Raw genomic sequence first — 66,236 nt, 5'->3', positions numbered from 1 at the left:
AAGCAAGGAGTGCTTCACCCTGCTCCTACCTTGGTGAAGGAGTCCAGCAGGTAGTTGGTGGTGATCCAGCCATAAGCTGCTTCCTCCTCTCCCGTCAGGATCTGAGCCCCTTTGAAAGCCACTGGGTACTCTCGCATGGTTTTGGTGACTTCAGCCAGGACTTGATCAGCTGCTGAGCTGTTCTGCTCCCTAGGGAGGACTCAAAGGTCAGGAGACATCTCCAGCTACACCAGCACTTCAGAGGAGACACAGGGAGACAGTCTGGGCTGGTTTTCTCTCCCAGTTCCACCCACTGCAGTGTTTGCAGCAAGCAGGCTGTGTGGCATGGCTGCTTGCAAGAGCTGCTGGTGCAGCACAGCTCCCATCTCTCCAGCCTTGGCTCCACAGATCTTCCCTGCAGTGCAGCCTCAGCCCAGGCACACACAGCTCTGCCAGGCCACCCTTTCCCACCTAAGGATCTTTGTAGTGCTAGAGGCCAGAGGGGGGACTGTGCTGCAGACCCAGGTTTGAGCATCACACACTGACTGCACCCAAGCCAGGGCTGTTTGCTGAGCTTGAGAGAGTCCTCTGGGAAGGGGCCAGCCTGTTTCAGAGCTCTGAGTGGGGAGGGGGCTCTGGCACGTTTGCTGAAGCAGGTGACCTTCAGGCTATGACCTGGCATCTTCCCAGGGAAGGGATCTGGCCAGCAGGGCACAGGAGCTGTTTAGGTATCTACAACCATAAAACCAAGAACCATGACAGCAAGGGTGGATTGAGAGAGAGCTGATGTGGGCAGGTGAAAGGTAAGGGCAGGTCCTGCACCACCTTTATGCTTCCTACCTCTGCCCTGCTCCCCACCAGCACCCTTCCACCTGGGCAGATGGCACATCCCCTGCTGGCATCTCAGCTCCCTTGTGTCGAAGGGATAATGAAGAGCAAAGAGAGAGCTCTGAGCAGCACTCGGAGCCAGGCACGCAGCAGCATCCTGGGCGCCCTGGGTGCCAACAGACATCTCTGGGCAGCTCCTCTGTGCCAGGGCCAATGGCTCAGGGCAGCTCAGTCACCCATGTGTCCCCAGTGGGCTGCCTGCTCCCCAGGGCTCAGTCACTCTGTCACAGCAGCCTGGGAGCCCTTGGAGCCTGGCCCCGGGCCGGACCTTGTGTCCTGGCAGAGGCTCCGGGCAGCTCGGTCGCTGCTCTGTGCCCCCGCAGCGGTACCTCAGCAGCCTCATGCCTGCCGTTGCTCCCAGGTAAGCAGGGACATTCCTCTGCTCTGCAGCAGGAACAGCCTCCAGGCCTTGCTCCAGGCACTCCCTCAGGGAATCCCCTGCTCTGGGGGGGTCGCTGGCGTAGCTGGAGATGCCCTGCCCTGGAAGAGAGTCAGGCTGGGACAGGCCGACAGCAACAGCTGGGGACAGGGGGCTGGGAGCAAGGGGGCACAGGGCAGTGAGGTCTGACACCCCCTAGCTACACAGGGTGCACCTCCAGGGTGCCCTAGTCCCTTGAGGTCTGACTCACCCACACTGTGGCTTCCCCCCCTCTCCTGTGCCTCCAGCAGGGTCCCCAGCTCTGAGGCTGGCACCTTGCCCAGGCAGGACAGCAGCTTGGGCAGTTAGGGGCAGTCCAAAGTGGAGGAATGAAAATCCAGAGTGACACCAAGGAGCTTCAGTCCCACCAAACCTGTGGGCACTGAGGTCCCTCCAAGCATGGGCAAAGCCAGTGGGGGGTCAGGGACCACCCTGCCCGCAGCTGGGGCTCCCCACCCTGCCAGCAGCGACAGCCCAAGGGGCAGAGCATGGCCAGACCTGTAAGAGCAAGGTCCTCCCACCTACCACCTTCAAGAGCCCCTGTCAGGGGGATACTGACCCTGGACATCACAGGCCAAGGTCTGGCTGACCACACCAGTGCTGTTCTCCTTGTCTGCATCCCACTGGTAGACAAAGAGGGAGGTGTGGGACGAGCCCGCATCGAACACCATCCCATACTGGAAGGCAAAACCAAAGCACCACGCTGGTGGCACAAGCAGCAGCCTGCCCCTGGTCCCACCATGGCTGTGCCAGGGCGGTGAGGCCAGAGGATGCCCCCAAAACCATCCCTGCCAGGTGCACCGTGGCAGAGCTGAGCGGTGGCACTGAGGCCCGTGGGCATTTGCCGGGGCAGCCGCAGGAGCTCTGCATTCCCTCTGAGGCTGTGCAGCAGTGCCAGCTCACAGACAGTTCATTGCCCATTTCCTCATGCTGCTTTGTTTTCTTTCCTGGTCACACCCCTTGTGTGTCTACACCTGCCCCACCTTGGGGCAGCAGCTCCCACATGCCCCCAGGGCTGCACCCAGCCTGGGCAGGGGCTGGCAGGAGCGCTCAGCTCTGCCTCTCCGTCTCACCCTAGCGCCCTGCCAGCCCCCTGCCAGCAGCCAGGGTGGGATGGAGAGCTGCAGGAGAGGGCATGGGGAGGAGCCATGCTGCTGGTGCTGTGCTGTGAGTGGGTTAGGATGGGCTGGTGGGAGCTGGCATGAACGAAGGCCACATGGAGATCTATCACCCTGTGCTGTGGTGCCCTGGCAGGGCAGCGGGAGGGGGACAGGGCTATGCCCCCAGGCAACCTCCTCAAAGCACAGCAAGCACAGAGCATGGTGTCTGGTTTCACAGGAGGCTTCCCCAGCCCTGCCTTGGAGGTGTCCAGGCTGTGTTTCTCCTGCCTGCATCTTGAGGTGGGTAGAAACCACCCACCCAGGTACCACCCAGCTCCCCCCCCAGCCCCTGACCCCAAGGGTAAGCTGCTGCCCTGAGCACCTGCCCGAGGCTCTGCAGGCCTTCTTTGGGGCTCACCTTGACTGTGGGTGGCAGGGGGACATCTTCAACCCTCACCAGGCTGAGAACAAGGGCAGTGATGGAGAGTGCCACCAGTGCCCCAGCAATGGCCCTGCTGAGGTGCTTCTTGTCAGCCAGCATTGTGGTGGAGGCTCCTGCAGACACAAGCCCAGGAGAAAGGTGGTTGGACACCACCAGCTGGACACCACCAGCTACCAGTGAGAGCTGCTCTGGGAGGTGTCCCCAGGCTGGCACTCTCTCAAGCTATGGACCTCAGAAGTCCTGCTGGACAACTGGGTCCTTCCCTGGGAAAAGTAGTATCAGGATAAGATAGGGGAAGCTGCAGGAAGAGGGCTTGGGTTGCCTGAGCATCCTGGCACAGCTGTGGTGGGCGCTGGTGAGACCCACGGCAGCCCTCCAGGTCCCACCACCCACTGGGGTTCAGCTCAGCACTGCTGGGAAGGATCAGGTCCAGGAGGAGCCAAGGAAGCAGTGCACAGAGCAGAGGACAGGAGGGGCAACTGCAGCCCCCCTGCCGGTGAGGCTCTGGGGAAGGGGAAGGGTTTGACTGCCAGGACAGCAGCAGGGGCAGCTCACCTGCACTCCCAGACCTGCTCCCAGCTCCTTGCCAGCCCTTGCTGTGGCTCTGGGGTCCTCAGCTGCCCGCAGCAAATCCAGCTCAGCCTTGCCCTCTATGCCCTCTGGAAGTGGGCACTGCTTGCAGGTCCTTTCCCCATTGCTTTCCCTCAGACCTCATTAGCCTCAGGCAAAGCCTCCCACATCAGCTCTCGCTCTCACCTCTGTATTTATGGCTCAGTTTGGTGTCTTCTCCACACCTTATCTTCAGGCAATTAGTTCCTCCTCCTCCTCCTTTGAGTGCAGTCACTCGCAGGAGCCCTGCAGCAGCAGGCACACACTTCTCCTTTCAACCCTTGTCCTCTGCTTCTTCCTCCTTTTACTCCCTCCTGGGCTCGCCTGGGACAGAACTAACTTTGTCCTAGCAGCTGGTGGAGTGCCATGGCCTGGCCTGGAGTGAGGGCAGGCTGCTGAGGTGCTGCTGCTGCTAGGCTCTGCTCATCTGACAGCCAGGACTTCCCAGCTTCTCAGCCCAGAGCCAGCAGGCTGGGGGGCACAAGGAGCCAGGAGGGGGCATGGCCAGGAGAGCTGATCCAAAGCAGCCAAAGGGATGTTCCAAACCACAGGGCACCATGCCCAGCACAGAGGCTGGGGGGCAGCTGGCTGTGGGCTGCTGCTGGGGAGCTGGTGGGCACTGGGCAGCAGGTGGTGAGCAGTGGCATTGGGCAGCTCTTGGTTTGGGTACTCTGCTTTCTATCTCAGCATTTTTGTTTACCATTATTTTCACAGATTCAGTGAACACTTTGCCTTGGAAGGGACCTTCAAGGTCATCCAGTTCCAAACCCTCCCCCCAGCACAGCTTGCTCAAGGCCTCATCCAGCCTGGCCCTCAACACCTCCAGGGAAGGAGCAGCCACAGCCAACCTGTGCCAGAGTCTCCCCAGCCTCACTCTCAAGGATTTCTTCCTCCTCTCCACTCTCAGTCTCTCCTCTCCCAGCTCAAAGCCATTGTCTCTCATCCTGGCACTCCCAGCCCTTGTCCAAAGTCCCTCCCCAGCTCTCCTGGAGCCCTTCAGGTCCTGCAAGGCTGCTCTGAGCTCTGCCTGGAGCCTTCTCTTCTCCAGGCTGCACAGCCCCAGCTCTCCCAGCCTGGCCCCACAGGGGAGGGTCTCCAGCCCTCTTCTCCTTCCTTTTCTGTGCTGCCAAACTGCTCTGTTCTTAACCCACACATTGTAGTCCTTTGTCCCAGTTCTCTCCCCCTCTCACCGTGCTGGGGAGCAGTGCAGGGCTGTGTGGTGCTGAGCTGCCTGCCAGGCTGCTCCACAGCACACTCCCACACCTCTGCTGCATCTTTCTCCTCATCAGGCTGAGTATTTCCATCCCCAGTTTCCACAAGGTGTGAGAGCTGAGTGAGAGGTTGCAGTGCCCTGCTCTCACCCACATGGGTAGGTGCCTCTGTGAGATGGAGAATCAGGCTGAGGAGGAGGATGGCCCTCACTGAGCTCTGCCAGGGCCCAAGGGGGCCATGGTCCAGCTGGGGCTGTGGTCACCTCTTCCCTGTGTGTGACCCAGCCTTGAGCTGCTCCTGGGCTGGAGGTCCCTGCAGACATGGGGACCCTGAAGAAAGCCAGGGCAGAGAGGAGGACTCAGGTCCTCACAGCCTCCCTGTGCCCCCAGCATGCTCATCACAGCCCAGGCACAGACCCTGGCACCCTGCCCTGGGACTGGGGGTGCTGCTGGACATGGGGATCTGCTTCCTTGGGCAGTGAAGCTGCTCCCTGCTGATTCACCTCCCTGATGAGAGGCTGCCAGCAGGGTGACCTCGATGGAGATTCAGCTCCCTGCTGCCTTATCTCAGCTGAGTCAGTGAGGCCAGGAGGGAGGTTCTGGGGAAGCCTCCTCACGTGTGGCTGGAGGGATGCTGCTTCCCAAGGTCCAGCTCTCTGCCCTGCCAGTGCCACCCTGGGCTGCAGCAGCCCCTGGGTGCTCTCTGTCCCAGGCCACAGCTACCTGCAACATGCACTGAGCTGGGGGCTTGTGCCCTCCCCTGCTGCCAGCCTGCCAGGGCTGCAGCCCAGCCCCTCCTCTGCTCCTCTGCTGGTGCTGGGACCAGGCTTCTGTGACATCTTTGTCAGCAGTGGCACCGAGGCTCCCTCAGCAGGTTCACCAACACCACCCAGCTGTGTGCAGCAGCCCTGGTGGGAAGGATCCATCCAGAGGGACCTGAGGGTACAGAGGGACCTGGGGGTGCTGATTGACAGCTGCCTAAACATGAGCCAGCAGTGTGCTCAGGGGGCCAAGAAGGCCAAGGGCATCCTGGCCTGCATCAGGGATAGTGTGGCCAGCAGGAGCAGGGAGGTCATTGTGCCCTGTGCTCAGCACTGCTGAGGCCACACCTGGAGTCCTGTGTCCAGTTCTGGGCTCCTCAGTTTAAGAAGGACATTGAGAGACTTGAAGGTGTCCAGAGAAGGGCAACAAAGCTGGGGAGGGGTCTGGAGCACAGCCCTGGGAGGAGAGGCTGAGGGAGCTGGGGTTGCTTAGCCTGCAGAAGAGGAGGCTCAGGGGAGACCTCATTGCCCTCTCCAACTCCTTGAAGGGAGGTTGTGGCCAGGTGGGGGTTGGTCTCTTCTCCCAGGCAGCCAGCACCAGAACAAGAGGACACAGTCTCAAGCTGTGCCAGGGGAGGTTTAGACTCGAAGTGAGGAGAAAGTTCTTCCCTGAGCGAGTCGTTCATCATTGGGATGTGCTGCCCAGGGAGGTGGTGGAGTCCCCAGCCCTGGAGGTGTTCAAGAGGGGATTGGATGTGGCACTTGGAGCCATGGTCTGGTCGTGAGGTCTATCGAGACAGGTTGGACTGGATGATCCTTGGGGTCTCTTCCAACCTTAGTGATACTGTGAGACTGTGATCCAGAGGGACCTGGGCAGGCTGCAGAGCTGGGCCCAGGACAGCCTCAAGAGGTTCAACAAGGCCAAGAGCAAGGTCCTGCAGCTGGGGCAGGGCAATCCCAGGCACCACCATAGCCCTGGAATCTGGGTCTCTGTGCCAGGCTCAGCCCCTGGGCAAACCTACTACCACCAGTCTGGGTGAAACCCAGCTCAGAGCAGCCCTGGTCCACTTGAGTGCAGACCTTGGTGGGACTGAGCTGGCACTGCAGCACCAGGCATGGTGCATGGCAGGGGCTGGATGGGAGTGCCCCTGGTCTGCACCCAGCCTGCAGCTTGTCCCAGTAGGAGGCTGAGTGCAGCTGTGGTCAATGCCAGATGCAAGCTTTGCAGTGCTTCCAGGGCCACCACTGTGGCTTCTGAGACCTGGGGACTCCTCCTGGCCATGGTGAGTGGAGGAAGGCACTCAGGCAGCTGGGCTGAGTGCTGGGCCAGGGACACAGGGCCTCAGGGTCCCAGGTTTGGTCTGTGGCCCCACCTCAGAGGTCTGGTCCCTCAAGGAGCTGTGCTCACTCCAAGAGGGTCCTGGAGCAGCCCTGGCGATGTAGAGCCGAAGGAGCCCTCAGCCACCCAAATTCCCTGACCTCTGTCCTAGGAAGGATGGCAGGGCCAGCCTCAGCCCTGCTCCTGGGGTGGGCACCAAGCTGGGGAGAGCACCCTGGGCACCTCTGAGCAGAGCACAGGCAGCTGGACCCGGTGGAGCTTTGCTCTCCAGGAGAGCAATCGGTGGGGCAGCAGCTCTGGAGAGATGTGTCCACTCCCACACCCTGCAGCCAGGAGTGGGGCCAGGAGCCCTTCACCCACCTCCTGGGGTCCTGAGCCTCCACCCTCCTCTGGGGAGGGCATGGGCAGGTGCAAAAGCAGCAGAACCAGTTCCACCAGCACTGGCCTTGAGCAGAGGGCTGCTGTGGGTGCTGAAGGCCTGCCAGAGACGCTGCAGCTCTGGGTGGGGGGCTCAAGGGAGCTCTGCTTGCTGCAGCTTTCCTCCTAGATCCAACCTCAGACTGCAGATGAGGAACAGTTCCTTTGCTGCAAGAGTGGTCAGGGTCTGGCACAGGCTGCCAGGGAGGTGGTGGAGTCCCCATCCCTGGAGGGGTGCCATGGCACTAGAGGCCATGGCTTGGTGGCTGTGGTGGTGCTGGGCTGGATGACCTTTTCCAGCCCAAACAATTCTGTGGCTCCTCCTTGAAGCCCAGCAAGGGCTGCAGGGCTCTGAGCTTCCCTGGCTGAGGAGAACCAGGGACCCCCACTCTGCCAGCACCTTCTTCCTGGGGCCCATGTGCCAGGGCTGAGGCTTGGCTGGCAGGGGCAGTGCCACCTGGAAGGAGCTGAGCTGACAGGTTTGATAAGCACTGAGCTTTACCCTGGATACTCCTGGGCCAAGCCACTGGAAGTGGCCTCAGCACTGTGTTGACCAAGCCCTCCCTGCAAAACCTTCAGGGCAGCTCCAGCTGGGGCTGGGGGGAGGCAGAGCCTCTGAGCCTCCCTGGGACCAGGAGAACCTCTTGCCAAACTGCAGCATGTCCCCAGCCCATGGCAGCCCCTGTTCCACCCACCCCTGCTCCCTTCACGGGGTGCCACAGAGGCCCCTTCGTTAGCTCATTAGGTAATTACCTGAGTGTTTACCTCCTGCTGCAGCAGGGGCAGGACACAGCCTCTCCTCCCCCCTGCCTGGCACTCCAGGAGGGAGGATGCTCATGCTCATCCCTGCCCTTCCCCTCTCCTAGGTGGTGCTGCCCTGGCTGGCCACTGGCAAGCTGAGAGCAGCCTGGCTCCTGCCAAACACAGACCAGCCCTGAAGGTCCTTCAGATGAGCCCCTCAGAGGGGTCTGCTCAAACACAGGCCAGGGCTCAGGGCAGGCTGGTGCCCAAGGGTGGAGCAGTGCAGGACCTGGAAGGGCTCTGCTGTGCCTGGTGAGTCTTTGGTGTCACAGAACCACAGAAGGCTGGGAAGGACCTCTGGAGCCCATCCAGTCCAACCTCCCTGCCAGGGCAGGGCACACAGGACACATCCAGGGGGGTTGGAAGCTCTCCAGAGGAGGAGACTCCACAGCCCCTCTGGGCAGCCTGCTCCAGGCCTCCAGCAGCCTCAGAGGAAAGAAGCTTCTCCTCCTGTTGAGGTGGCAGCTCCTGGGTTCCAGCTGCTCCCCACTGCCCCTGCTCCTGGTGTCGAGGAGCCCCAGCCCTGTTTGCCTTCAGGGATGTGCTCTGCTGGGAGCAAAATGTGCTCTTTGCTCCTACCTGATAAAACAGCCCAAATGCCTCATTCCTCTGGCTGCAGGTGGACAAAGCTGCTGTGGAGGAGTGTGGCCAGAGTACACACACACCCCTGTTTGATCTGCTTCCCACAAGCACTTCTTTGTCTGTGACCCTCAAAATGACTCTCTGAGACCCAGGAGGAACCTGCCAGGCTGCTGCAGGCTCTGCAGGGTTTGAGCCCAGCCATTGCTGCTGGTCAGAGGGCTGCCTGTGGGCTGTGAGATGAGATCACCTCCCCTGCTGACAGCTTCCCTGTGCCTTCTGCAAGGCAAACAGCCTGACTCAGGCCCAGAGGAGAGTCTCTCATCTCCAGTTCCTGCACCACGAGCTCACCCCAGCTCTGCTCACAGGAGCTGCAGGCAGTGCCCTGTGCAGGTCCCATGTCTCTGGGTGAGCTGCCCCACTCACTCCTGCCTCCTGCTCCCCCTCCAGCAGCACTCCAGTCTTGCTGTGACTTGTCCCAGCAGGGTCCAGCTCCAGCCCTCCCTTCCAGCCTGATCCAGCAAGGCTGCTGGAGTTGGGACTATGTACAGCTGCCTTTGGGGTGCTGCTCCCAGCTGGCACAGAGCACACCAGGACCTTTCCTGCTCCCCACCACCCTTCCCACTCTGTATCATTCTTAAGCACACCCTGCCTGGCCTGACTGTGCCCATCTTGGTGCCAGCTCTAGCTGTGGGTGCTGTGGGCCTGGCACATGCCTGGAGCTCAGCCCTTGTGCCAGCCATGGGCACTCCAGTCTGCTGCCCTCCCCTGTGCACAGCTACTGGGCACTGCTCCTAGGGCAGAGCTGTCGCCCATGGTGCTGGGGTGGGGCTTAGCACAGCCCCTGCCTCCTCCTGGGATCAATGACAGCAAGAAAGGGATCAATGAGACTGAGGGGGGAGCCAGCTGAGCCCAGTGTGCCTGGGCACAGGCACCAGCTCCCTGCTGGCAGCAGGATGTGCTGCCCAGCGCTGAGGTGGTGGTCTCAGCGTGTGCTGGGCTGGAGGCACATGGCAGAGGGATGCTCCTGGGGGTTCAGGCTGTTGGTTGGTTGCTCACCTAGGGGTGAGAGCACTGAGGGGGGAGACAAGGTTGGGGTGACCTGGATCTGGTTCACAAGAGCCCCAGGAGCTCTCCTCTGTCCCTGGGCATCCTGAAGGATTTGCCTTCCTTGGGTCAGGGACCTTATGGGAATGAGGATGAACACCCTTGGGGCAGGATTTCCCCTGCCACTGGTGTCCCCTTGGGGCAGGATTTCCCCTGTCACCTGTGTCACAGAGCACTTGGGAGCAGCATGAGAAGCAGGCTGAGGCAAGCAGCTCTGGAGATGCTTGACTGCCTCCAGAGTAATCAACAAGGCCATAAGGAAATGAGGAGAGGGTGAAACTGTGACGTGCAGGGGGAGTCCCTCAGCAAACACTGGGGGATGTCTGCAGGAGACCAGGAAACCCTTTGGCTATGGCAGGTCTCCCTTGGGCTGCCAAGGGTTTAGGGCTCCTTGGAGCAAGAGGCAGCAGAGAGGCAGCTCCTGGGCAGTGATCTGAAGGGTTCCAGCCAGCGTGGTGATAAAGATCTCACCTTCCCTCTCCTGAGCCAGGCCATTGCCAGACACAGCTGGGTGAGCCTGGCTGTGGAGCCAGAGGCTTGCCTGGGAATGCACTCAGTGTGGGAAGGTTATCAGACAGGAGAAAACCCAAGGTGTGGGAGGCTTGGCCACTGGTGTGCCTGGAGAGCTGCCTGCAGCCAGCAGCTCCTGCTGGTCACCTGCTGGTGCCTCAGCTGCACCCCAGGGCAGGCTGTGGAAGCCAGCACAGCAAACAGGAGGCAAAGGCTGGGCACTAAAGTCAGCCAGCACCCAGGGAGCCAACCCTGACACCTGCATTGTGCCTGCCTTCCACAAAGGAGAAACCAAAATGGTCCTTTGGGAAACCCACCTGGAGGTGTTCCTGGCTGACCTCCTGGAGGTGACCCTGCTCTGGCAGGGGGCTTGGGCTGGGTGAGCTTCCAATCTGTGACCTTGGTGGCTTGCTCTTGACTTTACAACCCTCTGAAAGGTCACAGAACCACAGAGTGCCAGGGGCTGGAAGGGACCTCCAGAGCTCATCCAGTCCAAGCCCCCTGCCAGAGCAGGGCCAGCCAGGGCAGCTGACACAGGAACACAGCCAGGCAGATTCTGAATCTCTCCAGAGAGGGAGACTCCACAACCCCCCTGGGCAGCCTGCTCCAGGCTCTGTCACCCTCACAGGGAACACATTTTTCCTCATGTTTCCATGGAAAGAGGCTCTACCACCCCTGGTTTGCTCCCATGTGTGTCCTGGCCACAGGCCCTGTGTCCTTGAGCAGCAGAGATGCAGCAGAGGGCACAGGGTGGTGCAGGGCAGGTAGGTGCCCTGGAGATGGGAAAGGAGGTAGACACCTCCTGAGCACCCAGGGGTGAAGCTGCCTGGGTGGTAAGCACCTGTGGGCTGGATGGACCTGACCTGCAGACACCTGGGATGGGCAGAGGGGGAGCAGGGAGGGTGACAGTGGCCAGAGGGAGCTGGACAAGGGGAGCTCTCCAGCTGGGCTGGCTCCAGCCAGGCTTGGGGAACCTCTGCAGAGAGCAAGGCTGAAGAGTCCCAGCCATGGAGAGCAGGTGGTGGATGCCCACCCACAAGCCTGAACCTTTTGGGCTTAAAGAGCTCAGTAAGCCCCAGGCAAGAGCTGCCAGGGGTGCCAGGTGCCCAGCACACTCCAGGAGCCTGCCCCATGGGCTTGGCACCATTGCTGGAGCCTGGCTGGGTGGAATAGCCAGCACCTTCATCATCTTCATCAGCCACCTGGATGAAGGCACAGAGGGGACCTTCAGCAGGTTTGCTGTGGTGCCAGACAGCTGGGAGGGGTGGCTGACACAGCAGGCTGTGCTGCCACCCAGCACCACCTGGGCAGAAGGGAGAGCTGGGCAGAGGGGAACCTCCTGAAGCTCAACAAGGCTAAGTGAAGGGTCCTGGGCTTGGGGAGGAACAGCCTCCTGCAGCAGGACAGCTGAGGGGAGGCCTGCTGGGAAGCAGCTCTGTGGGAAAAGCCCTGGGAGTCCTGGGGCACCATGGAGGACCAAGAGCCAAAGTGCACTTGTGGCCAAGAAGGCCAAGGGCATCCTGGGGGGCATCAGGAAGAGTGTGGCCAGCAGGTCAGGGAAGGGTCTTCTCCCCCCTCTGCTCTGCCCTGGTGAGGCCACATCTGGAACATTGTGTCCAGTTCTGGGCTCCCTGGTTCAAGAAGGAACTTGCTGCAGGAGGTACAGGAAAAGGCTACAGAGGTGCTGAGGGGATTGGAACCCCTCTGTGATGAAGAAAGGCTGAGGGACTTGGGGCTGTTTAGCCTGAGGAGGGATCTGAGCAGTGCTGATCAATGCTTCAAGGGTGGCTGTCAGGAGGATGGGGCCAGGCTGCTTTCAGCAGTGCCCAGGGACAGCACAAGACACAGACCTGGACATAAAAAGTTCCATCCAAACATGAGGAGGAGCTTTAATTTGAGGGTGCCAGAGCCCTGGAGCAGGCTGCCCAGAGAGGCTGTGGAGTCTCCTGCTCTGGAGGCATTCAGAACCCTCCTGGATGTGCTCCTGAGTGCCCTGCCCTGGGTGCCCCTGCTCTGGCAGGGAGGTTGGACTGGATGCTCTCTGGAGGTCCCTTCCAGCCCCTGGCACTCTGTGATTTCCAGTCCCTGCTCAGCACTCACATCTTCCTCTCTCCACCCAGGAGTCCTGGGGGCTGGCAGCATGTGATGCCCTGTGCCCCACACTGCTGGGGAGGTACCATGGGGTCACCTCCTGTGAGGCAGAGGGTTCCCAAAATACAAACCCTGCCTCTTCCCAGAGTCTTGGGGCAAGCAAAGGGCAAATCTGCCTCCCAGCACACCCAGCCCACCCACAGGGCTGGCCTCCCAGCAGATGATGCCACAGGGAGTTCAGGTGCTTGTGCTCATGAGGCTGCTTCTCACCAGTGGCTGGGGAGGTGCTGGGTGGCTCAGGTCCCTGGCACACAACTTAGCAGGGAGCTGGAAGGGACCTGGGCTTCGACCCACAGCTCACAAAGCCTCATCTGAAATGAGTGACAGCTGCCAGCCAAGATAAGAGCCAAAGCCACCCCCCCCAGCTGAAATGGGACTGTGCTGGCATCTGCCTCAGGGAGGCTTTGGAGGCATCTGGCCCAGGTTTGCAGGGTTTAGCCTCAGTGAGAGTGGGAGGCAGGCACAGGCCTCTGCCTGACCAACTGCCCAGCAGTGTCCCTGCCCTGGAGCCTTCTGTGCAGACCTGTGGGTGGTCAGCAACTGCTCCCAGCTAAAGCTTGCAAGATTTGGCCTTGCTTTTGGGGCAGGTCCAAGAGAGGACAGCTCTGCAGACATAGCCCTCCTCCTGCTCCCACCCCAGGGCATCAGCTGTGCCACTCAGCCCAGCAGCTCCACATGTGGCACCAGTTTGTCCATGCTGGGCAGCCAGCACCCTCCAGTCCTCTCCTTTTCTGTCCTCCCACACCACCCTCCCCTGAGCCGCCCCTGGGGGCAGGTGGCAGCTTTGCCCTCACTTGGAGGCCTCTGCTCCCACAAGCACAGGGCAAGGCAGGACATTGCCCAGACCACAGCTGCAGAGTCCTGCCAGCAAGGCAGCTCCCAGCTCCTGACCAAGGCCAGTCCACCACATCAGGGTGCTCTAAAGCCACCACCATGCTGAGGAGGTCACACAGTCCCCAGGTGCTGCCCATGCCAAGATGCAGGTAGAGATGGAGGCCCCTGGGACCATCCACCCCCAGCTGTCTCTTTTAGGAGCCCTCCTGTCCCTCTGGTAGCTCAGAACATGCCAGAATCCTTCTCACCATGCATGAAGGCCACCTGAGCTGTCCTGGGCTGTCCTCTGCTCTGGAGATGCCATATGGGCATGGTGGCAGCAGCTTCATCTCTCTCCAGCACAGCCACCCTCGGTTCCAGAGCTGCTCCTGCCCAGCAGCTGACAGCTGGGACTGTCCCACTGGCAGGGTGCTGCTGCTCTGGCACCCAGCCTGGGCTCTGCACAGCCTCCTTCCCCACTGGCCCTGGATGAGCCTGGGGCACCCAGCAGGGTCCCAGCACTGGCAGAGGGAAGTCACTCTGCTCCCCCAGTGTGTCCCTAGGGCCAAAGCTGTGTGCTGGGAGCCAGCTGGGGCACTCCCCAAACAGGCATTCAGCTGAGGAGCTGCAGCTGGGTTTGGGAAGGGCCCATCTGGCAGCAACACCAAACTGAGCTGCAGCAGCAACCAAAATAAACCCAGAGGTGAGGCTCTTCCCTGCCAGAGCAAGCTCCAGAGGGCAAAAGGCTCCTGGCCCAAGACCTGAGGTGCCTCCCACCCTGCGCCAGGGAGCACCAGAGACCCCAAGGCTCACCCTGAGCAGGGGAGAGGTGTCAAGGTCTGTCCCTTCAAGCTGTGCCAGCTGCTGGAGGGTCCAGCAGGGCCTCCCCGAGGCATCTTCTGTGGCCACATGGCCCCAGCCCCAAGCTGGTGACCCGCAGCTGCCCCAGGAGGTTCTGCTGCGGCACTTGGTGGCCCTGGGCACGGTGGGTGGGTGGCTCCCCTGCACGGGGAAGGGCACGGCTGGTCCTGTCTGCCAAGCCATCCTCACCACCCCAGCCATGCAGGCAGCCCCTGAACCCCACCTGTGCCACCCTGGTGTCCCCAAACCCACCTGAGCCCGGAGCTGAGCTGGGCGCCGCCGGCCGCTGGCCCTTCCCCGCCGGCAAAGCCACCCACGGGCGAGCTTGGCAGCACAGGGGTGGCTGTGGCACCGTCCCCCCAGCATGGCCAGCACCACACCCGGGTGACACGGCCGGGGGGTGGCATCCTGGGCAAGCCCTGGCGGGGCTGAGCGGCAGGAAGCGGCTGCGGCCATCCCCACCGAGCGCCGCAGCCGGGCGCAGGGATGCGCTCACTCGTTTGATCTTCGCTCCCTCGCTTTGCCGCTCGGGCTAATTGTGGAGCTGAATGACAGCCATCTGTCCCCAGGGCAACGCAGTGAGTGTCCCCTCTTGACTCAGAAGCTGCTCTGCCCGCTCCTCACCGCCTCCACCGGCCGCGTCCGGCGGAGAGGAGCAGGAAGGGCGGCGAAGGCTTCGAGTCGGGAGGGGACACTCATCCCCCACCGGCACACACTGCCTCTCCTCCCAGCAGCGTGACACCGAGCCCTCGGAAACCACATCAGAAGATGCAGCAGGAGCAGAGGAGCTCCTGTGAAGCAGGTCCTGGAGCTCAGGACCCAGTGTGGGCTCCACCTGTGTCAGCTTATGGATCCTGCTGGACCAGGCTGCTGCTTCTCCCAGCACCATTCCATGATGGGGAGAGCTTCAGTACCTGAAAGGGGGCTAGGAGAAACTGGGGAGGGGCTGTTTGTGGCACTGGGACAAGGGACAAGGGCTGGAAAATAAAGCAGGGTAGGTTTAGAGAGGGAGTTAGGAAGAGTAAGTGGTGAAACAGTGCAACAGGCTGCCCAGGGAGGTGGTGGAGTCCCCATCTCGGGGGACAGTCAAGGTCAGGATTGATGGGGCTCTGAGCAACCTGATCTAGTTGGGGATGTTGAGGGTGCTGGGGGAGGAGAAGCTCAGCAGGGAGCACTTGCAGCCCAGAGAGCCAAGCAGAGCCTGGGCTGCAGCAAGAGAAGTGTGGCCAGCAGGGCCACGAGGGGATTCTGCCCCTCTGCTCCACTCTGCTGAGACCACAGCTGCAGCTCTGGGGCCAGCTCTGGAGCCTCTGTGCCAGGAAGGATCTGGAGGGGCTGGAAGGTGTCCAGAGAAGGGCCACGAGGAGGAGCAGAGGGCTGGAGCTGCTCTGCTGTGGAGACAGCCTGAGAGAGTTGGGGTTGTGCAGGCTGGAGAGGAGAAGGCTCTGAGGAGACCTCATTGTGGCCTTCCAGGACCTGAAGGTGGCTACAGGAAAGCTGGGGAGGGACTTCTGAGGGTGTCAGGGAGGGATAGGACTGGGGGGGATGGAGCAGAACTAGAAGTGGGGAGATGGAGATTGGCTGTGAGGAAGAAGTTGTTCCCCAGGAGGGTGGTGAGAGCCTGGCACAGGCTGCCCAGGGAGGTGGTGGAAGCCTCCTGCCTGGAGGTGTTTGCAGCCAGGCTGGAGGTGGCTGTGAGCAACCTGCTGCAGTGTGAGGTGTCCCTGGCCATGGCAGGGGGGTTGGGACTGGCTGATCCTTGAGGTCCCTTCCAACCCTGACAGTTCTCTGTGGCTCAGCCCCACCCCAGGAAGGCAGCTCTGAGTGCAGAGCCAGCCAGGATGTGCTGAGGGGCCCAAAAAGTTGCTGCTCACCAGCCCCAGCAGCCATGGAGCTCAGGCATGCTGGGCTCTCAAAGCCCTCTGCCCACCCAAGCAGCCACAGGAACTGCTGGAGCCTGTTGCTCCAGCCTCACTGAGCCTGAGGTCAGGGCTCCCCCAGGGAGGGATCTGCCAGGGGTCAGAGAGCCTGCTGGCAGTTGGAGGGGTGGGCAGCTTTGCCATGGCTCCAGCTCTGCCCCTGCTCACCAGAGCACAGGCTGGTAGGAAATGGCCCTCCCACAAAGCAGCCTGCTGGAACTCACAGCCCAACAGAACCTGCAAATAAAATGGCTCCAGTTGGGGGAAGCATTTTGGGGTGGGGGTTTGGGGAAAAGAAAGATAACTGTGGGTTTAGTGTGTGTGTGTCTGTGAGTGTGTGAGTGTGTGTGTGTGTGAGTGCCATTAATGCCATCCCAGTCAAACCAGCAGTGCATTTGATGATCCCAGACAGCCAGGCTGGGCTGGCAGCAGCACCCAGGGACAGCCACTGCCACCTGCAGGAGGCTTCCTCAGAGTTCCCATCTGCTTTCTGGGGAGAGGAGCAGCTCCATGGTTCCTTGTCCTCAGAGCATCTCAGAGGGCAGATCAGACCCAGAGAGGAGCAGCTGCATGGTTCCTTGTCCTCAGAGCATCTCAGAGGGCAGATCAGACCCAGAGAGGAGCAGCTCCATGGTTCCTTGTCCTCAGGGCATCTCAGAGGGCAGATCAGACCCAGAGAGGAGCAGCTGCATGGTTCCTTGTCCTCAGAGCATCTCAGAGGGCAGATCAGACCCAGAGAGGAGCAGCTGCATGGTTCCTTGTCCTCAGAGCATCTCAGAGGGCAGATCAGACCCAGAGAGGAGCAGCTCCATGGTTCCTTGTCCTCAGGGCATCTCACAGGGCAGATCAGACCCAGAGAGGAGCAGCTCCATGGTTCCTTGTCCTCAGGGCATCTCACAGGGCAGATCAGACCCAGAGAGGAGCAGCTCCATGGTTCCTTGTCCTCAGAGCATCTCAGAGGGCAGATCAGACCCAGAGAGGAGCAGCTGCATGGTTCCTTGTCCTCAGGGCATCTCAGAGGGCAGATCAGACCCAGAGAGGAGCAGCTGCATGGTTCCTTGTCCTCAGGGCATCTCAGAGGGCAGATCAGACCCAGGGAGGAGCAGCTGCATGGTTCCTTGTCCTCAGAGCATCTCAGAGGGCAGATCAGACCCAGAGAGGAGCAGCTGCATGGTTCCTTTTCCTCAGAGCATCTCACAGGGCAGATCAGACCCAGAGAGGAGCAGCTGCATGGTTCCTTGTCCTCAGGGCATCTCACAGGGCAGATCAGACCCAGAGAGAGAGGAGCAGCTAACCCTAACCCTAACCCCAACCCTGCTGCTGCTCCTCAGAGCATCTCAGAGGGCAGATCAGACCCAGAGAGGAGCAGCTCCATGGTTCCTTTTCCTCAGAGCATCTCAGAGGGCAGATCAGACCCAGAGAGGGACAGCTGCATGGTTCCTTGTCCTCAGGGCATCTCAGAGGGCAGATCAGACCCAGAGAGGAGCAGCTGCATGGTTCCTTGTCCTCAGGGCATCTCAGAGGGCAGATCAGACCCAGAGAGGGACAGCTGCATGGTTCCTTGTCCTCAGGGCATCTCAGAGGGCAGATCAGACCCAGAGAGGGACAGCTGCATGGTTCCTTGTCCTCAGGGCATCTCAGAGGGCAGATCAGACCCAGAGAGAAGCAGCTGCATGGTTCCTTGTCCTCAGAGCATCTCAGAGGGCAGATCAGACCCACAGGCACATTCCTGGTGCTCCTCAGGCCACTGCTCAGTGACTCTGAACTGGGGAGTTGGTTACACAGCAGTTCCCCAACTTGAGATCATGAAAGAGAGCCTGAGCGCTGCACAGGGCAGAGGGTGGCAGCAGAAGGAGCAGGAGCAAGGACAGGGACAGGCCAGGGAGCAGAGGATGGAGCTGGCAGATGTTTTGTGAGAGCCAGCATCACCAGAGCACAAAGGTCTGCAAAGCTCAGTGCCAGCAGAGCCACCCTCTGGGCTGGAGCTCCAGAGCCACACCTGGAGTCTCACAGAAGCAAGGAGCAGATCCACTGCACTCAACACCCCTGTGGTGGGAGCCACAGACAAGGGAGAGGGAGGTGGTGCTGGGAGCACTGGCATGGACCCTGCTGATCTCAAGTAACACCACATGGCCCAGGCTGCCAGGGGGGCTGAGGCCACTGCTTCCCCCCCAAAGCTGAGACATCTCCCTTCACAACCAGCATCAGCTGTCCCCTGCCTCACCCTCCCCACACTGCCACAGAACCACAGCAATGGATTGGCTGGAAAAGAGCTTTCAGATCACCAAGTCCTGCACCCATCACTGCCAGCTCCCCACTAACCATCTCCATGGCTCTGAAACCCCCTCCAGGGATGGGGACCCCACCACTGCCCTGGGCAGTCTGGGCCAGGCCTTGACAACCCTTCTGGGGAAGAGCTTTTCCCTCATGTCCAACCTAAACCTCCCCTGGGATAACTTGAGGCCAGTTCCTCAGTGTCACAGTCTCACAGAATCACCAAGGTTGGAAGAGACCTCAAAGCTCATCAAGTCCAACCTGGCACCACAGACCTCATGACTAAACCTTGGCTCCAAGTGCCACATCCAATCCCCTCTGGAACACCTCCAGGGCTGGGGACTCCACCACCTCCCTGGGCAGCACATCCCAATGACGAACGACTCTCAGTGAAGAACTTTCTCCTCCCCTCCAGCCTAAACCTCCCCTGGCACAGCTTGAGACTGTGTCCTCTTGTTCTGGGGCTGGCTGCCTGGGAGAAGAGACCAACCCCCACCTGGCCACAACCTCCCTTCAAGGAGTTGGAGAGGGCAATGAGGTTACCCCTGAGCCTCCTCTTCTGCAGGCTAAGCAACCCCAGCTCCCTCAGCCTCTCCTCCCAGGGCTGTGCCCCAGGCCCCTCCCCAGCTTTGTTGCCCTTCTCTGGACACCTTCAAGTCTCTCAGTGTCCTTCTTGAGCTGAGGAGCCCAGAACTGGACACAGGACTCCAGGTGTGGCCTCAGCAGTGCTGAGCACAGGGCACAAGGACTTCCCTGCTCCTGCTGGCCACACTGTTCCTGATGCAGGCCAGGATGCCCTTGGCCTTCTTGGCTGCCTGGGCACACTGCTGGCTCATGTTCAGCTGCTGTCAATCAGCACCCCCAGGTCCCTCTCTGCCTGGCTGCTCTCAGCCACTCTGCCCCCAGCCTGTAGCTCTGCCTGGGGTTGCTGTGGCCAAAGTGCAGCCCCTGGCACTTGGACTTGTTGAATGCCATCCTGTTGGCCTCTGCCCATCTGCCCAGCCTGTCCAGGTCCCTCTGCAGAGCCTCTCTACTCTCCAGCAGATCAACTCCTGCCCCCAGCCTGCTGTCATCTGCAAATTTGCTGCTGACTCACTGCCCTCATCCAGATCATAAATGAATTTGTTAAAGAGCATGGGGCCCAGCACTGCTCCCTGGGGCACACCACTGGTGCCTGGCTGCCAGCTGGCTGTGGCACCATTCACCACCACTCTCTGGGCTCAGCCTCCAGCCAGTTCCTGACCCAGCTCAGAGAGCTGCTGCCCAAGCCAGGGGCTGACAGCTTGGCCAGGAGTTGGCTGTGGGGGATGGTGTCAAAGGCCTTGCTGAGGTCCAGGCAGACTCCATCCACAGCCTGCCCCACATCCCCCAGGCAGTCACCTGGGCATGGAAGGAGATCAGGTTGGTCATGCAGGACCTGCCCCTCCTAAATCCATGTTGGCTGGGCCTGAGCCCTTGGCCATCCTGCAGCTGTGCAGTTATTGCCTCTTGCCCTGTCACTTGTTCCTTGGGAGAAGAGACCAAGCCCCACCTGGGGCCAAGCTCCTTTCAGGGGGCTGTAGAGCCAGAGGGTCTCCCCCTCAGCCTCCTTTTCCTTTCAATACCAACAAAAGGTAGTTATATTTTATTTGTCTATGGCACTTGGATTATTTTCCCTGTAACCAAGTTTTGGTTGAGTGCCACCTTGTGGTATCTGTGTTGGCTATTCAGGGGATGGCTCTGAAATCCCAAGGGGGAAAAGGAAAACCCCAAGATTTCCGTTTAAAACCATCCACAGCAGTTCTCTCTGCCTCAGAGCATGGCCCCACAGAACCCTGCCAGCACTGAAGGCTCAGGGAGGTGAGAGGACAGTGGAAACAAATGAGCTGTGCTGCTGAAGCCAGCATGGGCAGGGCAGGGCAGGGCTGGTGAGGCAGCAGCTGTGGCACCTCTGGCTGGCAGCAGTGGGGGTGGGTGGGGATGTGTACAGCCACCAACCAACCCCATGGTGATTCCCCTCTTCCAAGCAGCAGTTTCAAGTCCAAACATTTTCGAGGGCAAAAAGAATGTTGTGACTAAAGCAAACCCTTCCATGCAGCTTTATTTCACAAAGCAGTGACTGGCATCTCCAACAGGGCTTGCACAGCAGGACACTTCTAACACCAAGAGCTCAGTGAACTGAAATGAGGACACAGCACAAGAGGACCTCTGGCAGGACCACGATGCTCTACAATGCAGCAGTGAGGTTCACCCCAGCAGCTCCAGCCCTCTGTACCCTGACACTACCACTGTCAGAAATGCAGGAGGGGAAAAGCTCGAGGGCCATGGCTACGAGTCCAGGGCTCCCCAGGGAGCCAGGCACATCCCTGGCCAGAGCAGAGGCAGACCTGCAGCCTGCTCCTTCGCCATCAGTTCACCCTGCAGGCTCGGATCATTAGCAGCTGGAGAAGGATGAAGACAGGCGACATGATGAGCCCATACCAGAGCTCCCGGGTGTGCTCCACCAGCTTCTGGCACAGCAACATCTCAAAGACGAACTTGAGGCTGAGGATGGTGAGGATCCAGAAGAGCCGCAGCACCGCCAGCCGCTTCTCACCGTCCTGGAAGAGCCGCACCGAGACGATGGTGGTGAAATAGGTGCTGAGCCCGTCGGCAGCGAAGAAGGGCACGAAAACAACCCACCAGGAGAGCGCCGAGGCCTCGCCGTCCACCTTCAACACCAACAGCACCGAGAAGACCAGCAGCGCCAGGCCGTGCAGGAAGATCTCGAAGGTGGCAAAGCCCAACCACTGCACCAGCTCCCGCAGGGAGAACAACATCGTCCCGGCGGCCGCGGGGACATGGAGACAGCGGGAACGGCGCGACCGCCACCCCCCGCGCCGCCAGGCCTCGGGAGGGCCCGGCGGCGGCGCAGGATGATGACGGCAGAGGGAAGCGGCGCTACGCGATGACGTAGAAAGGGCGCGTCGCCACGCGGCCGCGATTGCAGGCAGCGTCGCTACGTGATGACCTTCCGGGAGCGGCGCTGCGTGATGACGTACGCGGAAGTGGCGTCTGCGGCATGGTGAGTGCGCTGCGGGGGGGTTGGAGCGGGGGCGCTCCCCGGCCCTGGCCTCCAGCTCTTCCCCTCCCTTGGAGCTGCTCCCCAGGGCAGAGGCGGTTCTGATCTCTGGGCCTCTCTGTCCCGCAGATGGCGGAGCGCAAAGTTCTGGTTCTGTTTGGCAGCCAGACTGGGACGGCTGAAGATGCAGCCGAGAGGATTGGCAGAGAAGCCAAGCGGCGGCACTTCCAGTGCAGAGTGGAGGCACTGGATAGCTATGATGTGGTGAGTGCTGACACGCAGGGCTGCACAGTCCCTCAGGCCTTAGTCCAGCTCCACCAAACCGTGTTCTGTCACTCTCCACTTTCCTGTGACCTGCTTCGGGGCTCTCTGCCCTTCCTGGGAGCAGCTTGTGCTTAATTCAGCTGGAAGGGTGTGCAAACTGAGCGGTGACACTTGGCCTAGAGTCTGTGTTGGGTGAGAGATGCTCAGCCAGACCCTGCAAGGTGTGGAGCACCAAGGAGCTGATGCTGCAGGCAGCGTGTGGGCAGCAGATGCCACAGAGGAGGCTGTGCCACGCAGGGCTGCAGGTTTTGTTCTGAGTGTGGCCAGTCTGTGAACGTGATGTGGTGCTAGCAAACGTGCTGGGACAGTCAGGACATGTGTTTGTAGACTGCTGGCCTGAATTTGCCTTTCCATCTTTGTGCCCACAGGCCAACCTCATCAATGAGCCACTGGTGGTGTTTGTCTGTGCAACCACTGGCCAGGGTGACCCTCCTGACAACATGAAGGTAGAACATGCTCCTCTCCACCTTGCTCTCACAGCCCTGCTCCAGGGCCTGGGTTTGTCTCTTGATGCAGCTTAAGCAGTGGTGGGTTTTGGAGGGGGGAGCTTTGGAGCAGCAGCAGTGGAGGGACACAGGAGCTGTCAGCTGCCCCACAGCTGAGAGAGGCCCTGCTGGCACAGGAGCCCTGCAGGGCTAGCAGGGGGCTCACAGAGGCAGGTAGCAGTGGTGGCTTCTTCCTGGGGTCACCCCTGCAGACCCAGCAGAGGGCAGGAGGGAGCTGGTGAGTGGGGGAGCAGGGGGCTGTGGGCAGCTTGCTGGCAGCAGCTGACTCCCAGCCCTGCCCCTGCAGACGTTCTGGAGGTTCCTGTTCCGGAAGAGCCTTTCCCCCTCCTCCCTCTGCCAGCTGGACTACGCCGTGCTGGGCCTCGGCGACTCCTCCTACCCCAAGTAAGCAGCTCTGCAGCCCCCTGCCTGCTCCTGCCAGCTGCTCTCACCCCTCTGGCTGCAGGCAAGACCCCCAAGGTGGGTAAGGGGAGAGGGAGCCTGCCTGAACAGAGCTGCAGCTCCTCACGTGGGAGCTGATTCCTCCCCCTGCCAGCCAGTGGCACAGAGCAGGGCTTGGGAGGCACTTCTGAAGGTCATCATCCTGTTGATCCTCATCATCATCATGTCCTTGCCAGCCTCCAGGAGCTGGGCTTCTGCCTGCTTCTGTCCTCCTGGTCTCCTCAAGCAGATGCTTTGAGCAGTGCCAGGGACATTGTTTCCCAGGTAGATCCATTCCACTCTCTGTCCCAAGTCCCAGCAGCTTCAGTGCACCAAGCCAGCAGGACACATGAGGTACACAGCTTTAGGTGGCAGCCAGCCCTGTTGGGCCCAGGTCTCTCCCTAGGGATTGTTCCTCTGTGCCCAGAAGCCATAGTGGGAGGGATAGGAGTGTGCCTGAGCTGCCTGGGACAGTGAGGGGCTAGAGGGAAGGAAGTGTTTGTCTGACTGGGACACAAGCTGCCCTGAGGAGAAACTGGAGCTCTCTGAGTGCCTTCTGGGAGCTGGACACAGCCTGTGTGGGCCAGCAAGTGGCAGCCAGCTGCTGCCCCAGGCACAGGCTGGGCAGTGCCCAGGTGCTGGCTCATGTAGCCAGCTCCTGTGGGGCTGCTGGAGCAGCCCTGCCCCCTGCAGCTGCCCTTCTCTCCTCCCAGGTTTAACTTCATTGCAAAGAAGCTGCACAAACGTCTGCTACAGCTTGGGGGCAACCCTCTGCTGCCAGTGGCACTGGGAGATGACCAGCACGACTTGGGGTAAGAGCCCAGGGGAGGGGGCAGGGGGGAGAGCTCTGGGGGTGCCCTCCTGAGGGCAGGGCTGGGTGTCCTTCACCCTGGGGACAGCAGCCTGCTGCTCCCACCACAGCCAGCAGCCTCCTGCTGCTCTCTGCCCCCTCTCCAGGGGGTCCCACAACCCCCAGCATGTGCCAGGATCTCCTGGCTCTGCCCCAGCAGGGGACAGCTGTGTCACACAGCTGTGTGCCAGCCAAAGCTGCCTTGCTGTGGCTGTGCATGGCTGGAGGGGTGGTGGCTGCCAGCAGGGGGGTTGGGGTTGGTGTGGCTGGGCCCCCGAGGGGCTGCCTGCTTGGGGTGCCTGGGACACGTGTGCAGACCTGAGGCTGGAAGGAAATGATGTGGAGCAACTGTGCACTGCAGGGGGTGCAGAGGTGGTTGCCCAGGGCCGGCCCAGCATTGTCTGGGCCTGGGGGCAGCAGAGCTTCAGCCCTGAGGGTCTGGTGCTGCACCACTGCCACCTGAATTTGCCCCTTGCAGACCAGATGCAGTGATTGATCCGTGGCTCCTGGCCTTATGGGACAAGGTCCTTGCCTTGTACCCTCTCCCCCCTGGCCTTGAGATCATCAGCCCAGATGTCTGGTGAGTGCAGAGGGTGGCCAGGCCTGCTGGGGCTGCCTGCTGGGAGGTGCCAAGCTGCCTTGCCTGTTCTGAGGGTGGGGACCTCTGCTTTGCCCAGGAGCCCTCCCCACAAAGCTGCTGGTGTCCCAGGTGTCTCTTGGGCTTCGTCCATGCATGGCTCATACCTCTGGGTGGAGTGTCCCCTTTGTCCCCTGGGGGTGTGTGGCAGGTGCCCTGGCAGGGTTCCTGCTGCCCTGGGCAGAGCTGCCAAGCATGTGTGCCCAGCCAGCCTCCCCCTGCCTGCTCTGGAGCCTGGCATTTCCTCCTGGCGGTCCTCTTTGCCAGGAGGCTGCTGGCACACTGCAGCAGGATGCCCAGGGAGGTGCTTGAGGCCTCCTCCCTGGAGACACTGAAGGTGAGGCTGGACAGAGCTCTGGGCAGCCTGCTCGGGTGGAGGATGTCCCTGCTGCCTGCAGGGCTTGGCCTGGATGCCCTTTGGAGCTCCCTCCCAACCCAGCCCAGCCCCTTCCGTGGCCCATTGCCTTCCCTTGCCCAGGGCCAGCCGCAGGCAGCAGGGGCAGAGGGTGCTGCCATCAGGAGAGGCCTCAGGGCCGCCCCGGCCCGCGGCAGGGCAGTGACCGCACGGCTCTGCCCCGCAGCCTGCCGCCGCGCTACGCGCTGCACTACCTGCCCGAGGCCGAGCAGCGCCCCCCGGCGGCGCCCGGCGAGCGGCGCCCCCCGGCGGCGCCCGGCGAGCAGCGCCCCCTGGCGGCGCGCCTCCTCACCAACCGCAGGCTGACCGCGGAGGCTCACTTCCAGGACGTGAGGCTCATCGAGTTCGACATTGCCGGCTCGGCCATCACGTGAGCTCGGCTGGGGGGCTGGCGTGGGCTGGAGGTGGGCTGGGGGTCTGCTGGGAGCACTGCCTGACTGCCCCCAGCTGCCTGGGGGGGCTGAGGGTGGGCTGGGAGCACTGTGACTGCCCTCAGCTGCCTGGGGGGGCTAGGGGTGGGCTGTCCTGTGCCTGCCTTCCTCTCACTGCCCTGCTTCAGTGCTGAGACCTCAGCCCTGTGTGTGGTCCTGCTGGGCTGTGCTCTCCATGGCAAAGCCAGGGGCGTGTGGCAGTGTGAGTCCTGCCCATGGCCCAGCTCTTGCCCTGCTGAGATCACAGCTGGAGCACTGTGTCCAGTTCTGGGCTCCCCCAGTTCAAGAGGGGCAGGGATGTGCTGGAGAGTGTCCAAGGGAGGCTGTGAGGGTGCTGGAGAGCCTGGAACCTGTGTGGTGAGGAGAGGCTGAGAGCCCTGGGGCTGTTAGCCTGGAGAGGAGCAGCCAAAGAGGGCATCTTAGTGGTGGTTACAGGTGTGTGAGGGGTGGGTGTCAAGCAGGGGCCAGGTTCTCTTCAGTGGTGTCCTGGGGTAGGACAAGGGGCAGTGGATACAAACTGGAGCCCAGGAAGCTCCACCTCAACTTGAGGAAGTCTGTGTGCTGTGAGGGTGGCAGAGCCCTGGAGCAGGCTGCCCGGAGGGGCTGTGGAGTCTCCTTCTCTGCAGCCTTTCCAGGCCCCCCCGGCTGTGTTCCTGTGTGCCCTGCCTTGGCTGACCCTGCTTGGGCAGGGGGCTTGAACTCCCTGATCTCCAGAGGTCCCTTCTAGGCCCTGACCTGCTGTGGTTCTGTGATTAGTGGCACTGGCAGCAGCTTGCCTGAGCTGTGGCCTCTGGCTGGGGCTGGAGGTGCTGTGCCCCATGGCTGCCCCTGGCCCCTGCTGCCCCCACAGGTTCTCTGCGGGGGACGTGGTGATGATCCAGCCCCAGAACAGCCCTGAGGATGTGCAGCAGTTCTGCCAGCTGCTCTGCCTGCAGCCAGACAGACTCTTTGTGCTGAAGCCCACAGAGCCTGGTAGGTCCTGCCTGCTGCTCCCTCCCCTGCCTGCTGGGCTGCAGCAGCCCTGAGCCCGGCCTGCAGCTCTGCTTGGCCTGGGCAGTGGCTGCAGGCAGCTGCCTGCCTAGGAGGATGGGAGCTCTCCTGCCCTCCCAGTGCTCTGTGCCTGTGGATCCCCCTGCAGGGCCAGGCTGACTCGTGGGAGGAGTGCAGCAGTGCCCAGGCTGCACCCAAGCCTTGTGTCCTTGTAGCCCCCAGCACAGGGTGTGGAGGATCCTGCAGCCTCCCCAGCCCCAGCACCCAAGCTGGGAAGCCTGTGCTTCCTTGCCTGAGGCTTGCAGGTCTCCCACTCTGAGCTCCAGGGATCTGCTGCAGGTGCTTCTGCAGCCACAAACCAGCACCAGCAGCTGGAGAAATCCCCTGGAGCTCTTTGTGGCCCTGCAGCCACTGCTGCTGCTGTGTGCAGCTCTGGAGCCCTCAGCACAGCCAGGGACCTGCTGCAGCAGGGCCAGAGGAGGCCACAGCAGTGCTGGCAGGGCTGGAAGCCCTCTGCTGGGAGGCCAGGCTGAGAGAGTTGGGGTTGGGCAGCCTGGAGAGGAGAAGGCTCCAGGGAGACCTTCTGGTGGCCTTGCAGTGCTTCAGGGGCTAAGCAGAGAGCTGGGGACAGACTTCTGAGCAGGGGCTGTGGGGACAGGATGGGCTGAAGGTTTGAGGGAGATTCAGACTGGGGAGAAGGGAGAAATGTTTGAGGGTGCTGAGAGCCTGTGCCAGGCTGCCCAGAGAGCTGGGAGCTGCCCCCTGCCTGGCACCATCCCAGGTCAGGCTGGCTGTGGCTCTGAGCAGCCTGCCCTGGCTGCAGATAGCCCTTTGGTGGGGCTTGGACTGGAGAAGTTCTGTAGGTCCCTTCCCCCCCAAACCATCCCACGGTGCTGGGGGGCTGGGGGAGGCTTTCCCTCCCGGGAGGGGGCTGGGGGGGAGGGTTCCCTTCTGGGGGGGCTGGGGGAGGGTTCCCTCCTGTCTCCTGAGTGCCCATCCCCCCCATGCTCTGTCAGTGCTGGGAGCTTTGCCTGGCAGGCCCAAGGGCCACTCAGGCTCTCCCCACAGCTGGGGGAGAGGAGCAGAAGCCCAGGGCAGGCTGGCACTGCACTGTGTGTGGGGAAGGCTTTGTCCCAAGGCAAGGGCAGTGCCTCTGCTGCAGCCCTGGGGGTGCAAAGGCAGCTGGGCAGGGCAGGAAGCAGTGGTGACCGTGGGGGCAGCAGTGCTGCAGCGGCTGCAGGTGGCTCCACTGCCCCGGGCTGGGGGGGGCAGCGTGGGGGCAGCCGGCCCCGGGGCTGGCCCTGAGCTGTGCCCTGCCTCACCCCCCAGGTACAGCCCTGCCTGCCCTGCTGCCCCAGCCCTGCAGCATCAGGCAGCTGCTCACACACCACCTGGACCTGGCCTGCGTGCCGCGGCGCTCCTTCTTCCAGCTCCTCTCCTGCCTCTCCACTCACCCCCTGGAGAGGGAGAAGCTGCAGGAGCTCAGCTCAGCACAGGGCCAGGAGGAGCTCTACAGCTACTGCAACAGGCCCCGAAGGACCACCCTGGAGGTGAGGCTGGCAGCGAGGCCTCCCTGCTCTGGGAGGGCAGTGCCAAGCTGCAGGGCACCCAGGCAGTGCTCAGGGCAGTGCCATGCTGCAGGGCACCCAGGCAGTGCTCTGTGAGGGCTGTGCCATGCTGCAGGGCACCCAGGCAGTGCTCAGGGGCTGTGCCAAGCTGCAGGGCACCCAGGCAGTGCTCTGTGAGGGCTGTGCCATGCTGCAGGGCACCCAGGCAGTGCTCAGGGGCTGTGCCAAGCTGCAGGGCACCCAGGCAGTGCCCAGGGCTGTGCCATGGTGCTGTCCCAGGCAGGCTTTGCCCCTGATCTGCTCTTGCCTGTGGTATTTGATCTCCTCCTCCCCTTTCTGAGGTGGATTTCCCCTGGTGTTTCAAAGCAGCTGCAGCTGTTTGGGGGCTGTGGGGCTGAGCAGTGGCACAGGGCAGAGGGTGCTCAGAGGCAGCTGGGGGCTGGGTGGCACCCTGAGGAGCAGGCAGGGATGTTCTGAGCTGCCCTTGCCCTGCAGGTCCTCTGGGACTTCCCTCACACCTCCTGTGCCATCCCTCCTGACTACCTGCTGGACCTCATCCCACGCATCAGACCCAGGGCCTTCTCCATTGCCTCCTCCATGCTGGTAAGGATGAGGGCCTGCCGCCCCTGCCGGGCTCTGAGCCCAGGGCCCGCCGCCCCTGCCGGGCCGTGAGCCCAGGGCCCGCCGCCCCTGCCGGGCCGTGAGCCCAGGGCCTGCCGCCCCTGCCGGGCCGTGAGCCCAGGGCCTGCCGCCCCTGCCGGGCCGCGAGCCCAGGGCCCGCCACCCCTGCCGGGCTGTGAGCCCAGGGCCTGCCGCCCCTTGCCAGGCTGTGAGCCCAGGGCCTGCCGCCCCTGCCGGGCTGTGAGCCCAGGGCCTGCCGCCCCTGCCGGGCTGTGAGCCGAGGGCCTGCCGCCCCTGCCGGGCTGTGAGCCGAGGGCCTGCCGCCCCTGCCGGGCTGTGAGCCCAGGGCCCGCCGCCCCTGCCGGGCCGCGAGCCCAGGGCCCGCCGCCCCTGCCGGGCCGTGAGCCCAGGCCCTGCCGCCCCTGCCGGGCCGTGAGCCCAGGGCCCGCCGCCCCTGCCGGGCCGTGAGCCCAGGGCCCGCCGCCCCTGCCGGGCCGTGAGCCCAGGGCCCGCCGCCCCTGCCGGGCCGTGAGCCCAGGGCCCGCCGCCCCTGCCGGGCCGTGAGCCGAGGGCCCGCCGCCCCTGCCGGGCTCTGAGCCCAGGGCCTGCCGCCCCTGCCGGGCTCTGAGCCCAGGGCCTGCCGCCCCTGCCGGGCTCTGAGCCCAGGGCCTGCCGCCCCTGCCGGGCTCTGAGCCCAGGGCCTGCCGCCCCTGCCGGGCCGTGAGCCCAGGGCCTGCCGCCCCTGCCGGGCCGTGAGCCCAGGGCCCGCCGCCCCTGCCGGGCCGTGAGCCCAGGGCCCGCCGCCCCTGCCGGGCCGTGAGCCCAGGGCCTGCCGCCCCTGCCGGGCCGTGAGCCCAGGGCCCGCCGCCCCTGCCGGGCTGTGAGCCGAGGGCCTGCCGCCCCTGCCGGGCTCTGAGCCCAGGGCCGTGAGCCCAGGGCCTGCCGCCCCTGCCGGGCCGTGAGCCCAGGGCCTGCCGCCCCTGCCGGGCCGTGAGCCCAGGGCCTGCCGCCCCTGCCGGGCCGTGAGCCCAGGCCCTGCCGCCCCTGCCGGGCCGTGAGCCCAGGGCCCGCCGCCCCTGCCGGGCTGTGAGCCGAGGGCCCGCCGCCCCTGCCGGGCTCTGAGCCCAGGGCCTGCCGCCCCTGCCGGGCTCTGAGCCCAGGGCCTGCCAGGGCCAGGGCTGGCTCCCAGCGCTGTGCACACTGAGCATGCCCAGGCTGTGTGGGACGGGGGTGGAGAGGAGGTGAGGATGGTGAAAGGATGGGAAGTGGATGGGGGCAGGATGGGAACAGGGAGAAGGGTGTGAGCAGAATGAGAAGAGGATATGGATGGGGTGGGATGAGGATGGCCACAGGATGGAGATGGGATGGGGCAGGATGAGATTGGGATGGGGCAGGATGAGGATGGAGACAGGAAGGGGGTGGGATGGGACAGAGTGAGCCATGCTCTGAGCATCCCACCTGAAGCATGCTCCACGGGGAGCCTGCACCAGCCCAGCCTGCTGGATGTGAGCCCTGGGCTGTGCCAGCCTCTCAGCTAGGCTGCTTGCCCCCTGCAGGTGCTGAGGCTGGCCCAGGCTGCTGCAGAGGTCACTGGGAGCAGTGGGAGGTGGTGCCCCAGGGGCTGGGGGCGTGCCTGGGTGCTGTGGCTGTGGTGAGTGCTGCTGCCTGCTGCTGCCAGGAGGTGGCAGTGGGATCTGGCCCTGATGGCTTGGCAGCCCAGGCTGAGCTGGCATTGGCCCTCTGGGGGGGTGCCTTGGGTTGGGCAGCCTGTGGCTGCTGCCAGCTGTGCAGAGCACTCCCAAAGCATTGCCCTTGGCCCTCTGGAAAGCTTTTGGGTGAGGGCCTGCTGCCTGCTGTGCCCAGGAACACCTGGCTAGGACAAACGCTGCAGGTGCCCTGGCAGGAGCTGGGCACAGGCTTGGTCCCTGGAGGAGGCACTGGGCTCTCCCAGCAGAGCTGTGCTGGTGTCCTCTCCAGGCTGATGGCTTCTGTCTGCACACAGGCTCTCCCTGACCGGATCCAGATCCTCATGGCAGTGGTGCAGTACAAGACCAGGCTCAGCAAGCCCCGGCGAGGGCTCTGCTCCTCTTGGCTGGCTTCCCTCAACCCAGAGCAAGGTAACAGAGCTGGCCCAGAGCAGGAGAAGAGAGCCGCCCCCGGCCCGGAGCGGGGGGAGCAGAGCCGTCCCCAGCCCGGAGCGGGGGGAGCAGAGCCGTCCCCGGCCCGGAGCGGGGGGAGCAGAGCCGCCCCCAGCCCGGAGCGGGGGGAGCAGAGCCGCCCCCGGCCCGGAGCGGGGGGAGCAGAGCCGCCCCCGGCCCGGAGCGGGGGGAGCAGAGCCGTCCCCAGCCCGGAGCGGGGGGAGCAGAGCCGGCCCGGAGCGGGGGGGAGCAGAGCCGCCCCCGGCCCGGAGCGGGGGGAGCAGAGCCGCCCCCGGCCCGGAGCAGGGGGAGCAGAGCCGCCCCCGGCCCGGAGCGGGGGGGAAGAGAGCCGCCCCCGGCCCGGAGCAGGGGGGAAGAGAGCCGCCCCCGGCCCGGAGCGGGGGGAAGAGAGCCGCCCCCGGCCCGGAGCGGGGGGAGCAGAGCCGCCCCCGGCCCGGAGCTGGGGGAGCAGAGCCGCCCCCGGCCCGGAGCGGGGGGAAGAGAGCCGCCCCCGGCCCGGAGCAGGGGGAGCAGAGCCGCCCCCGGCCCGGAGCGGGGGGAGCAGAGCCGCCCCCAGCCCGGAGCGGGGGGAAGAGAGCCGCCCCCGGCCCGGAGCGGGGGGAGCAGAGCCGCCCCCGGCCCGGAGCTGGGGGAGCAGAGCCGCCCCCGGCCCGGAGCAGGGGGAGCAGAGCCGCCCCCGGCCCGGAGCGGGGGGAGCAGAGCCGCCCCCGGCCCGGAGCGGGGGGAGCAGAGCCGCCCCCGGCCCGGAGCGGGGGGAGCAGAGCCGCCCCCGGCCCGGAGCGGGGGGAGCAGAGCCGCCCCCGGCCCGGAGCGCGGGGAGCAGAGCCGCCCCCGGCCCGGAGCGGGGGGGAGCAGAGCCGCCCCCGGCCCGGAGCGGGGGGGAGCAGAGCCGCCGCCGGCCCGGAGCTGGGGGAGCAGAGCCGCCCCCAGCCCGGAGCACAGCCGCCCCCGGCCCGGAGCGGGGGGAGCAGAGCCGCCCCCGGCCCGGAGCGGGGGGAAGAGAGCCGCCCCCGGCCCGGAGCAGGGGGAGCAGAGCCGCCCCCGGCCCGGAGCGGGGGGAGCAGAGCCGCCCCCGGCCTGGAGCAGGGGGAGCAGAGCCGCCCCCGGCCCGGAGCGGGGGGAGCAGAGCCGCCCCCGGCCCGGAGCTGGGGGGAGCAGAGCCGCCCCCGGCCCGGAGCGGGGGGAGCAGAGCCGCCCCCGGCCCGGAGCTGGGGGGAGCAGAGCCGGCCCCGGCCCGGAGCGGGGGGAGCAGAGCCGCCCCCGGCCCGGAGCTGGGGGGAGCAGAGCCGCCCCCGGCCCGGAGCGGGGGGAGCAGAGCCGCCCCCGGCCCGGAGCTGGGGGGAGCACAGCCGCCCCCGGCCCGGAGCGGGGGAACCTTCCTTAGAATCTGTCCCTTGGTGCTGCCATGGGACCATAGTGGAGCTGTGTGTGCTTGCTGGCTGTGTGCTGGAGCTGCGTGCTTGCTGGCTGCGTGCTGGAGCTGCGTGCCCGCTGGCTGCTCACTGGGGCCGCGTGCTGGAGCTGCTTGGACCCTGAGTGGAGCACACTGCTTTGGCTGGACAGGCTGAACTCCCTGAGCTGTCCTTCCTTGCTGCTCCCATCCTCTTCAGAGCACAGAGTACCTCTCCAGCTTGCCCTGAGCTGCTGCTTTTCTCCCAGCTCCTTGAGCCTCCCAATCCCAGTGCCTCTGTGCCCCACAGCAGGCTGCTTCTGGTGTCCTGCAGCTGGTAGTGCTGTGCCTGCTGGGCAGCTCCAGCCCTCTGGGGCAGATGGTCCTTCTTTGAGTGTGCCCATCCTGCCCTGCCAAGCCTCTGCGTGCTGCTCATCTGCTCTAACCACCCCAAGCAGTTGTGCCAAGCTCATGGGGTCTCTCTGTGGCAGGATGGGAGAGAAGCACTCTGTATGACTTCAGGGCAAGACTGAATCACCTCAGAGTACTTAGAGGAGGGCTGAGGACCCTCCCAGAGGAAGCAAGTTTGGCCCTTCCTTATCTGACAGCCAGGGTGAGCTCCCTGCTCACCACCACAACTGCCTTCCCTGGCACCAGCTGTGTGAGGAGGGGACTGATCCCCAGCCCCTGTGCTGCTGGGCTCTTGCCCTGGAGCTCCCTCAGGTGCTTGCAGAGCCAGCTCTGAGGTGCCTGAGCTGCTTTGCATGCACGGTGTGCCTGGGGCACCACGGCTGCCATGGTGCCAGGGCGGTGCTGTCCCTATCTCCAGAGCCCTCTGGAAGAGCTGATGCCAGGCTCACCCTCTGCAGGGTGTGCTGTGGGTGCAGGGGGAGTGTGGTGGTAGTGAGCTCTCTCTTTGGCAGGTGATGTCTGGGTGCCTCTGTGGGTGAAGAAGGGAGGACTGAAGTTCCCAGCTGACCCTGACACCCCTGTGGTGATGATCGGGCCTGGCACCGGCGTGGCGCCGTTCCGAGCTGCCATCCAGGAGCGGGTGGCACAGGGCAGGAGAGGTGAGGGCAGCTCCTGGCAGGGTCTCGTGGTGCTTTGCTGCAGGCAGGGGAAGGGGCTCCTGGGGCTTGGCTGGGTTTGGGTGGGAGCAAGCTGGGCTCTGGGCCTGCTGCCAGGCTGTGCTGCAAGGGTCAGAGCAGGGCTCTGCAGAGGCTCTTTCCCTGCCCTCTGTGACTGGGGATGGCTCTGCTGCACAGGAGGTGTGCCTTTACCCTTGTCCCATCCTCATCCCCCCAGCTCAGCTGGGGGTCTCAGCAGGAAGCTGAGGCCTCTGGAAGGGGACAGGCAGCCCTGGGGGGGCTTCTTGCCCTACCTGCCCCCCACCTCCTGCTTTTGCAGCAGACAGGAGCCTCTGGTTGCTACAAGCCACCTGGCTTCGTGCTCACAGTGTTCCTGGGTCCAGGACTGGCAAAGAGGTGAGAGCCTTGGAGCCCTGAGACAGGCCCTGTGGGCACCAGCAGTCCCCAGCACTCAGGGCTGCGGTGCCCCCAGCACTGCCCTGCTCTGCCCTCTGCAGGGAACTTCCTCTTCTTCGGCTGCCGCCAGCGCTCCAAGGACTTCTACTGCCGGGAAGATTGGGAAGAGCTGGTGGCAAAGGGCTTCCTGACACTATTCACAGCCTTCTCCAGGGACCAGGTGAGTTCCCACGGGAGCAGGGTGGACACAGGAGCACCTTAGGCAGCCTTGATGGCACTCTGCCAACGTTTGTAGCCCCTCGTGGTTGCTGGCGTGGCTGTGAAGGGCCCGGAGGGGGTGGCACAGTGGGCACCTCACCTTCCCACACCACCTGGGTGCTGGCTGGGACCCCCAGCAGCACAGCAGTGCCACCAGGCAGCTGGGATCTGCGTGGCTGGGTTGTGCTGGGAAGGTTGCTGGGGCAGGGCTCGTGAGTGCTGGAGCAGATAAGGTGCAGCAGCTTTGTTTGGCTGCAGCACGTGAGTGATAAAAGGCTCCCAGCCCCTCGGAGGGGTCACCAGCAACAGCCTCTCTTTGTTCAGTGCCACCCTCCCCACCCTGTCCCTCTGATGCTGGCTGAAGCTGAGGAGCTTGGCCTCCATGCCAGCTCTCCCTGAGCCTCAGCCATGCAGGAGGAAGCTCCCTGGAGGATGGAGAGCCCCCAGAGCTCAGCCCCTCGCTTCGCTCCCTTGTTTCCCAGGCAGTATCTGTGGTTCTCGGCCCTCTCTGAGCTGCAGGGCTCTTTGTCACAGCCCTGTGGGCTGGGACTCTGTCACTGCCTGGCACTGGGAGCTCAGTGCCTTTGAAGCAGAGATCTGATAAAAGGATCAGGGGAATGGGGATCTCTGGGTGGCTCAGCTGCACCAGTCCCTTTCTCCTGGCTGCCTGAATGTGTTGATGTGGAGCCAGCAGCTTTTATCCAGCCACTTGTATGGCATGAGTTGAATGCTTCTCTGAAGGCTTTCCAAGCCTTTGGAGAGCAGGAGCAGCACTGCAGAGGTTCACTGGATCACCTGCCTGCCTTGTCTGTGGTGGCTTACACAGTGAGGGGGAAACCTCCTACCTCTGGGGTCTGGTGAGTGGCTCCAGAGCCTCCTTCTGCCCCTGCAGACTCTGGAGGAATGGGGTTCACACCTCCTGGCCTCCCTTCTCTGCCTGCTCTGTGGGGGCAGAGCAGTTTGTCAGGAGGGTCTTGTGCCACCAAGTCCTGGCAGTCACAGAGAGCTCTGCTGCTGCTGCACAGGAGGTGTGCCTTCACCCTTCTCCCATCCTCATCCTCCCAGCTCAGCTGGGGGTCTCAGTGGGAAGCTGAAGCCTGTGGAGGGGAACAGGGAGGCCTGGGGGGACCCCTCTTGCTCTACCTGACCCCACCTCCTGCTTTTGCAGCAGACAAGGGCCTCTGGTTGCCACAAGCCACCTGGCTGCCTGCTCACAGTGTTCCTGAGCCCAGGACTGGCAGAGGCCACAGGTCCTGTGGGCAGCCAGGCAGGGTGTGCTGCACTGGGCCACATACCTGCAGCTCTAGGAGATGCCACAGCCATTAACTCCTCAAAGAGCCTGGCAGGAGCTGGGATGCTCCAGAGCTGAGCAGGATTCCCCTTTTCGCTCTGGGAGGTCTCCTTTGCAGGGACCTTGTGTCGCATCCCCTCAGCCCTGCGCTGCAGGCTGCTTGATCCCAGCCTAATCCACAGCTGCTGCTAATGCTCAGCAAGGTGCTGGGGTTCAGCTGAGGTGTGGTGACCTGTGGCTGTCACCAGGGTGCTCTCTGGCTTCTAGGTAGCTCCAGCAGGTCCTTAAATGACCCTCTGGCAGTGCCAGTCTCACTGGCAGAGCCCCTGTCAGCACTTAGCTGATGAACATTCACCATGTTGAGCTGTGCTGGTGCTTGCCAGGGGCTGCATTACTCTGCTCTGGGGAGACCCCACAGCTCTGGGGCCCCCAGCACAGGAAGGACATGGAACTGTTGGAGAGAGTCCAGAGAAGGCCATGAAGATGATCAGAGGCTGGAGAACCTCCCCTGTGGGGCAGGCTTGAAGGAGTTGGGGCTGTGCAGCCAGGAGAAGAGAAGGCTCCAGGCAGACCTCAGAGCAGCCTCCCAGTACCTGAAGGGCTCCAGGAGAGCTGGGGAGGGACTCTGGACAAGGGCTGGGAGTGCCAGGATGAGGAACAATGGCTTTGAGCTGGGAGAGGGGAGACTGAGAGTGGAGAGGAGGAAGAAACTGTTGAGAGTGAGGCTGGGGAGACTCTGGCACAGGCTGCCCAGGGAGGCTGTGGCTGCCTCCTGCCTGGGGGTGTTGAAGGCCAGGCTGGATGAGGCCTTGAGCAAGCTGTGCTGGGGGGAGGTGTCCCTGCCCATGGCAGGGGTTGGCACTGGGTGATCTGGAAAATTCCTTCCCACCCAGACCGTTCTGGGAGGCACCGGTGGCCAGCCAGGAGCCCAGCCCAGGCTGCTGAGACTCCAGAGCAGTGCAGCCCCTGGAGCTGTGTGGGACCTGCTGGCTGCGCTGCCCAGGCCCAACGCTGCCCGGCCCCGCGCTGCCCAGCCCCGGTGCCAGCCGGCCCCGCGCTGCCCGGCCCCGGTGCCAGCCGGCCCCGCACTGCCCGGCCCCACACTGCCCGGCCCCGGTGCCAGCCAGCCCCAGTGCCAGCTGGCCCCGCGCTGCCCGGCCCCGGTGCCAGCCGGCCCCGCACTGCCTGGCCCCGCACTGCCCGGCCCCGGTGCCAGCCAGCCCCGGTGCCAGCCGGCCCCGCACTGCCCGGCCCCGGTGCCAGCCAGGCCGGAGTGCTGCCTGGGCTTGTTCCCACACATGCCTGCAGGGAGCCTGAGATGCAGCTAGAGCTGCCTTTTCTTCTTGCCGTGGGGGCTGGCTGTGGGGGGAGGCTGTGCAGGGCCCGGCGTGCTCTGGCCCCCGCCACAGAGTCACCTTTGTCAGGGAGCAGCGGTGTGGCCAGCGGTGCGTTCAGGCACGTTGGCAATGGTGCTCCTCTTGGGCAGAGGCCAGGACTGTAGGCAGCCTCGAGTCTTGGGGATTAACCCTTTGTGGGCTGTCCCTGGCTGGACTACACTGAGCCAAAAGCCAGCGGTCTGTGCCCAGCAGAGGGGCAGGGGCAGGGCTGAGTCTGTCCCTGCAACCTTTGTGCCCTTCCAAGCTGTTGCAGGTGTCTGCAGGTGACAGGGCCAGGAGCAGGGCTGTGGGGAAGGGTCTCACCCTGCGGCAGCCTTGGCACAGGGAGGGGCACAGAGCCTTCTCTGCCCATTCTGGGAGAAAGGAGAGCAGGAGGCAATCCCTCACAGGCACTTCCCAGGCCTCCAGCAGAGGTGAAAGAGGCAGACAGAGAATCTGGGGGTGCTGCTTGGGCACCTTCCCTGCTGCAGCTCCTCCTGCTGCACTCAGCATGCACCAACCCCTCCCAGGGCACAGGATCCCCTCCCTGTGAGATGGTTGCTGCAGCTGCTTCTCCTTGTGTCCCTTGCTCTGCAGGGCTGTGCTGCCCCAGGCTGGGGCAGACAGAGAGCAGGAGGGGGGCAGGGGGCTGGGGCTGCTGCCAGGCTCAGTGCTGTGTTTCCCTGCAGGAGGAGAAGGTCTACGTCCAGCACCGCATCCGGGAGCAGCGCAGGCTGGTGTGGGAGCTGCTGAACTGCAGGGGTGCTCACCTCTACCTGGCTGGGTGAGTGAGAGGCTGCAAGCAGGGACTGGAGGCATTCCTGAGAGGGACTGGAAGCTGCTCTCTCTATGTCCTGCTCCACAGGTCCTGGTCTGGGAGGGCCATTTCCTACCAGCCTGTGCTCTGGTGAGCAGGGGCAGAGCTGGAGCCATGGCAAAGCTGCTCCAGCTCCCCCTGTGTGCCCACCCCTCCAACTGCCAGCAGGCTCTCTGACCCCTGGCAGATCCCTCCCTGGGGGAGCCCTGGCCTCTTCACAGCCCTCAGTGAGGCTGGAGCAACAGGCTCCAGCAGTTCCTGTGGCTGCTTGGGTAGGCAGAGGGCTTTGAGAGCCCAGCATGCCTGAGCTCCATGGCTGCTGGGGCTGGTGAGCAGCAACTTTAGGGCTCCTCAGCACATCCTGGCTGGCTCTGCACTCAGAGCTGCCTTCCTGGGGTGGGACTGAGCCACAGAGAATCAGAGAACTGTCAGGGTTGGAAGGGACCTCAAGGATCAGCCAGTCCCAACCCCCCTGCCATGGCCAGGGACACCTCACACTGCAGCAGGTTGCTCACAGCCACCTCCAGCCTGGCTGCAAACACCTCCAGGCAGGAGGCTTCCACCACCTCCCTGGGCAACCTGTGCCAGGCTCTCACCACCCTCATGGGGAACAACTTCTTCCTCACATCCAATCTCAATCTCCCCACTTCCAGTTCTGCTCCATTCCCCCAGTCCTATCACTCCCTGACACCCTCCAAAGTCTCTCCCCAGCTCTCCTGTAGCCACCTTCAGGTCCTGGAAGGCCACAATGAGGTCTCCTGGGAGCCTTCTCCTCTCCAGCCTGCACAACCCCAACTCCCTCAGTCTGTCCTCACAGCAGAGCAGCTCCAGCCCTCTGCTCATCCTTGTGGCCCTTCTCTGGACACCTTCCAGCCCCTCCAGATCCTTCCTGGAGCAGAGGCTCCAGAGCTGGCCCCAGAGCTGCAGCTGTGGTCTCAGCAGAGTGGAGCAGAGGGGCAGAATCCCCTCCCTGGCCCTGCTGGCCACACTTCTCTTGCTGCAGCCCAGGCTCTGCTTGGCTCTCTGGGCTGCAGGTGCTCCCTGCTGGCTCCTGCTGAGCTTCTCCTGCACCAGCACCCACAAGGCCTTTTCTTCAGGGCTGCTCTCCAGCCAGGCCCTGCCCAGCCTCTAGCAGTGCCTGGGATTGCCCTGCCCCAGCTGCAGGACCTTGCCCTTGGCCTTGTTGAACCTCCTGAGGTTGTCCAGGGCTCAGCTCTGCAGCCTGCCCAGGTCCCTCTGGATGGATCCTTCCCTCCAGCTGTCAGCTGCACCACACAGCTTGGTGTCATCAGCAGCCCTGCTGAGGGAGCCTCAGTGCCTCTGTCCATGTAGCTGACAAAGATGCTGAGCAAGCCTGGTCCCAGGACTGCTCCCTGAGGGACTCCACTTGGCCATGGACCATCGACAGCCACCCTTTGGGTGCAGCCCTTGAGCCAGTTCTGTATCCACTGAATGCTCCATCCATGGAACCCGTCCTGGAAGCCAGGATGTGGTGTGAGACAGTGCCAAGGGCTTTGCTCAGCACTGCACAGGGCACTGCAGCCTGCCCCCTGGGGCAGCTCAGTCCTGTCCCAGGTGCTCACCTTGGGCTGCTTCTGCCAACTGTCGACCGAAAGGCAGGGCCTGGCCTTCGGACGCGGAGCAGCTGCAGCTCCCTTCCTGCCCTGGGCACAGCCCTTGCCCTGCCTGCTCTGCTGAGTGCCTGTGTGGCAGGGAGGAGGGTGCTGCCTGCAGTGGGTGTTGTGCAATGCTGTGTGCTGCTGGGGGTGGCTGCAGGCCGCTGGGGGTGGCCGTGCCCCCCGCGCCCCGCGGAGCGCCGCGCCAGCCCCTGCCCTGCCGCTGACACCGGCAGCGATTGCAGGAGGCTCTTCCCTGCCCGTCCTGCAGGAGAGAGGAACTCCCCAGTGGCTGGCAGGGTCAGACTGGCCTCACTGCATTCCTGGGAGAAGGAGCCTCTTGTTTCCTGCCCAGGAAGCCTGGCCTGGCCGCCCGCTGCCCCCCGCCTGCTGCTGCCGCAGTGCTGCACCACAGGGCAGGGCTCTGGGGGCTCCTACCCCACAGGGCTGACTCCTGCCTGTGGGTCTGGGCTTTGATTTCCTGTATCAAGCTGCACTTGGGGTCCTGCCTCCCCCCCCCCCCCCAGGCCAATTGCTGAGGTGGTTGGGTGATCACTGGGCATGGTCCCTTAATGGCTCCATCCTCTGCTCCTTCCATGTTCTTTGCCCTTCCTGATTCATGGATCACAGAAGGGGTTGGGTTGGAAGGGACCTCAAAGCTCATCCAGTTCCAGCCCCCTGCCATGGGCAGGGACCCCTCCCACCAGCCCAGCTTGCTCAAGGCCTCCTCCAGCCTGGCCTTGAACACCCAGAGAGGGGGCAGCCACAGCCTCCCTGGGCAACCTGTGCCAGTGTCTCACCACTCTTGGACCCTCTCCAGCAGCCCCAGGTCCTCCTTGTGCTGGAGGCTCCAGACCTGGAGGCAGTGCTGCAGGTGGGGTCTCAGCAGAGCAGAGAATCACTGATGCTGGTGGAGATGCTCTGGGGCTGCCCAGAAAGGATCAGCCTCTTAGAGCAAGGCCTGCACAACTCTGCCTGTTGCTGTGGCCATGAGGAGGGAACTTGGCACATCAGGGCTGCTCTGAGCCCCATCTTGCTGGGACCTTTGTCCCTGGCATGAGGTGCCCCTCAGCCCTTAGCATGCAGGTGGGAGCTGAGAAGCCTTCCCTCCCTTGTACAAGTGTCATTTGTCCTGCTGGCTCTGGGCACTTTCTTGCTTCTGAGCTGGCCACAGCATGTGTGAAGACACCCAGGGGCACAGCAGCCTTGCCTCCAGGCTCTGAGCTGCCAGGAGGGTGCCTTGAGATCCCCCCCAGCCCCTGGATTCTGTGGGCAGCTGCAGGTGGGCTAGCCTGAGAATGGCCTTTTTCCACCTAAAATCAGTGCTCACACTTCCAGCCACACTAGGGAAGAGCTGGGGACAGCAAACCCTGACCTGTGTGGCCCTGGCCCCTGCACCACTCTGTGCCTGCCCTCGTGGGCCCTTGGTGGCTGGGGCAGGGTCTGGGGAGCCAGGGCTGTATCTTCTGTGTGATTTGGGCCAGAAGGCTTGCAGCTGTCTCTCTCCCTGTGCAGAAGCCCAGCTCCTTGCCATGTTTTCCAGCAGGAGGATGCTGCAGGAGCTTGCACTTGCACATCAGTGCCTGACTCAGAAACAATATGACTCTTCCAAAAAAAGCAGACCTCCTTTCTGGGTATTTTGGGACACTAATCAAGCTTCAGATGCAAGTCAGAGGCCTGCCTTGTGCTTGGGAAACAGGCAAGGGCGCTGCCAGCTGCTGCTGCCAGTTGGGGCAGCCTGGGAAAAAGTGTTGCTGAGCTGTTGGGTTGGTTTGGGTTGGTTTGGGTTGGTTTGGTGGGGTTTTTTTGTCACAGTCAGTTCCTCACTGGAGCTCTCTCCAGGAAAAACTCTGAAGTTCTGATTTCCCACAGGGACTCCTTGTGCTCAGAAGTGTTGAATCATAGAATCCTGGAATGGGTTGGGTGGGAAGGGACCTTCAAGATCAGCCAGGCCCAAGCCCCTGCTGTGGGCAGGGACACCTCCCACCAGCCCAGCTTGCTCAAGGCCTCATCCAGCCTGGCCCTCAACACCTCCAGGCAGGAGGCAGCCACAGCCTCCCTGGGCAGCCTGTGCCAGAGTCTGCCCAGCCTCACTCTCAAGGATTTCCTCCTCCTCTCCACTCTCAGTCTCTCCTCTCCCAGCTCAAAGCCATTGTTCCTCAGCCTGGCACTCCGAGCCCTTGGCCAGAGTCCCTCCCCAGCTCTCCTGGAGCCCTTCAGGTACTGGAAGGCTGTTTGGGTGTTTTCAAGATGGGACCTTGTGTGTCCCTCACTGTGTCTTGCTTTGAACTGGTTCTGAGTTCCAAATGTCATCATCATAACAGTGAAGGACCTGGGGGTGCTGGTGGGGGAGAAGCTGGTCAGGAGCCAGCAATGGGCACTGGCAGCACAGAAGGCCAAGGGCAGCCCAAAGGGCTGCCCTTGGCCTTCTGTGCTGCCAGTGCCCATTGCCAGAGATGGAGAGAGAGGATCCTGCCCCTCTGCTCTGGGGAGACCTCACCTGCAGGGCTGTGTCCAGCTCTGGGATCCCCAGCACCAGAAGAGTTATGAACCTAATGGAGAGGGTCCACAGGAGGCCACAAAGATGATCAGAGGGCTGCAGAACCTCTGCTCTGGGGTCAGGCTCAGAAAGTTGGGGCTCCAGGAGATCTGGGGAGAAACTGTTCAGAAGGGGCTGTGGGGATAGGATGAGAGGCAATGGTTTGAAAGTGGAGCAGGGCAGAGTTAGGTTGGACACCAGGAGGAAGTTCTGCACAGTGAGGCTGGGGAGAGCCTGGCACAGGTTGCCCAGGGAGGTGGCTGAGGCCTCATCCCTGGAGACATTCAAGATCAGACTTGCTGTGGTCCTGGGCAGCCTGATCCAGCTGGAGGTGTCCCTGCTGCCTGCAGGGGGGTTGGACAAGATGAGCTCAATGCAGTCTGTGAAGCTGTGAATTTCAGGGTGGTTGCAGGGAGACAGCAGCCAGCCTGAAGCAGCTGCTCCTTCACAGCAGCCCTCTTGGGGCAGCTCAAGCTCAGACATGTCCTACACTCAGTGCTTCCCCAGATGAAAGGGCAGGTTCCTGCCCTCCTGCTGCTAAATGATGACTCCTGCATGTTCCCCATGTCCCTCTCAAGTGGCTGGTGGGAAATGGAGCAATGTGGAGGCCAAGGGTAAGGCTTCCAGGCTGCGACGCTGGCTCCCTGGCAGCTGGGTGCCGTGGCCACGTCTGGCAGCGCTGGATGTGGGTGCCCTGTGTGGCTGACAGAGCTGCTCTCCAGGGAGTGGTACCAGCTGCCCCTCCAAGCCTGCCATTTGTTGGGTGCTAGGCAGCCTGTGCTGTGAGCCTGAGCCCCCTCTGCCCTGCTGCAGCCGCAGCCTGTGCTGGGCGCCGGGGGTGGCGACCCCTGCCCACGGCACTGGGGCTGCAGGTGTGCCCCCGGCTTTCCTGCTCACCCTTCATGGTGCTGCCTGCTTTGTCTTCCAGGAATGCCAAGCAGATGCCAGGGGCAGTGGCTGAAGCTCTGCAGTGGGTGCTGCAGGTGGAAGGAGGCCTCTCAGCCTCCCAAGCAGAGGAGTATTTAGCGGCCCTGGAACGGTCCCAGCGCTTCCAGTCTGAGACCTGGTCGTGAGCCTGGCTGCCTGCCTCCCCCTGCCTCCCCCTGCCTCCCTCTGTCTCCCTCTGCCTCCCTCTGCCTCCCCCTGCCTAATGAAGTCTCCCTGAATAAAGGAGTCAGCATAGCCATCTGCCTTGGGCATCATCCTTGGGCTGAGCCTATGCCAGCCAGGACAAGGACCTGGCAGAGGGGCTGCATCTACCCATCAGTCCTTCCCTGATGGCAGCAGAGCCATGGTGGGCAGGGGGACCCTGACTCCTGGGGCTGTGGGTTTGGCACGGGTGAAGCCTGGCTCCCCATGCCCACACCCTGCTGGGGGAAGGGGAGAAGTCTCTGTGGGTGGCTTCTGCATGGGCCCAGGCTGCCCTCCAGCTGCTGGGGTCCCCGTGCTGGGCAAGCAGCGCCCGCGGGCATTGCTAGAGCTGCAGCCTTGGCAAGCAGCTGCGGTTTGTGGTGGGACCTAGAGGAAGTGAACTGTTGCAGGGAGTCCTCCACCCTGCTCTTAGTCAGCAGCAGCAGTGCCTGCTGCAGGAGCCTGCCCTGATGGACCTGTTCCCCCTGTCTCCCGTGGATGAGGCCAAAGATGGGGGCAGGAGGCAGCTTCAGTCCTTCAGAACCACAGAATGTTAGGAGGTTGGAAGGGACCTCCAGGGATCCCAGGGTCAGGATCACCCAGGGCAGGCTGCACAGGAATGCATCCAGGCAGCTCTGTCTCTGCCAGTTCATCTCCACCATCCTGCTTGCTGTTGAGCTCTGAGCTCCCTGAGTGCCAGTTCCCACCGAGTGCCCGCTGGCTGCCTGCCAGCTCTGCTGGACACATCCTGGGAGCAGCTTCCAGCCAGGACCAGGCCGGGCAGCAGCCTCTCCCTGGCAGCCTCAGGGCTGTGTACACTCCTGGCCCTGCTGCTGCCCCACTGGGGCCAGTGCCATCACCTTCCTTACCCAGTTCAGCAGACTTGGTGCCATGGTAAATAGCAATTAAGGCTCAGGGCATGAATCAGCCAGGGACAGTCCCTGGGAGCAGGCTGGGACAGGAAGGGACAGCAGTGCCACACCAGGCCTGTGACCCAGCCACCCTCCCACACCCCAAACCCCGGGTGAGCTGTGCCCTGGGGCATTGCTTGGGCTGGGGCCCTGCTGGAGGTGGGAAGAGGAGGATTCCCAGAGAAGGGCAACGAGGGAGCACAGCCCTTGAGGAGAGGCTGAGGGAGCTGGGGTTGCTTAGCCTGCAGAAGAGGAGGCTCAGGGGAGACCTTCTTGCTCTCTCCAACTCCCTGAAGGGAGGTTGGAGCCAGGTGGGGGTTGGTCTCTTCTCCCAGGCACCCAGCACCAGAACAAGAGGACACAGTCTCAAGCTGTGCCAGGGGAAGTTTAGGTTGGATGTTAGAAAGAAATTCTTCCCAGCAAGAGAGATTGGCCATGGGGATGTGCTGCCCAGGGAGTCCCCATCCCTGGAGGTGTTTAGGGGGAGACTGGATGAGGCACTTGGTGCCATGGTTGAGTTGATCAGATGGTGCTGGGGGAGAGGTTGGACTGGATGAGCTCAAAGGTCTCTTCCAACCTGGTCTATTCAATTCAATTCAAGTCAAGTCAAGTCAAGTCAATTATAGAGTAGAATAGAGTAGAATAGAATAGACCAGGTTGGAAGAGACCTTCAAGATCATCAAGTCCAACCTATGAACTAATCCAACACCACCTAAACAACTAACCCATAGCACCAAGCACCTTATCAAGTCTCCTGAACACCTCCAGGGATGGGGACTCCACCACCTCCCTGGGCAGCACATCCCAATGGGCAATCACTCTCTCTGTGTAGAACTTCTTCCTCACATCCAGCCTAAACCTCCCCTGGCACAGCTTGAGACTGTGTCCTCTTGTTCTGCTGCTGGGTGCCTGGGAGAAGAGACCAACCCCCACCTGGCTACAACCTCCCTGCAGGGAGTTGGAGAGAGCAATGAGGTCATCCCTGAGTCGTCTCCTCTCCAGACTAAGCAACCCCAGCTCCCTCAGCCTCTCCTCACAGGGCTGTGCTCCAGACCCCTCACCAACTTCATTGCTCTTCTCTGGACACCTTCCAGCAAGTCAACCTCCTTCCTAAACTGAGGAGCCCAGAACTGGCCACAGGACTCGAGGTGCAGCCTAACCAGTGCACACTGTGATGGGTTAGGAACTGGCTGGAGGCTGAGCCCAGAGAGTGGTGGTGAATGGTGCCACAGCCAGCTGGCAGCCAGGCACCAGTGGTGTGCCCCAGGGATCAGTGCTGGGCCCCAGCCTGTTCAATATCTTCATTGATGATCTGGATGAGGGCATTGAGTCCATCCTCAGTTAATGTGCAGATGACACCAAGCTGGGGGCAGAAGCTGATCTGCTGGAGGTTAGAGAAGTTCTGTTCCTATTCCTATTCCTATTCCTATTCCTATTCCTATTCCTATTCCTATTCCTATTCTATTCTATTCTATGGTGTGCCCACCCAGCTGCCATGCTGTGTGGAGCTGGTGCCCTCGCAACCCCCAGCCCAGCTGGATGTCTCCATGCCCCAGGCACAGCTGGGGGTCAGCACAGGGCTGGTCCAGGGCAGGCATCAGGCTGGTGACACTGCTCCCTCACACTGGGCACTGCCTGGGCTGTGCCCTTCCTTCTGAGCCCTGTGAGCTGGGCCAGGGCCTGGGCACGACTAGGGGGCAGGGGTGAGTTGGGAGGGGCTGGACTGGGGCAGCCCTTGCTGGTGTGTGGTACTGGTGTGAGCTGGGGTCTGGACTGGTGTGAGCTGGGGACTGGACTGGAACAATCCATACTGGTGTGAGCTAGGGTCTGGACTGGGACAGCCCATCCCTGTGTGCTGGACTGGTGTGAGCTGGGGACTGGACTGGTGTGAGGTGGGGAGTGGACTGGGACGATCCATACTGGTGTGAGCTAGGGTCTGGACTGGGACAGCCCATCCCTGTGTGCTGGACTGGTGTGAGCTGGGGTCCGGACTGGGACAGCCCATCTGTGTGCGCTGCACTGGTGTGAACTGGGGTCTGGATTGGGACAGCCCATCCCTGTGTGCTGTACTGGTGTGAGCTGGGGACTGGACTGGTGTGAGCTGAGGACTGGACTGGGACAATCCATACTGGTGTGAGCTGGGGACTGGACTGGTGTGAGCTGGGGACTGGACTGGGACAATCCATACTGGTGTGAGCTGGGGACTGGACTGGTGTGAGCTGGGGATTGGACTGGGACAACCCATCCGTGTGTGCTGGACTGGTGTGAGCTGGAGATTGGGCTGGGACAATCCATACTGGTGTGAACTGGGGACTGGACTGGTGTGAGCTGGGGATTGGGCTGGGACAGCCCATCCCTGTGTGCTGGACTGGTGTGAGCTGGGGACTGGACTGGTGTGAGCTGGGGATTGGGCTGGGACAATCCATACTGGTGTGAGCTGGGGACTGGACTGGTGTGAGCTGGGGATTGGACTGGGACAACCCATCCGTGTGTGCTGGACTGGTGTGAGCTGGAGATTGGGCTGGGACAATCCATACTGGTGTGAACTGGGGACTGGACTGGTGTGAGCTGGGGATTGGGCTGGGACAGCCCATCCCTGTGTGCTGGACTGGTGTGAGCTGGGGACTGGACTGGTGTGAGCTGGGGATTGGGCTGGGACAGCCCATCCCTGTGTGCTGGACTGGTGTGAGCTGGGGACTGGACTGGGACAATCCATACTGGTATGAGCTGGGGTCTGGACTGGGACAGCCCATCCGTGTGTGCTGGACTGGTGTGAGCTGGGGACTGGACTGGTGTGAGCTGGGGATTGGACTGGGACAATCCATACTGGTGTGAGCTGGGGACTGGACTGGGACAATCCATACTGGTGTGAACTGGGGACTGGACTGGTGTGAGCTGGGGACTGGGCTGGGACAGCCCATCCCTGTGTGCTGGACTGGTGTGAGCTGGGGGCCAGCCATGGGTACCCCTTCGTGCCCTGGGCAGGGGCAGCGCCGGGAGCAGCCCCAGCTGTGGCTCCGGCGGAGCAGAGGCGGCCGTGGGCCCAGCTCCTCCCCGGCTGCCGGAGCTGATTGGTGCGGCCATGGCTGCCTGCCCCGGGCTGCTGCATTTGAGCGGCTTCCAGGAGCTGACAAACCAGACCGGTGAGAGCCCGGCCCGGGCCTGGCCCTGCGCGGCCCACAGCTGGCAGCCGCTGCCCGCACGGCTCCTGCCGCCCCGCGCCCCTCGCCAGCTCCCCGCTTGCTGCCCTCGCCTCTGGAGCACCGCAGGTCGGTACCGCGGCGGCGCTGGGGAGGAGGAAGAGGAGGAGAAGGAGGACAGGACGACAAGGAGGAAGTGGCTGCTGCATGCTCCCTGCGCTGCCCCTCTTGGGGTGGCCTGTTGGTGAGGGGGATGGGGACACAGCCTGCTGTGGGGGCTCCTGGTCTGCGAGGGCACCTCCAACCGTGCCAGGGCTCCTGACTCCACGTGGATGCTGCTGCCACTAAACCCTTCTGGCAGCCCTGCTGAAGGCCACCTCCTGCCCTGGAGCAGCGCTGACGTCCCACACCCAGCCCCGAGGGGACCCGGGGGGCAGTGGGTGACAAGGGCAGCTGTGGGGCAGCCGCTCCATGGAGCCAGCAGCGGGCGAGGAGGCAGAGCCTGGCCTCCAGCTGGTGCGGGCAGCCAGCGGGGACGGCAGTGCCAGGCAGAGGGGTGAGAGCGACTGTGTGAAGCCAGGGCACCCTGAGGAGCCACCTGAGCCCCGCAGAGAGCTGCCTGCCGCTGCCGGGAGCCGCGGGGACCCACCGCCAGTGGGGGATGGAAGGGAGCCGCTCCTGCCCGGGCACGACAAGCTGCCTGCCCACGGCGCCTCCCTGCCTGCGGGGCAGGACCCTCCTGCTGCCGGCCCCATGCTGCGCCGCGGGGAGAGCCCTGCGGTGCGGGGAGGGTCGCCCAGCCTGGGAAGCGCCTCCAGCTCCATCCTGACCTTCTCCGACGAGGAGGAGGAGGAAATGTCGAGCGAGGAGATGGTGGCGGCCGCGGCGGCAGAGCCGTGCCACGTGCCGGCGGGCAGCGAGGACGAGTGCCCGGTCTGCACGGAGCCCTACGACGAGCGGCGGCACCAGGCCGCCCTGCTGAACTGCAGCCACCGGCTGTGCCGCGCCTGCCTGCGAGCCATCATGGAGGCGGCCGGCGACGCCGAGTTCGGCCGTGTGCGCTGCCCCCTCTGCCGCCAGAAGACCCCCATGCTGGAGTGGGAGATCTGCAAGCTGCAAGAGGAGCTGCTGCTGCTGCACGCCCAGCCCGGCTCCCCCGGCGCCCTGGCTGCCCCCCGGCCCCCCGCCCTGCCGCCCCGCCGCCCCGGGCTGGCCGGCGCCCTGGAGCATCGCTTCCAGGTGCGCTTCCACACCAGCCGCATGTTCGGCTGCCTGCCCTGCCTGCGCTACCCTCCCTGCCTCATCCGCCGCCTGGACTGGCTGCAGAGGCGCTGCCGCTGCTGCTACCTGCTGCTGCTGGTGCTGCTGCTGCTGGCCGAGACGCTCAGCCTGCTCCTCATCTTCATCCCCGTTGTCCTGATGGTGCTGATTTTCCTCATCCTTGACAAGTAGCCCTGGGCCGGGCTGCACACGGGGAGAGAGCCCTGCGCCTGCTTTGCCCCTGGGGCTGCTGTTGGGGCGTGATGCCAGCCTGGGGGCAAGCTCCTGAACCAGGGGCCCAGAGTACCCCAGCGCTGCCAGGGAGCCCAGAGTGGCTGAGGCAGTGCAGGAGCCGGAGCGGGCAGCCAAGGGAGGCAGTCCTGGAGCTGGGCATTCCCTGCCTCCTCCGGGGCACCACACCACACATCGCTGCAGCAGCCAAGGGCAGAGGCAGTGGGACCCCTTCCTGCACTAAGGACATGTCCCTGGCACAGGGCTAGGAGCTGGAGGGACTCTGTGGGCAGAGCAGGGCTGTGCCATGGGCTGTGCTGCCCGTGCCCAGGACTGATGGGCTGCAGGTGCCCGGCACAGACTGAAAATACAGCTCTCGTTTTTACCACAGCTCTGTCCAGCTGAGTTCTTGGTCTGGGCTGAGCATGTCCCCTTGAGGCCAGTGGTGACACAAGGAGGGGACAGTGAGAGCCAGCAGTCCCCAGCCACGCTGTGAGAGTGTGCCTGCCCCCCCCCCACACCTCCCAGTCTCCGCCGCGCGGTGCCAGCCTGTGCTCACGCCTGGCCCTGCACAGAGATATGAGAGCAAACAGGACTGCCCTGGCTGCCAGCTGCAGCTGGGCACCACCAGGGGAGGAGCCCCCAGGGAGCGTGGCACTGGGACTATGCCCACATGGAATGTACCCGCAGCTGCTGGGGAGCTGGGCTGGCTGTGGTGGGCAGGAAGATCTCAGCAGTGAGCAGGTGGTGGTGGGCAGGATGTGGGCTCTGCTGCTTGCTTGGCAGCTGACCTTGTCCCGGTCGGGCAATGCCCAGGCCGTGGCACAGCTCCTCTGCACCCTTCCTCCCTCCCCTGCAGAGCAGGGGGCTGGCAGCTGCTCACAAGGGATGCCTGTACCCCAAAGGGAACAAGATGGGGATGGCTGCAGGCTTTGGGCTGGAGTGGGGTGGCAGGGAGGTGTCAGACCCTCCTGAAATGCCCTTACAGGGGGCAGTCTCCTGTGGTGCTGGCCCCACCTTGCAGCCTGGGCTGTACCATTCCTTTTTTTAGCACCACCAGCCTCTTCCTGGTGCTCTGCCAAGCCTCTGCACAGCCCCCATGCCAAACTGCTCCCCACTGCAGTCTTGCTTCTCCAACCCCACCCTGGCTCGTCGCTGCGGAGGGGCTCCTGTGCCCAGTCTTCCTGCCTGGCCATGCCAGGGTTGTGCAGCCAGCTGCCTGTCCTGGCTCGGCCCCTGCCAGGGGCACCACACACAGAGGAGCTGTGGCTGGGGGGAACTGGGGGGTACCACTATGCACCCACCTCCTTCCTGCTGCTCCTGCAAAGGGGCAGGGTTGGTGGGGAGCGAGCAGGTGCCCCCTGCCCGCACAGCCCTGTGGGAAGCTCCTGCCCTGGTGCCCGTGGGGCAGAGCTGTGGGCCGTGGGCTTTGCTGGGGCTACCCTCAGCATCAGTGCTCCTGCAAAGTGCTGAGGTGCAGGGGGCAGCGGTGGGCTCAGGCCAGGCTGGGAGGCAGAGGCACTGCTGACCCAGCAGGAGGAGCAGCAGCTTGGATCTTGCTGGGGGCGTTTGGGGCTATCTGGAGCCTGCAGGGAGCAGGGCACTCAGACCCCCGGGGGCCCTGGCACCGCATGGGAGGCCTGGCACATGGCCCTGCTCTACATTATGGTGGGGGGGAAGGGTATAACTGCCTTGTGGGCAAACCAGGCCAGAGCTGTCCCCACAGGAACACACCAGAGCATGGCACTCCCCCCAGCACAGCTGTGTTCCCCTTGCTGGGCTGCCAGCCCCTCTGGGGGCTGAAAGCCAGGGAAGGGCACCTAGATCCTGCCTGGGTTGGGGTCCCTGAGGGTCTGTGGCGTGGGACAGAGCCCATGGGCTGCACAGAGCCCGGTGGTGTCCTGGCTGCAGGCAGGGTGAGCCACAGGAGCCTGGCAGCAGTGCACACTCCCAGGGAGTGGGTTATATTTAGCATGGTGAGGATGGGCTGCAGCATGGTGGGTGGGTGAGTGGGTGAGAGCCACAGGAGAGGGCTCCCAGAAACCATCCCCAGGCACAGCACCCCCCAAATCCCTGCACACAACCCCCCTGATGCCTTGCAGTCCCTTTGCACCCCCCGTGAGCAGCACACCCCCAGCCCAGCCATGTAACCCCGCACACCACTGCAGCCCCCAGCACCCTCCTACAGCCCCCCCCAACCCCACCAGTCTCATCACCCATGTGCAGCCCTTCTCCTCCTCACCAGCCCCCCCAGCTCTCCTTTGCTACCCCCATTGTAGCCCCCCAGCTGCTCTCCACAATGGACTCCAACACAGCCCCTTCATACCACCCCCATCTTCACCCCACGCCCACTGCAGCCCTCCCTGCCCCCTCCCCAAAACCCCTGACCCCCTATTTCATGCTTCATCACCTCTCCCAGCAGTGGCAGGGGCATGTGTTGTCCCCAGACTGGTGACATGCTTGTCCCCATCCCTGCAGAGTCCTGCTGTGGGGATGCCTCCCACTGAAGCTCAGAATGTCCCTCACCTGAGTGCCAGCCATGCCCAGGTGGCAGTGGGGGCCAGCAGCAGCACAGCCAGCCTCAGGTAGGCACTAAGTGTGCCCAGTCTCACCCAGTTCAGAAGGCAAGGGCTGGGAGTCAGGGGTCAGGGGGTCAGGGTTCCATCCAGCTCTGGTCAGAGGCATTCCCCACCCCTTTTGCACCACGAGCAGCAGCAGCACCTCCCCTTCCCCACTCAGCCCCCGTCCTGCACCTGTGAGAGCCAGGCTGGGGGACAGCAGCCAGGGGGTGGCACAGAGCTGGTGAGGCACTGAGAGCAGCTCCTGCTCCAGAATCCAGCCTTGGAGGTGGAGCTGGGAGGCAGCAGCAGGTCCCTGTGCCCGCGGGCAGCCCTCGCCTGGCTTCAACCCCACGGAAGCTCAGCGCTCCCTCCCCATCCGCAGGCCCAGCGCTGCCCTGGGGACCTGTCACAGCCTCCCGGGCTCTGTGCCACAGCTCATTATCCTCTCCTCGTGGGGTTGCACCTCCTTGTGAAAGATGGGTGCTGGCAGGAGCTGTGGCAGGCGTCTCTCTCCGCTGCAATGGCCGTTTCGGGAGCGTGACCGCCCTGGGGCGAGGTTCTGAGACTGGGTCCCCCCCCCCGAGGACACAGCCCTGATGCTCAGCCACCTCATTCCCAGCCTGGCATGGTGCTGCCAGGTAGCCCAGCACAGCCTTCTGTTCCTGGACTGGGTCCAGATCCTCCCCCTCCTCTGTGCCAACGAGGAGCTGTTGTGCAGCCTCGCAGCAGGCTGGAGGGGCAGGATGGGGACCAGTGGGGCCACGTGTGTGGGCACTGGCCCTGGTGCTGCCCAGCTGGCAGCAGCACGGTGTGACCCATGGCAGTGCAGCTGGGCTGCAGGAGACAGTTTTGGGGGGAAGGGCTGGGAGCCATTATCCCCTGAACCCAAAGGCTGACCCCAAGCCTGCAGAGAGCTGCCCATTGCCAGCCCTTCCCACAGCTCCGATGGGGAGAGCTGGGGACAGGTCATACCCAGGAGCCATTTAAGACCCAAGTTCCCTCTCCCAGCCTGGCCTCTGGGAGAGCCCAGAGACTGACCCCAGCATGAAACAGACATTTGCACCCAGGTCCAGCTGAGAGCAGCTTTGCTCCCACGTGTCCAGACCTGCTCCCACAGCAGCCTCCAGGCCAAGCAGCTGGTGGGTCCTGGCCAGCTTGCAGGCACGAAGCTCAGCGTGGCCTCAGTGGCCATGGGAGCGGTCCAGGGCTTGGGATGCCAGAGTGACTTGGAAAGGCCTGCAGCCACCACAGCAGAGCTGTCCCTGTCCTGCTGTGCCTGTCCCCCTGCAGCACACCCTGGCCCCTCTCCCAGGGAGCCCTCGTTGGAGGTTAATAGGGCTGCAGAAATGAGCCCATTTCTGCCTTAATTGCAACTCAGAATCCAATTAGCAGGTTTAAATTTACTCCATACCCAAGAGGTACCCTGAGGGGGGAGGGCACACTGTACCCTTCCTGCTTATGTAATAGAAAGGGCAAATTTGAGGGCAGAATTGTCACTGCCTCTGCCCTGGCTTGCCCATTGCTTCGCTGGCTTTGGGGCCTTGCAGATGGAGACTCGTCCTGGCTTCAGGATGAGCCTTTGGGGTGGTGAAGACTCTCCTCCTGGATCTGGGGATGCCCCAGCTTCCCCAAGCAGCCACACCACTGGGCTCCCTGGGGAGATGCAGCAGGACCACCCCTGACACTGCTGCCAGGGTTCATGTGCCCTCCACACCCACGCGGGATGGTGGAGACGTGGGTGCAGGGCACAGAGCCAGGGCATGGCTGTGGCATGGTTGGGAGTAGGGATGGCACCAGCTGCATTCTTGATGCTTGTAGTTCAGCCCCCATGGGCTGGGGTGCAGGTTTGTATTATGGGCACAGAGACCCCCTGGGGGGAGAACTGGCAGCCAAGAAGAGGTCCAAAACCATCCTGCATGCCCCAGGGATGGGGCTGTGCTGGGGCTCAGCCATGGCCCAGCAATGTGTCAGAGCAGCTGCTCCACAGTGACCCCACAGGGAGGGCAGAGATGGCCAAAGAGAGGGCAGAGAGGACCCTGGGGGCCAGCACTGCTGGTGGGGCTGTGCCTGCTCACAGAGCCCCAGTGGGCACACACTGGCACTCCCCAGCATGCACACACATGTGCAAATGCCAGCCTGTGTGCACAGCTCGTGCTGCAATTGCTCCTGCACGCCCCAGGACCATCCCCCTGCCTGCTTCTACTGCAGATTGTGGCCAGAAGGTTGACAGAGGGGATTCTGTCCCTCTGGCTCTGCTGAGACCTCCCCTGCAGCGCTGGGGCAGCTCTGGAGCCCTCAGCACAGCACAGCCAGGGACCTGTTAGAGCAGGGCCAGGGGAGGCCACAGCAGTGCTGGCAGGGCTGGAAGCCCTCTGCTGGGAGGCCAGGCTGAGAGAGTTGGCCTTGGGCAGCCTGGAGAGGAGAAGGCTCCAGGGAGACCTTCTGGTGGCCTTGCAGGGCTTCAGGGGCTGAGCAGAAAGCTGGGGACAGACTTCTGAGCAGGGGCTGTGGGGACAGGACAAGGGGGGATGGGTTAGGGTGAGGGGGTGAGAGTGGAGAGAAGGGAGAAATGTTTGACACTGAGGGTGCTGAGAGCCTGTGCCAGGCTGCCCAGAGAGGTGGGAGCTGCCCCATCCCTGGCACCAGTGCAGGTCAGGTTGGTTGTGGCTCTGAGCAGCCTGCTCAGAGTGCTGCAGAGTTGGACCAGATGACCTTCACAGGTCCCTCCCAACCCAAACCAGTCTGGGAGTCTATGAGTCTGTGAAACTCCTGCCTCTCCCAGCTGGGCTGTTGCCATCCCAGGGACTCCAGGGACCACTGGCTGCAGGCATTGGCTGCTCTCTGCTGAAGCCATTCGCTGCTGCTGCTGCCAGCTGTGTGCCCGGCCCGAGCCAGTTCCTGTGTGCCACCGGCGATGGTGCAGAGAGAGGTGTGTGGCAGGGCCCCTGGGCACTGCTGCCTCACCAGAGTGGGGCTGAGGGAGCCCAGTGATGCCCATGGCCCTGCCTGGCTCCTTTCACCAGCGGTGCCCCACAGCCAGGCTGGCGAATGCCCCCTCTCCCCAGTACCTCACATCTCTTGAGGAGGAACAGGATACCCAGTGGGTATTGAAGAGCCCTCAGTCTGGCTCTGGACCCTCTGCCAAGGTGGGCAGTGATCCCCAGTGGCAGCCACGTGCTCTGGGAGCACGGACTGGGCAAGGAGGGGACACAACCGTGCCAGAGCCAGGGTGCAGGAAGTGTCCAGCTCTTCCTCTGGGTTTCTCCCACCCAGCTTGCCCTGCAGATGGAGCAGGGCCAGGCCCCTCTCGTGCCCCAGCGCCGTGCCCCCGACGCCGGCTCGGCCTCCGTTCCAATATAACCTTTATTGGGGAGACTGATGGGGTCAGAACAAGGCCGGGTATAAAACATCATCACCGTCACGACCAGCAGCAGGAGGCATTGGCAGAGCAACACAGAGGCGGTTTCAGGCCCCGTTCTCGCTGGCGGCAGGGTGGCACCTGGGGCTGTGCCGGCGGCATCGCGGGCTGCTTGGGGGCGGGCAGGAGGGCACGGCTGGGTCCCTTTCCCTTGATGGGTGCTGGGCTTTGGACCAGCGCTGGGGGCTGCTCTTCCCTGCAGGGCTGGCGGCTCTGTGGAGCTCCTCTTCCTCACCCGGCTCTGGTGCCCTGGGAGCCGGTGGCACTGTGCCCCTGGTGCCACAGCCGTGGCGGGGTGCGGTGCTCAGCCCCCAGCAGCCCCTGCAATTTATGGCTTTTGCTTTAAGGTTTTTTTTTAGGTTATTCTTTTTTGCTTTTTTTTTGGCAGCAAACCTACCCCTCCAGGCGCCCTGGAGAAAGCAAGGCTGTGCCCGGGGCGCTGCTGCCCTGCCAGCCCCTTGGCACAGGGGTGAGAACAGAGGTGCTGCGCCGGGGAAGGGACCGTGGCCAGGAGCCAGATCTCTGCCCCTTCCCCCCAGCCAATTCCCCTCGCTGGCAATTTGGGGCACCGGCCCCCACGCTGCCCCCTGGGCCATCCCACGGGGCATGGGTGCAAGGCCCCGGGCAGAGTGGCAGAGAAGGGGCACAGCTCAATGCCTTTGTGAACGCGGAGTGGCCTGGGACAGGGCAGCCAGGGACAGATGGGGACGAAACAAGGATCCTCCAAAACGAGGACAGAGTGGAGCTTTCCTCAGGGGCCCGTGGGCCACGCGCGGGCCGCAGCGGCGGCGCGGAGTGGCTGCGGCCACTCGGGAGCGTGGCGGCTTGGCCACTGAGATGAAAGCTTTGGCAAATAACTTACAGAGAAGGGGGAGGGACACAGCTGAGGACCTGTCCTTGCTTTCCCGTGCTGGGTGAGTGGCTCGGTGTGGCACCGTGCACCTCCAGGGCTCCTTGTGCCACCGCCGGTGGCCACGGGGTGATGGGGAGGATGTCATTCCGGTTGGCACCCAGGGTCCGGTGCTGGGAGCCGCAGGGAGAGAGGAGGGAGAAGGTGCTCAGGAAGGGAGTGTGGGGAAGATGCTCAGTGCACGGCAGGGGCACCGCTGCAGTCCTGAGGAGAGCCGGAGCCCCTGGAGCCGCTGGGTGATGTGCTCCCATCCCACTGTCACTCTTCCCGGGCACCGCCGGCCTGCAGGGGGCCGCTGCCAGATCCCCATCGCCGCCCACCGGTGCCAGTGAGGATGCCAGTCCCACGTCCTCGGCCGGGGCGAGCGTCGCAGCATCCTCAGGCCGTGCCACCGGCAGAGAAGGGACAGGGGCCGGTCCGCGAGGCTGCGCTGTCCTCTGGCGGCCGCCCCGCTGCCGGGGGGCGCGGTCGGGGCGCGGGGCTCACATGATGGTGCAGGAGGAGAGGGGGTTCCGGATGTGGCAGGTGCAGGCGGCCCCGCAGTACTGGCGGAAGGTCTGGTAGCAGCTGCGGTCGGTGTCGCTGCTCCACTGGACGGGGTTGGCGGCCAGGCCGTCGGCTGGCAGCCGGTTGAGGATGCTGGTGTTGACGGCCAGCGCCGCCAGCCCGTAGTCGGTGAAGAGGACGGTCTCCCGCTTGCAGGTGGGGCAGGAGATGAACTTGTACTTGGGGCAGGACTCGTAGAGGATCTGCAGGCACTCCTCGCACACCGAGTGCAGGCAGGAGAGGATGCGTGGCCGCTTGTTGGTGAAGTTGTACATGTGGCCGCAGGTGGGGCACTCCAGGGGCTCGCAGGGCGTGGAGGGGTGCAGCACGTACTGGTTGACGATCACCTCGTCCGACGGCGGCTGCCGGTGGTAGCAGACCTCCGAGCTGCCCTTCCGCTGGCTCTGGTAGCCGCGCTCGCGCCGCGGCAGGGGGGGAGTCCGGGGCAGCGGCAGGGCCCCGGGGGCGGTGTCCAGGGCGGGGATGTCCCCGCAGGCCTGGTTGACGATGATCTCGGACTCGGAGGGCCAGGCGCGCTTGGCCACGAGGGGCGGCTCGCGGCGCGGGGCCGGGGCGTAGCGCGGCTGGGAGGCCTGCAGCTCCGAGAACTTCTCCGGGTGGATGATCTTCATCGCCTCCATCTTAATGATGACCTGTTGCCCTTTCAGACACGACATGAGTATGGTTTTCACATTACTGTCCACTGCTCTGGGGTCTCTGAGGGACGCCTGCATGAGGCTAAAACATGCCGGCAGCCTGCTGAGCTTTCAGTCTCGGTCTGGCCGTGGAGCAGGAGCATGGGGAGCAGCTGCTGGCGCGGGAGAGCATCCTGGGGCGACGGGGCAGCGCCAGCCAGCCCCGCACCCCTCTTCTCCGGCCAGCCCCGAGGGTGCCGGGCGTGAGGCCGGGGCAGGCAGGGCAAGGCAGGGCTCACAGCAGCATCCTGCCTGCCTCGGAGGATGCTCTTGGGCAGGCGATCAAAGCGTGGGCTCCCCACAGTGCCTCGCAGGGACGCTGGCCCTCACTCGCAGGACCTCTTTGCCGTCGCTGGCACTTTCTCTGCTGGATCAGCCACAGTCAAGAACGGCAAGCTGAGGGTCGTGGTGCTGCGCACTGCCCAGAGCAGGTGAATCTGAGAAGGTCTTGCAGGAAGCAGGGGCAGCCCCCGCTTTGTCCTGGCCCCCACCTCCACCCGGCCTTTATTCCTGTTTACGTGCCGTGGGATCCTCGTGGCGCTGAAGAATGTGTTTGCAAATTCCTTTGCTCTGACTTCCCGGCTCTCCCACTTGTCCTCAGCGGCGGCAGCTCCGCTGGGGCAGGGGCTTGGGGCACATCCCGCGCCGCAGGGCAGCTCACCTGGGCTGCTGCCACGCACCTTGTCCCCTCCGTCCCCAGCACTTCTGTCCCCAGCTCAGCTTCGTGCTCACTGGAAATGAAAAGCGAGAGGCGGTCGGATCCGAGGCTCTTCAGGGATCCACCGGCTGGCAGTGCTCCCTTGGGATGAGTGCCTGCCTGCATGCCGGCGATTTGGCACTCCAGCCCTGCGGGTCGTGTCCATCCGCCTCCCTGTTTGGCCCACAGGAAGTGGGAACAGGAAGGTATTTGCCCCCAGGCACCTCCTCGGTGGCCCCAAGTGTGGGGTCCCGGGTCCCCGCTCTGCTCTGGGGTTCAGGAGGGCAGGACCCCCTGCACCCTGCTGAGATTCAGGGCCCCTCCCAGGCAGGCTCCCCACCGACCTGCCTCTGCTCAGGGTTTTCTCTCACGTTTAGCCCCTCCTCTGCTCAGTGGATCTATTTTTACCTCCATCGCTTGCTCCTGATCTGTCCCTGCTATTATCCCTCCCTCCAGCTTCCTCTCCCCCTTCCCAGCTCCCTGCCCTTGTCCCAGAGCTGCTGGAGAGGGCAGGCCACGTTTGGGGGCAGGAGCTGGGGGGCAGGCAGCCAGCCCGTGGCCATTTTCTCCCTCAGCAGTCCCCGTCGCCAGCCTGTCTCCTCGAGAAGGGCGAAGGCTCTCTCCTCCATCATGCTGCAAATCCTGTTAGCGGCTGCCTGCTCCCGCCGAGCCCTGCCAGGCCTGGCAGAGGGGGCCGGAGGGGGCCATCTGGTTGCAGCAGCCGCCCGTGGGGATGGCAAGAGGCCGTGGGAGGTTCAGCCCCGGATGGCTGAGAGCTGGGGGGGGCTGGATCCCTGCCAGTGGGGGGTCCGTCCGGGGTGGGGGTGGCCATGCCCTGGTGGCACTAGGGTCGTCTAAGCACCCCGTGATGCCTGCCCTGGGGAGGAAGGCCTCGCGTCCCGCATCCCCCATCACGGGCCCACAGCCTGCACCCCACGTCCTGCACCCCCACCACACAAGCAGCGTAAATCCCTGCTCCCGCACACAGCAGCGGCCCCGGGGGCTCTGTGCCCGCACATCTCACGCAGCCACTCACCCGCAGTGCGCTGCCTGGCAGAGCGATCCGGGCACGGCGATCCGCGCACAGCCACCGCGGTGCCTTGCTCGCTCCGTCACACCCCTTCAGCACAGCCCTGGCTCAGCACCCCGCCGGAGCCCGCACCCCCAGCACCCCTGGGGCGACACGGCCCTGCCCGGCACGCAGCAGCGACGCACAGCATCCAGCCCAAGACCACCTCCCCCCGCAGCCCCTGGCCCCGCTCACAGCCCAGCGGCGCACACACATGTGCACACACAGCGCCCGCTGCACGCCCTGCACCGCATGCCCTGCACCCCACACCCTACACCCGCCCGCTGCACGCCCTGCGCCCGCATGTCCTACACCCCACACCGCACGCCCTACGCCCGCACACCGCACACCCGCACGTCCTCACGCCCGCGGGGTGATGCTCCCCGGGCAGCCTGGCCAAATGGACGGCGGCTGCGGGTCGTTACCTGCATTGTGGGCCCGCCGTGCCTCCCGCTGCGGTCGTGTGTCCAGCTTAGCCTCCAGAGCCCTGTTCCGTGCCGGCCGAAGGCTGGGAGGCCCAAGCGGCTAAAGGTGATCTGAAAGGCAGAGCGATGCAGGCGCTGCCCGTGAGAGTCGCCGGCTCCCCGGGGATGCTGGTGGGGTCTCTCCGCTTCCGCGGCCCCGCTTCCCACGGCTCCGCCGCCTCCTCCCGCAGCTTCCCCGGCGGCGCGGGGAGGGAACCGGCCACAAAAGGCAGGGCTGGGGCTGGCGGCGCCGGGCTCCCGCCGGCTCCTCTGGCTCCGGATGCTCCGCGGGGACCGACTGCCCGGGGGCGGGGGGGGAGGCGGGCAGGTAGCGCCGAGGAGGCACCTTCCGCCGGCCCCGCGGCTCCGCTCTCCCTCTCCCGGCTCCCCCAGCCGCGGAGCCTCCGCTCCGCGCAGAGCTGATGCAACACTCCGCGGCCGAGAGCGCAGGCTGCGCTGCCTGCGGGGGGAGGCTGCAGCTTGAGCACCCCCCTTTCACCCTCCGGCAGGTGCAGGCAGGAAGGAGGCAGGCGGCAGGCGGGGGAGGCAGGGCAGGCAGGAGGCAGGCAGGGCAGGAAGGGCAGGCAGGAGGCAGGCAAGAGGAGGCAGGCAGGGCAGGCTCCGGCCCCGCTGTCCCGCGGGGCTCGGCGGGCGCGGGCGCTGCCTGCGCGCTCCCGCGCCGCTGCCGCCCGGTGCCCGCAGTGCCGCCGCAGTGGTGCAGCCGGCTCACATTTCTCTCGCTCAGCAGCGCCGGGGCCCGCCGGCCGCAGTGCCCCGCACACACACCCCGCACTCCGCCCCGCACACTCCCCTTCACCTCCCTTCCGCTCCGTAACCCCCCCCCCCCCCCCGCGCCCATCACCCCCCACTCCCCATCCCCGCCCCCCCTCAACCCTTCATCCCCCACCCCGCCTCTCCTCTTACTCCCTGTGTCCTGCATCCCCTCAACCTCCCCATTCCCGGACACCCCCCCCAATCCCCTTACCCCCTCGGCCCTGCACCCCTCGCTCCATTGCATTCTTCCCCTCCTCCCCCCTCCCCCCTCTCGCTCCGCATCCACCCTGCCCTGCACAGCCCCCTGCCCTACACCCTCTCCAGGCCCCGCAGCCCCCATCCCGCACCCTCCCCTTCCACACCGTCCCGCGCAACACCGTCCCTCCACAACCCCTTGGCCCTGTACCCCCTGCTGCCCAGCACCCCCCATCCCCGCACCTCCGCCTGACCCCTCACCCCCCCGCAGTCCCCCGGGCTCGCTCCCCTCCCTTCATCCCCACCGCTGCCCTGCTCCTTCTCCCCCCCGGCCCTCCCCCCGGCCGTGTCCCCACGGTGCTCGGAGGGACCCGCAGTGACTCAGCACCACCACTGCAAATGGCTCCGCGGGGCGCTGGGGAGCGGGCGACGCTGCGCCGGGGGCTGCGGGTCTGGGGAGTGGGGAGCAGAGACCCTGCCAGCAGCCCCTGCAGCTCAGAGCCGGGGAAAGGTTAGAACACCTTCCCCTCCCCCACCCCCCGAGCACCGCTTCTTCCCCACCGCTTCTTCCCACTGCCGAGCCAGAGCCACCACTCCTGCGTGTCCCGAGGGACCCCTGCCCCACTGCCTGACCTGGACACACAGCACCCTGCGGGGTGAGGCAGAGGGACCCCCACCCTGAGGTCAAACCTCAGCAGAGCATCCCAATCCCTGCAGGGCTCTGTGGAGGGGGGCAGAGAGCCCACTGGGCCCTGGGGATGTGGTGGGCACAGCCTGGCACGTGAGGGTCACACCACTGCTGGGTACCAGCAGTGCTGTCAGGTCGCTGGGGAGCACTGGGCATTGCTGGGGCCTCGCTGGGGACTCCCTGCATTGGCACAGGCAGGCAGGAGCCCACTGGGGTTACCCCACATTGTGCCCCACGAGGACAGCTCCTGGTCTGTATTCAGCTCCTGCCATGCTCTGGCAGATGTAGGAGGCCAGACTGCCCCCTCCCCCCATCATGGGTGCCTCTAAGTGTGGGAGGTCCACAGGCAGGCAGCCAGAACAGGCAGCCAGCCCCACAAGGAGCTCCCCAGCCACACTCAAACCCAGAGTTCACAGCCAAGGTCCCCAAGGACATGCACACCTGAACCCAGAACCACTGCATCCCTCCACCCCATGGGGGCAAGAGGGCAGTGGGGGCTCACCTGGCTCCTTTGGGTGCTGCTGGGGTCGTCCTGCTGATGTCACCCACGGCCACCTTCAAGCTCTTTGTACTCCTCAGCTGGCCCTGAGATTTTGATACCTTCTACCTGAAGGTGACCCTGCCCAGACCCCTTTAGGCACCCTCCAGTTTTGATAGCAAAGACCTGGCTGTTGCTTGTCCCTGTCACAAGGGGTCTGGGGGTGTCTGGAGCCATGCTGTGACTGCACAGCCAGGCTGTGCTGGTTGTTGTCCCCTGGTCCCTGCACCACTGGACACAGAAGCTGAAGCTCACGTGTGCCACTGCACAGCTCTGCATTCCCACCTGCAGCCCAGAGGGAAGCTCCACTCCATCAGGCCTTATGCATCCCACAAAGGAACCAACCATCCATGCTCCATCACCCAGACACCTGGCCTGGGGAGATGACCACACTCACCTGGTCCAGAGGGATTTCCATCACCCCAAAGGCTCAGCCATGCTCAGTCCTCAGGCTAGGTGGACCCTGGAATATGGCTGAGCCCTGGGGACCAGGCAGCTTCACCACCTCATGCCTGGCCACCCATGCTCCCCTTGGCAATGCCAGCAGGTGTGGTTGGTGTAGTTCTGATCTGGGTAAGGGACTTTGTAAGGACTTTGCCTCCCTCCAAGTGTCACTGATGTGAGGGTCACAGAGCACTGGAGCAGGCTGCCCAGAGGTCCTTCTCTGGAGAGTTTCAAGACCCACCTGGATGTGTTCCTGTGTGACCTGTGCTGGATTCTGTGGTCCTGCTCTGGCAGGGGGGTTGGACTTGAAGATCTTCGAAGGTCCCCTCCAAGCCCTAACCTCCTGTGATCTACGATCCTGGGTGCTCAGCTGCCAAACTCACCGAGAGGCTGCTGCTGCCTGGCACCTAGCCCAGCTGAACAGGGACTGCCTTCATCTTGGGATCGCTGAAACATGTGGGTTGGAAGAGACCTTCAAGACCATCCAGTCCAACCACTACCAAACTCTACCACGTCTGGGGCCCAGCCACGTCCCTCAGCACCACATCTCTGCTTTGAAACCACCTCCCTGGGCAGCCTGTGCCAGGCTCTGAGGGCCCTTTTAAGTGAAGAAGTTTCTTCTAACACCCAACTTAAACCTCCCCTGGTGCAATCTTCCTCACCTTCTGTGTGTCACCTTCCTGCTGAGAGCAGTGTCAGGAGCTGCTGGGCTGGGGCAGGGGCAGCGGCAGGAAGTGAGTGAGCAGAGCCATTTGCTGTTATTAATGCGCAGGGCAGCCCCCGGCCCCGCGCTGCCCTCACACCGCTCTCCCCGGGGCGAAGCAACAGCTCCATTAAAGAATAATCACCAGTGACATCAGGCCTCTTTTCTGATGACACAGGATGTGTTTGTGCCAAGATGCTGGGGAGCCTCGCCGAGCCTCGCCACGGAGGTGCTGCTGGGCTCTGCTTGGTGGAACCGGCTCCTCCCCGTCCCGGCACGGCAGCGCTGCTCAGCCTCTCCTCCACCTGCTCAGGGACTTGTGGAGCAGTTTGGAGGGAAAGCCTGGAACTGCTTTTTGTTCTAGAGCTTGTGGTAGGCTTGTAGAATCATGGGATGGGTTGGGTTGGAAAGGACCCTTTAGGGTCACAAAGTCTGACTGTCCTGCAGTCAGCAGGGAGAGCTGCAGCTAGAGCAGGCTGCTCAGAGCCCCAGACCACCTCACCTGCAATGGTGCCAGGGATGGGGCAGCTCCCACCTCTCTGGGCAACCTGGGAAAGGCTCTCAGCATCCTCAGTGTCAAACATTTCTCCCTTCTTCCCACTCTCAATCTCCCTCTTTTAGTTTCAAACCATCCCCCCTTGGCCTGTCCCAACAGGCCCTGCTCAAAAGTCTGTCCCCAGCTTTCTGCTCAGCCCCTGAAGCCCTGCAAGGTCACCAGGAGGTCTCCCTGGAGCCTTCTCCTCTCCAGGCTGCACAACCCCAACTCTCTCAGCCTGACCTCCCAGCAGAGGGCTTCCAGCCCTGCCAGCACTGCTGTGGCCTCCTCTGGCCCTGCTCTAACAGGTCACAGTGTCACAGTATTACAGTATAACTAAGGTTGGAAGAGACCCCAAGGATCATCGAGTCCAACCTGTCTTCACAGTCCTCATGACTAGACCATGGCACCAAGCACCAGGTCCAATCTCCTCTTGAACAGCAGGTCCCTGGCTGTGCTGTGCTGAGGGCTCCAGAGCTGCCCCAGCACTGCAGGGGAGGTCTCAGCAGAGCACAGCAGAAGGGCAGAATCCCCTCCCTGCCCCTGCTGCCCACCCTGCTGGGGCTCAGCCCAGGCCAGGCTGGGGCTGGGCTGGCAGTGCTGGCTGCTGGCTCCTGCCCAGCTCTGCACCCGCAGCACCCCCAAGGCCTTCTCCCCAGGGCTGCTCTCCAGCCTTTCACTCCCAGCCTGTGTTGATACCCCAGCCTAGGTGCAGCACCCTGCACTCAGCCTTGCTGGGTGGCAAGTGGCACAGGTTCAGTCTTGTGCTACAGAAGCTTTGGCTTCACATTTTCATCCCAGCATGTGAGATCCTGATGAGACCTGCAGAGCTCTTCCAGCCTTGCTTTGGGAGGTGCAGAGGGTCGCTTTTCTCTGCTGAGCTGGCTCAGCAAGGTCTCTGCTTTCTTCCCCTCACCCCAGACCCTTCATGTCTGGCCAGTCCTGTGTGCCCATGCTCTTGAGTGTTGTCCCTACCAAATGCCAGCCCCTGTGGCCATCTGTAACAGCTGCTTTTGGGCCTGGCTGTGCTCTTACTCCTGGCTTTTACCCCTGACCTTTCAGATACGCATCCATGCTGCATTCTCTCCCCTAAGGATCTGCTGTGCTGTGTGTGATCATCAGGGTCCACCTTTGTGCTGCCTGTGGATGTTCTCAGCATGTCCTCTGAGCTGTGCTGATGTGATTTGTCTTGGGCTTGTCCAGGCTTTACAGACAGAATGGATTTATTGAGCCATTGTGAGACCTTTCCAGCGAGCAGAGGGTGCCCCTGGTTTGGCAGGAGTGCAGCCACTGGGTCCTGCTTCGAGCCCTGCTTTGAGCCCTGCTTGGCCAGACGTGCAGGGGCAGCTTTGCCACTGGGTTCCCTTCATGCCACCCACATGAACCAAGTGCTGCTCTTTGTAATCAGGTGGCCAGTTGCTGTGATCACTTTGGTGCTGGTCCTGCCAGCACTGCCCTGTGTGCTACCAACAGCTCCCTTCTGCAAAACTCATCACTGCCTCAGACAAAGCTCCTTTCTAAAGCTTTGGCCTGAGAGACAAAGCCCCTGGACAGACTTTGCGGCAGCACTGCTGGGATGAACAGAGATGCCAGAAGATAATTTGACCCTAAATTTCCTCCTCCTCATCTGCATCAGCATCACTGACTGGGTCACCCAGCTGCATGCTCAACGTTTTATTGCCCTTCTGGATTCACAATGCCTGTGGAGATTCCCTCTCCTAGCAGGGCAGCTCCTCCCGTGCTTGCTGCTGACCCTGTGCCATGCTGACACATCTGCTTTCCACTCAGCCATGTCCTGGATCACAAGATCACAGAATCCAAGGATCTCAGGAAGGTAGGGATTGGAAGGGACCTCTGGAGGTCATCCAGTCCAATCCCCTGCTCCAGCAGGGCACCCACAGCAGCACAATGGCCAGGGGGGGTTGGAAGCTCTCCAGAGAAGGAGACTCCACAGCCTCTCTGGGCAGCCTGCTCCAAGCCTCCAGCAGCCTCACAAGAGAGAAGTTTCTCCTCCTGTTCAGATGGAACCTCCTGGGTTCTAATTTGTGTCCTTTGCCCCTTGTCCTGTTCCTGGGCACCACTGAGCAGAGTCTGGTCCCAGCCTCTTGCCCCCCACAGCTCCTTTAGCTCTTGCTGAGCATTGCTCAGATCCCCTCTGGGGCTGCTCTTCTCCAGGCTCTCAGCCCCAGGGCTCTTCTCTGCCTTTGCTCCTCACAGAGCTGCTCCAGGCCCCTCAGCAGCTTTGTGACCCTGGTGTCCCCAAAGGCTGATGAATTCAGGGCCACAGCAGCATCTCCCTTCTTCCTCAAAGCTCTCCAACCCTTTGACCAGGTGCTGCACACTGCAGCAGCTCTTCCCCAGCCCCAGCCTGTTTCTTCACAGAATCACAGAATGGTTTAGGCTGGAAGGGAGCTCCAAAGCTCATCCAGTCCAACCCCCTGCACTCAGCAGGGACATCCTCCACCAGATCAGGTTGCCCAGAGCCCTGTCCAGCCTCACCTTGAATATCTCCAGGGGATGGGACCTCAACCACCTCCCTGGGCAGCCTGCTGCAGTGTTCCAGCAGCCTCCTGGGGCAGAACTTGTTCCTCACATCCAAGCTCAATCTGCTCTGCTCTCATTTCAAACCATTGCCCCTGGTCCTGTCCCTGCAGGCCTTTGTAAACAGCCTCTCTCCATCCTTCTTGCAGACCCTGTACAGGTGCTGGAAGGTTGTTATTAGGCCTTCTCTTCTCCAGGCTGAACACCCCCAGCTGCCTCAGCCTGTTCTCATAGCAGAGGTTCTCCAGCCCCCTGAACATTTTCATGGCCTCATCTGGACCCTCTCCATCAGGTCCATGTCCTTTCTGTGTTGAAGACTCCAGAGCTGGACACAGCCCTGCAGGTGAGGTCTCCCCAGAGCATACCAGAGGGGCAGGATCCCCTCTCTCCATCTCTGGCCATATTGCCCTTGGCCTTCTGGGCTGCAAACTCACACTGCCTGCTCCTTCTTGCAGTGGTCTGGTTTGGTGCTGGTGAATCACTCATCACACAGATAATTCACCCACTAAAATGAGCTCAGCTTCAGCTTTCCAGGGAGCAGCATTTTCAGCAGGTCTGTGGTGGGCACCTCCAGGGTGGCACCAGAGGGACAACCCAGCCCAGCATGGCTGGGAGAGTGCTCATGCCTCAGACTGAATATTCTCATCCTCCATCCTGCCATGCTCCATCTCCTTGGGCTTGTGCCTTCTTCACAGGGTAGCTCATCAGGAGAAGAGACCCCAAGTGCCACAGCTGCCACCTTCCCAGCCTGAGACCCTCCAGGCCTGGCGGAGATGTCATCAGCCCCCACGACAGCCCAGCACAGACAGCAGCAGAAGAGGAAAGCAGGGAAGCTCTCCTCTGCCACCCAGCTCCACCAAAACTATAGCAGGAGCTGTCTGCAGCTTGCCCAGGCACAGCAAACACCATTTTGAAGGCAGAATGCTATTAAAAACCTGCCAAGAAACCAGCAGAGCCTCTTGCTGCCAGCTGGTTGCTTGAGGATGCCACCAGCTGCTGCAGAGCTGGCTCCTCGAGTTGCTGTTGGAAGCAGCAGGAGTGTGTGGGTTGGTGGTGGCCAGGAGCTCACCATTAATGCTTCTGCACCACACTACACACTGATGGGGAGGGCTGGATGTTGTTGTTTTCAGGCCTGCAGCCCTCTACAGGACCTCCACCATGAGAAAAATGGTCACAGAAGGGCAGCAAAGTAGATTAAAGCCTTTGGCTCTTCCCTGTGCCACCAGACACAGACCTTGGCAATATGGGAATTCCAAGCCCCATGGCAGGACAGAGCTACACTCATGGTGGCCTGGCCAGCTGGAAGCTTATGGAGGTTCCTGGAAGCCCAACAGATCCCAAAGGGATAGAATCACTCTTGTCAGTCAGTCTAGTGATGTGGGCACTTCTGGGAGCTCTGGCTGTGTAGTGGGTTTGAAGTGGGTGCCCACCCTGCTGGTGCTGCACTGCTGGCAGGAGGGCAGGTAAGAGTAGGAGGGATGCAAGTGGGCTGGGGGAAGATCAAGGCAGTAGGGCCACAGAGACCACCTCCTCTCTCCTTGGTTGTGCTGACCTTCATCCTCCCCACCCCCAGCTCCCTGCCTGCAGACCTGGGGTTGCTCATCTGCCAGAAAAGAAAACTCATGGAAAATTTATTGCTCTCCACAGTTCTCTCAGGGGAGGAGGGAGAGAGGATGAGGCTCAACAGGCACAAGCCAGGAGATGTGCAATTCCAGCCATATTTCCCTGTAGCTACACAGGGAAAAGCTTCGTTGCTCTGAGGGTCAAACACTGGACCGCCAGAGTGGTGGAAGGCCTTGGACATGTTCAGAACTGCCCTCTACAAGATCCAGAGCAGCACACTGGACACACTTTGAGCAGGGGGTTGGACTCCA

The 66,236-nt window shown here is 63.3% G+C and overlaps 5 protein-coding genes across 6 annotated transcripts in view; 2 read left to right on the top strand and 3 right to left on the bottom strand.

Moving 5' to 3' along the window:
• Positions 1-2,926, bottom strand: part of LOC104299590 (ectonucleoside triphosphate diphosphohydrolase 8) — a 9,037-nt gene extending 6,111 nt beyond the window's left edge. Inside the window, exons 1-4 of the mRNA XM_054174529.1 lie at positions 2,804-2,926; positions 1,845-1,962; positions 1,197-1,347; positions 30-189 (exon numbers count right to left, since the gene is read on the bottom strand). Coding sequence (XP_054030504.1) covers positions 30-189; positions 1,197-1,347; positions 1,845-1,962; positions 2,804-2,926 — 552 coding nt within the window. The remainder of the gene's footprint in view (positions 1-29; positions 190-1,196; positions 1,348-1,844; positions 1,963-2,803) is intronic.
• Positions 2,927-20,249: 17,323 nt separating this feature from the next.
• TMEM203 (transmembrane protein 203) lies at positions 20,250-21,051 on the bottom strand. Its single transcript, XM_009902279.2, has one exon. The coding sequence runs from the start codon at positions 20,975-20,977 to the stop codon at positions 20,567-20,569; it is 411 nt and encodes a 136-aa protein (XP_009900581.1). The 5' UTR covers positions 20,978-21,051; the 3' UTR covers positions 20,250-20,566.
• A 228-nt stretch (positions 21,052-21,279) lies between these two features.
• Positions 21,280-42,045, top strand: NDOR1 (NADPH dependent diflavin oxidoreductase 1). The gene is made up of 14 exons (XM_054174559.1): positions 21,280-21,483; positions 21,912-21,989; positions 22,336-22,433; positions 23,183-23,281; positions 23,798-23,899; positions 24,538-24,741; positions 25,653-25,774; positions 27,122-27,342; positions 27,856-27,963; positions 29,984-30,098; positions 32,454-32,600; positions 33,116-33,234; positions 36,629-36,723; positions 41,840-42,045. The coding sequence occupies exons 1-14, from the start codon at positions 21,349-21,351 to the stop codon at positions 41,982-41,984; spliced, it is 1,788 nt and encodes a 595-aa protein (XP_054030534.1). The 5' UTR covers positions 21,280-21,348; the 3' UTR covers positions 41,985-42,045.
• Positions 42,046-46,564: 4,519 nt separating this feature from the next.
• Positions 46,565-47,866, top strand: LOC128898644 (RING finger protein 208). The gene has a single exon (XM_054174190.1). It carries the CDS (start codon positions 46,565-46,567, stop codon positions 47,543-47,545), a length of 981 nt encoding a protein of 326 aa, XP_054030165.1. The 3' UTR covers positions 47,546-47,866.
• Positions 47,867-53,498: 5,632 nt separating this feature from the next.
• On the bottom strand, positions 53,499-58,740 carry RNF208 (ring finger protein 208). Of its 2 annotated transcripts, none has more exons than XM_054174533.1 (2): positions 57,906-58,740; positions 53,499-56,445 (listed from the first exon to the last, which is right to left on the bottom strand). In XM_054174533.1, the coding sequence occupies exon 2, from the start codon at positions 55,751-55,753 to the stop codon at positions 54,956-54,958; it is 798 nt and encodes a 265-aa protein (XP_054030508.1). In that variant the 5' UTR covers positions 55,754-56,445; positions 57,906-58,740; the 3' UTR covers positions 53,499-54,955. The 2 variants fall into 2 exon arrangements, with proteins under 2 accessions (XP_054030508.1, XP_054030509.1); XM_054174534.1 differs by lacking the exon at positions 57,906-58,740 and adding an exon at positions 57,448-57,622.
• Between the last annotated feature and the right edge of the window lie 7,496 nt (positions 58,741-66,236).

Source organism: Dryobates pubescens, chromosome 29, assembly GCF_014839835.1.
Source record: "Dryobates pubescens isolate bDryPub1 chromosome 29, bDryPub1.pri, whole genome shotgun sequence".
NCBI lineage: Eukaryota > Metazoa > Chordata > Aves > Piciformes > Picidae > Dryobates > Dryobates pubescens.
Note: the sequence above shows the minus strand (reverse complement) of the source record. Positions and strands in the feature narration are given on the sequence as shown.

Bases quoted from the DNA above. Each gene is read 5' to 3' on its own strand.
- LOC128898644 (XM_054174190.1), top strand. From the start codon at position 46,565: ATGGAGCCAGCAGCGGGCGAGGAGGCAGAGCCTGGCCTCCAGCTGGTG.
- RNF208 (XM_054174533.1), bottom strand. From the start codon at position 55,753: ATGCAGGCGTCCCTCAGAGACCCCAGAGCAGTGGACAGTAATGTGAAA.
- TMEM203 (XM_009902279.2), bottom strand. From the start codon at position 20,977: ATGTTGTTCTCCCTGCGGGAGCTGGTGCAGTGGTTGGGCTTTGCCACC.
- NDOR1 (XM_054174559.1), top strand. From the start codon at position 21,349: ATGGCGGAGCGCAAAGTTCTGGTTCTGTTTGGCAGCCAGACTGGGACG. The intron at 22,434-23,182 runs GTAAGCAGCTCT...CTCTCCTCCCAG, and splicing joins GGCGACTCCTCCTACCCCAA to GTTTAACTTCATTGCAAAGA. The intron at 23,900-24,537 runs GTGAGTGCAGAG...TCTGCCCCGCAG, and splicing joins ATCATCAGCCCAGATGTCTG to CCTGCCGCCGCGCTACGCGC.